Consider the following 72,089-nt stretch of genomic DNA (forward strand, 5'->3'; position numbering starts at 1 on the left):
TAGGAACCGATTGGTGAAACACTTCTCACGCCCCATCTTCTAGTTTTGTGAAAAACACGTCTCCTCCTCCTTTCTTCTTATATTCTCCTTTTCCTTCTTTCATTTTTTCCTCTCTTTTTCCCCCCATATCTTTCTTTAATTATCTTTTCTTCTCTCTCTCTCTCTCTCTCTCTCTCTCTCTCTCTCTCTCTTACTTCTTCCTCTGAAATCTCTTTCTAGATATTTTCTTTCTTTTCTTAACAGAGTAAATCCGTTATCAAGCATTTTTTGGTGTTGGGCATGATATGCGCCTATAATTCTTTTGCCATCGAAATGACGACAACCTTTTGTTTTAATTTCTTCTTTTTTTTACTACTCAACAAATGGCTATGAGTGACTATTTCTGCTGATACTTGCTCGTTGTCGTTTCAAAAATCATTGAGAAATCTATTTTTATACCATCCTCGGGAAATAACATATTTTATCATTCTTGCAGCAATCTGGACTTAAAAAAAAAAAAAAAAAAAAAAAAAACACGCACGACCGCTGACCGCCAGCGTTTTGACTCGCAAGGTGAACGGATGTTGCCCGGGATAGGAATTCTATTACACCGGTATCCTATATCTGTATAAAGCCACCATTCGACCATGCATAGCATGCATTGTCACATCCATTAGTTTCTAATTAGACGAGGCGCAAAAAAGAGTTTCTAACCCAAGGTTTCTCAACTAGAGTTCTGCAGAACACTCGGACGGACTCTTTAAGAGCTTGGCAAGAGTTTCTTCAAGAAACACTGATAAACAAACTGAGATTATTTTGCCTTCGCACATAATTACTTGGCGCGGCCTGAGTAGGTTATATTCATACTAGTTGAAGACACGTTCTCGACACAATCCGAAAGTGCGTATGAGGGTGACCTTGCATCTGTAGGTCTCAGAATGTCTTAGAAGGTTCATCCATCAGGTGGTTGCTCCCCGTCTTTTCCCTTACTTACTTAAGGCACCCCTACCGGAGAATGCAGGCGGGGCTGCTAAGGCAATTTTCACAGAGACGTACGGAAATTATTGTTGTAGGTATTCTTGAATTGCGAATACATTGGGAATAAAAACAATTCAATTATACTATGAATTAATTGTAAGAAAAATATGTTAATATATTTTTTTTTCAATTTGAAGAAAAACATTAAAAAAAAAAAAATCTAACCGGTTCTAAAAAGAAAAAAAAGTTATTGCTTACATTATGAAGGGGAAATAATAAATGCGAATTGTAAAAAAAATATTCTTATGTAGGAGTTCCTTGGGGCATCACTATTATTGGAAGTGTTCCACGAATGTAAATAAATAAATAAAGGGTTGGAAAACACTGTTTGCCAAGCTCCATCGTTACATCTGTGCTTCATTAACAAATACTTCCACAGAATGTCCTTTTATGAACTTAAACGAAAATACCCCCCCGACTAACCCAACCATCAACAAAATCTCACCCCTTCACTGTAGATGCCCTTAGATACCAGATTTTCTACTCTAATAGCGCCTTTCCTTGAAACGATTGCTTTTAGAATTTCCCTCCCGGTTTCTCCAATCGTACCAACATGCAGAAATTTAAATGCAATGTGAACAAACATCTTGATGCCATACTCTCCATTCAGATGAACCCCTATATGTCTGGTCACTATTAAAGTAGCCCCTCCCCCATGCTTCAATTGCAATATAGCTTGTTTGAGATGAACCAAATAAAAAAGAAAGAAAAGGAAAAGAAAGAAAAAGAAAGAAAAAGACTTACTAGAAAAACTTATTGTAGAGATGCAAGAATGCATATTATCTTTATCTTTACTATTGTATATAAGGAACTTTTGTGTATCTGTGTGTCTGTGAATTCGTTCCCTATTGACTCGAAAACGGCTAGGACGATTTTAAAAATTTTACAAAAATGTACTTTATGTGTCTGGCAGTGTTCTTAGATAGGTTTTATATTGGAATGTCTTCGATAAGTATCGACAATCAAAAAAATCCGATTAAATAAGCAACGAGTGACTTTGACCAAAAGTAAATTCCTTTACACAGCCTAACATCATAAGTGCATTTGAGAATTTATTACCACACAAACGTAAAGGACCGACATATAAAATTAACAGTAGGTTCTTTGATATGACAGGGGTGTGCTCAAAATGAATGTTACTGTTTACAGCACAACTGCACCATGATACTTGACTATTTAATTTTAAACTTTAATTCAAGTCATTATATATAAAGAATAATTTTATAAAATCAACAGTAGGTTCTCTACAGTGCAATTTAAACTACAATATATTGTGGACTAAGTCACTATGAGGATGCATGTGAAGCTTTCTCTCCATGCGCCGCTATGGGTCCCCCACTAAAGAAGGAAATCAGTTAATTTGATTGAAAAATGGGCGATTTCACCGATTTTAATGAGAATAAAAATATGGAAGTGCAAACCATTCGTGGATCATCATTCAATACCGGCCAAAGTCCGGTTTCCCTGCTAATACATACATACATACATACATACATACATACATACATACATACATACAGATGCATATACACACCCATATATTCATATAAACACATACACACACATATATATTAGTGATGGGACAATTCCAATATTTTTCCCGATTCCGATACAATTATCTATTCCTTTCTAAATTCCCGATTTCGATAAAATTACCGATTCTGATCCCGATTCCTTATAAATCTTTAAATATTTACAATAAAGTTGTTATTTTTATCCGATTACCGTAAAAACACGCGTTCAGTGTGCATATATTTTGCTCAAACATGAAAATACACTTGTGGGGGTGATCTATGGGTTTTAGTTTGACTGGTAGTTTAAAATTAATAAATATTTATTTTATTATTACTACTACCAGCTGTAGAAGATAAAAAAAAAGAAGAAGAGATAATTAAAGGAATCGTTTTTTGCATCGGAAAATAAATACAAATTTTTCCAATTCTGATACCGATTACGATACCCTAACAAGTTCCGATTTTTCCTATTCCCGATTCCGATTAATCGCCCCAACGCACGCGCGCGCACACACACACACACATATATATATATATATATATATATATATTCTAGCAGGGAGACCCAACTTACCTGGGATTGGATAATGATCAACAAATGATTCACACTTTCCTATTTTTAGTGTCATCAAAATCGGTGAAATCGTCTATTTTTTCAATCAAATTTATTAAGTGCCTGCTCCAGTCGAGGACCCACAACAGGAAGCTTCACGTTTCTCCCCGCAGTAACTTATTCCATAATATATTGTTATCTACATTGCACTGTAGAGAACCTTCTGTTGATTTTATATGCTTGATCTTTTTACTTGTGCGGTGATAATGGCTTTAATTGAAATTTAAAATGAAAAGTCAAGTATCATGGTTCACTTGTGCTTTAAACTAAAACATTTCCTTCGAACGAGCGCATATCATATCAAAGAACCTACTGTTGATTTTATATGCTGTGCCTTTCTGCTTATGTGGCCACAAAACTTCTCCAATACATTTGTGATGTTAGACTGTATAAAATGTTAATTTGGGTCAAAATCAAAATGTTCCTTTTTTCATCGGATTTTCGATTATTGATTATCAATACTTATCGAAGATATTCCGATACAAAACTCATCCCAGAATACTGCTAGATGCATAAAGCACATTTGTGTGAAATTTCATAAAAATTGACCCACCCGTTTCGGAGTCCGTAGCGAACGAGCTCTCTCACAGTGTTCTTTTTATATAGTGATAGATAGATTGAGATAGAGATATATAAAGAAATATATATGAGGGGCGTGCAATAAGTAATACCCCTGCCCCACTTCCAGTTGTCTGATCTAGATGAAATTTTGCATGTGCAATGATTTATATCTCTACATGTTATATGGCAAATTACAACTCTGAACTAATTGTGGTTTCTGGTTTACAGGTGTTTGAACTGAGTCAGGTGTGAAATGGAGCCTATTGAATGTCGAGCAGTGATCCGGTTTTTGTATTTGAAAGTACGCACACCACAAGCGACTTTTAATGAAATGAAAGAAACTTATGGCATCGTGAATTCAAACATGGCTGGAAGTCTGTAGAAACAGCTCCCAGACCTGGTCTCCCAGCCTTCTGCCATTGATGAGGCATCTGTCCGTCAATTTGAGGCTGCCATTTTGGAAAATCGGCCCATTACTATTTGCCCAATAGCCCAAGATGTCAAGATTAGTACAGGGTCTGTGGAAAGTATCATTCATGACCATTTGCATATGCATAAGGTGTCTGCCAGATGGATTCCCAGGTTGCTCACACCATTCCAGAAGCGAGAATGCGTCGAGTGTTCGAGGAAGAATTTGAAGATGTGCCAAAAAGATGAGTCAAAGTTTTCAAAAAACTGATTACACAGGATGAAACCTGGGTCCATCACTATGATCCAGAGACCAAAGCCCAGTCAATGCAGTGGAAGCACTTGGACTCACCGCTCCCAAAGAAGGCAAGGGCGCAGCAAGGTCATGCTAACAGTCTTCTGGGACCAGGAGGGAGTAATGATGACAGATTTCCTGTCAAAGGGTACCACAATTACAGGAGCCTATTATGCTTCACTTTTGAGGAAATTAAAGAGAAGCTATCAAAATCAAGAGGCGGGGCAAGATCAGCAAAGTTACCCTCCTTCTGCAGGACAACGCCCCGGTTCACAACTCGCATGTCACCAGATCAGAAGCACGGGCGTGCGGTTATGAAACCCTTCCCCATCATCCCTACTCTCCTGACCTTGCACCCTCATACTTTTGCCTCTTTCTAGCCATGAAGTTGTTTTTGAAAGGAAAGCGTTTCCTAGATGATGCAGCCTTGATTTCTGAAGTCACGTCGTGGTTGGAGGACCAACCTGGGGTGTTCTACAAAAACGGTCTCCAGAACTGCATGTTTCCTATGTACAGAAATACTAATAACTGTGCCAAGTTTCGTTGCTCTACTGCTATGGGAAGTGGGTCAGGGGCATTACTTATTGCACGCCCCTCGTATATACACATTTATATATGTAGATGCTATTTGATTTTGTTATGCAATACTTTTTGAATTAATTCAGTTATTTAAACGAAAGTGCAGTTTTCCCTAAATGCGAGTTGGGAATAATTTTCCCTTTGACCAATTTTTGTACCCCACAATGGGTAGCGACATATGTATTATTTTTTAAATATAATTATCCACTGACACGTTTCTTCGTCTACATGCCTATATATGTATACACATATATACATAGATATACATACATGTATACATATACTTATATGCATACACACACGCACACACACACACACACACACACACACACACACACACATATATATATATAGACCATTCACGTTCGACTATATATATATAGAGAGACCATTCACGTTCGACTCAGGAAACCTCTTTGCAAGCAAAGGGAATGCCTCCTGGGTTTGAACGTGATTAATCTCTAGGGTATTCGTTCATAACGCCGTTTTATTTTAATCGTTTTCCCACTTTTTTTTTCTCCCCGTAAATTTAATAAAACGCTATTTTAATCGCTTTCATTCTTTATTTCAAAATAATTCCCTCGATACAGAGGGTCGAAACCGGTCAGCTGGCTCCCCATTCATTCCCACTTTTTTCGAGAGAAGATATATATATTTATATATATATATATATATATACAAATTTACTTTTAATCATGAATCATAAAAGTCTTCCTTTCCTAATTGCAATATATATATATATATATATATATATATATATATATATATATATATATATATATATATATATATATATATATACACAGACACTCCTATAAATTTGTTTTTTATTTGTGTGTATTGATATCCATATTAAAAACCTTTTATTCTATTTATTTAAAAAGAAAATACAGCTTTACTATATATAGGTCGTGGAATTGCATTCATCTGTAAAAGATGTAGCTAATTTGTATATTCTTTTAAACATTCATTTTAATTAATCCTATATTAGTTTTTTTCAGTTTTATTATGGGATAATCTTTAGTTAACTATTACGTGTAATTATATTCATGCATATATTCTACATGATTTATACTTGCGTAATATTTGCGTAAAAAGGTTATAGTAAATACAAACCTCTTTCACAATATATTCATGTATGCGTATATCTGTTTAAAAAAATTAGCCTACCAAACTCCTCTGTCTGTTTTTGGCCTACAGACATGAAACTTAATATATAGGGTATTCGAACCTATGTTAAACTTTATATCTGGGGTTTAGCCAGGGGAAATCGACGCAAATGTGTGAAAATTAAAAAAATGTAATTTGTAGGTGAAGATCGAACTACGGCATTACGAATATGCATGCGTAACGTAATAGCTTAGATTATGTTTTAATTTTTAGCCTTGCAGAAAACGTGTCTTCATAAGTCAGGCATTAACGCCAAAGGAAAAAGTAAATCGTAAGCTAAACGTTTTGGTTTCGATTCTCGGTGTAGCGCCCAAGTCATTTAAATTTTTTTAAAAATCATTACTATATATTGGGTTCAATATAATACAATAATAAATACGAAATCTGCATTAATCGAAATATATTTAAGCGTATTTTACGACCTGGCAATGCCGGGCGGCCTGCTAGTATATATATATATGTTTTAGTGTTGAATTAAATAACTGAACCGGAACCGTATACTCAACCTTTTTGTATCTTATCATTAAACGTTTTAGTTGAAGCTAACTTCGAGAGTATTTATTTATTTTAAAATAAAAATAACTTCAGTGGGAAGCCCCGTTTGAATGGTGTGTGTGTGTGTGTGTGTGTGTGTGTGTGTGTGTGTGTGTGTGTGTGAAGATAGGTCGTATTCAATTTCCATTATGTCTATCTAAATAAATACCAACCTCTAAACTGAAATTACGGTAGTTTATTACCATACCTGTCCCTTATTGGTTAGTAGTAAATTAGCCCCGCCCATTAATGCCCAATAAGTGTCGTTAGATAAGAGAATAGGAAAAAAGAAAAATAACGCGCACCTTATACGATTTAGTTTATGCTAGTATCTAGCAAAACGCAACAGCTTTTATTCGTATATTTACGCATTATTTCATTTTAAAAAGAAAAAAAAAACTTATCCAAAATGGCTGAATTCCAAAATGGCTTGTTCGGGTGCTTTGGCGACATTGGACTGTGTATAATTGCCTATTTCGTTCCGTGTTACCAAGCTGGCAAAAATGCTGAAGCTGTCGGAAAGGATTGCTGTGTTTATGGTGGTCTTTATTTGTTCATACCATGCATTTCGGGTGCTTTGATTCGGCAAAGGATAAGAGATGAGAAATCCATCGGTGTAAGATTTATTTTTATTTTTAACCTAATTAATGCCTTTTTGGAGAGGGGGGGATACAAATATTTCAGCCAAATTGTAAAAAATTGATTTCCGAGGATAGTTGGTATTCATTTATGTTATAATAAAAAGGTAGAATTAATCTGACGGTATGAATTAAAAATGGAAATACGGAAGACTTAAACTCCACGTTTCATCTACTGTTTCAGACTTTATCAAGAGAAAGCTGAAAATAGTACGAAACAAGATCTCCCCTTTTTTATAGAATACATGCTATACAATTTTTCAAACTTGTAGATTTTCTCGTTATGTGTCACTTTTAGCTTTTATTTTTGATAAAGCCCGCGAAATAATGGGCGAAACGTTGACTTATTTTTAATATAAAAACGTGGCTTATTTTTAAGGACTAATTACGAACTTTAAGGAATAAAGACTAATTACTAATAAAATCTTAAATTAAACAATATATTGTATTCTTCCACTGTAAGTTTTTCAGTTATACTGAAAACTGAAACCCTCGTATTGTCAATGTACATCATACAGTAGGTATCCTGATTGAAAAATATTTCAATCTTTGACTGATATTTCTGGAAAAAAAATAAACAGGTGTTGCTAAAATGAAGTTCTTTATCGTGTAAAAAAAAAAAAAAAAAAAAAAAAAAAATAGGGCGCAGTCGTAGCAGTGTCAGAAATTCGTGAAAATAGTGAATAATTCCACCCCATCTTTCCAAGCTTATAACTCCTCGAAAAATGTAATTCAAGCCCTAATTTTTTTTTTTTTTTCAATTAAAGGAGCAAGGACCAAGGTTTTATTAAAAAAAACAAAACAAAAAAAACAATTTTTTTTTTCTTTTTTTTTAAAAAAGGTTTTAAACTTCGGACTTTACAGGTAAATTTCTAAAGGGATTTTTTTTTTTCGTTTTAAATTTGAATATATTATTTATTGACCTTTTCTCTTCAATTTGTGATATATAAAACTATTAAACATAAATTAATTATTTACATTTTAAGAGAAACTTGAAAATGTGTGACACTTACACAAATGGGGGGGGGCGTGAATTAAAAAAACAACGTTTGTCTAAAATATTATATTCGGTTTATTGGAAAGAACATAAAATTTCACATTGACCCTGAAAATATCGTAAAAATAGAATCAATAGAAAATTTTTGATAGATTTTTAAAGTTTAAAAATTGAAAAATATTGAGTTCGGAAAATTCATTACTGTTTAAAAAAAAAAAATTTTATTACTTTTAAAACAACTGTAATAGTTTATTTTGGAAGTATAATCCATAAAGAAAATAAATAACCCACTTTTAACAGAAATTACGAGATTTTTATATTTTATTCGCAGTTTCGTGTTAGGGGTGTCAAAAATTCCTACAAAAATTTTGATACAGTCGTGTACCCCATTTTGAGGGAGACAACTCCATTAGTTTTCAGAAAAACTGATAAAAAGAAAATCTTTAAAAACTTTTTTTTTTTTAACGTAATGTTTCGTTAAAATTATTCGTCAGTTTTTTTTTTTTTTTTTTTTTTTTAAATGGCATAAAACCCATACTTCAATTTTATACGAAGTCTTTTCAGTTAAAAATGAACACTCAAAATACAGCGTTTGTGTACAATTATCCCGCCATGAAGAACCGCCCATTTTTTAAAATTTATTTTATTTTATTAGACGATTCGGTATATAACGTAGTTTATATCATATTGCTAGGGTTTTAAAGTTAAATTGCTGCTTCAAAATTAGACAAAATACAGAAAAAGCTTTATCTACGTACTCGTCACTAAACGATGTCATATTCCAAAAATAACGCAAATTAGTCTAGGATTTTCTTTTTAAACGCGGAAAATCAAAATTTACGAATTTTGGCTACTACTGATCTGTATTGATTTTGACTTTGAATTGAGTTCTCCCCCCCCATTATTTCATCGTATTTCATCAAATACGACTCGCCTAGTCGTAAAATTTAATTTTCTAGACATAATAAAAGAGAATACTTTATCAAATTACATGATTTTTTTTCTCTCCATTTTCGCTTCGTGATTGATACACAAATCACTTTTTGTATTCCTTTGCTTTTAACTGCTGCCAGCAGTGCAATTCTGAATATACACCAAATTAATTACAGTATCTTTTGGTTAATATTGTCAGATGAAAGTACAGAAATTGCTTCCTCTTTCTCATATTAAAAGGTTTCTAAGTGTTATTTCAGCTCTGTACGTATTCTGCATAAGTACCAACTTTTTTTTTTTTTTTTTTTTTTTTTTTTGCATTTTTTTTTAAATGCACTGGGAGACCACCCGAAGACAGACTTAAGAAGTTAATTACAGGGAGGTTGAAAATAAGAAAATGCCTTTTGGAATACCCCCCCCCCCTGTTAAGAACGACTTTCAAAGTAAACACCCTTTGCAGGTTGGAACATCAGTTCACTTCCACCCTTTTCGGCATTTAATTGTAGATACATTTTAATGAATAAACTTTTTAAAACTTCTAAAATCTTCAGTTTTAGTGGATACTCAAAATACAGTATTTCTATACAATAATCCCGTCAGGAAGAAACGCTTTTTTTTCTCGTATTTCTATGAATACAGTGACATGCAGAGAACTCTTTCATGGCAAGTGTTCGTGTGGAAAAAAAAACTGCAAAAAATATAGTAATGATGGGACGCATGTCCATAATGCATTCCTCTGAAAATGACACTTTTAAAACGGGAGTAAAAGGGGCAGGTGTTTGGACATCCCTAGCACACGCCTTTTGCACGTCCTTGCATGAATATATGTATATAGTGTATTACATTAATACACGTCGTTAAAAATGACGGAAAAGTATGTTTCGCCAGTGTTCGCGCTAATCTATCTGAAATTTTGCATATAGTGTATTCAGACATGTAGGAAACTTTATAATCGGTTTTCATCCGGAAAGAAGGGCTGCTCAGGTAAGTGTCAGAAATTTTAAAAAATATTGAACAATTCCACCCCGTCTTTCCAAGCTTATAACTCCTCGAAAAATGTAATTCTAGACCTATTTTTTCAATTAAAGGAGCAACGACCAAGGTTTCATAAAAAACAAAACTTTTTTTTTTTTTTTTTTTTTTTTAAGGTTTTAAACTTTGGACTTTACAGGTAAAGTTCTAAAACACTATTTTTTTTTTATTTTAAATTTGTATATAATATTTATTGATCATTTGTCTTCGATTTGTGATATAACACTTTGGTGAGTAAATTAATTTACTTTTTAATAGACATTTCAAAATGGGAGGCGTGAAATCATTCGACCCTCTGTCCTTCCAAGCTTATAACTACTCGAAAATGTAACTAAAGCCCTAATTATTTTTCAATTAAAGGAGCAAGGACCAAGGTTTCATTAAAAAAAACGTGGTTTAAAAAAAAAAGGTTTTAAACTTCGGACTTTACAGGTAAATTTCTAAAACACTATATTTTGTTTTAAATTTGAATATATTATTGATCTTTTATCTTCAATTTGATATATAAAACTTTGAGTAAATCATTTACTTTTTAATAGACACTTGAAAATGGTGGGGGGGGGTAATTAAAAAAACAACGTTTGTCTAAAATATTATATTCAGTTTATTGGAAAGAGCATAAGATTTCACATTGACCCTGAAAATATCGTAAAAATTGAATAAATAGAAAGATTGATAGATTTTTAAAGTTTAAAAACTGAAAAATACTCAGCTCGTAAAATCCAATTAATTTCATTACTTTTTTTTTTTTTTTTTTTAATAAAATTTCTATTACTTTAAAAAAAACTTTTAGTTCATTTTGGAAGTATAACCCTTAAAGAAAATAAACAACCCACTTTTAAAAGAAATTACAAGTTTTTTTTTTTTTTTTTTTTTTTTTGCGAATATTTTATTCGCAGTTTCGTGTTAGGCGTGTCAAATTCCTACAAAAATTCTGATACACCTACTGCTCAGGGGGTAAAAATTGGTACGTGGGAGTCGTCCATTCCTTAACTGTTTTTCCTACTGCGCATGCGCGAATCGTTTAAATTGTTAAAATAGGTTTGAGAACACTTAGATAGTGTAAAGCTGGCTTAATGGTTATTGTATTTAACTCACTACCTTTTTGTTTCGATCTCTGCTTTATTTTTATTGTTTTCATTTACAAGTGAACAGTTTAGAAAACAACATGCTGGCATGTCGCTAACTTTTTTTTTTTTTTTAAGGAATTTAACCTTACGTTTAATATCGGACAACGCCGTATATGACTTCTAGTATTCATATAAATTCATCGCTTTTCATCAGTAACTTATTTTTTTTATATAATAGTATCATTACTGGTGACCTAAAAAAACCAAAAAAAAAAACCCCACTCCAATCGTTAAATATTTAAGAGTGGAAGTTTACTTTGTAAAATCATTTCGGGCAGCTGGGCTCATCTGATTGCGAAAGACTTGTGCTTCCTTTGGTTTCGCTCCAAGGCTAGAAAGATCCCTTTTTAATGCTAACTTTTATGATGGGACGGGTTTAACTAAAAACTATATAGCATTGAAGATAAAGGTAGTTTTTAATGCTACGAATATGATCACAGGTGGCACCATTTTCGTTTGCCCCCTCCCCTTCATTAACCTGCAGCAACACCAGAATCGGGTTATTTTGACATTTCAATGTTTCGATCATTTAAACTTCAAATAGTGAACGCTTGAGTAAAAACAAAAACATCAATTTTAGCGAAGAAAATAAAATCCACGATAAATCAATTTACGCATGCGCAGAGATTCGGTTGAATATTTAGATTTTTTTATAAATATTACTTTTCTAATGATTTTTCTTTCCTGGACTTGAATATTATTCCATTATTTTTCGTTTTAGCACTTAGTGTGTGAAGAATACTGTTATATTTACTTTATTCTTAAATGCAAACTCTAAGGGAAAATGTGAAGAGTCAACTAGTATATATAATTATAAAACTCTGTTGACCGTGCGCCCTTGCTTGAATCTTGTCTGGAATCTTTTAAACAAGGGACAAGTGTGTGTGTGTATGTGTGTGCATTATATATTTTATATATATATTATATTTTATATATATATTATATATTTTATATATTATATATTTTATATATATCCTTTAAGAAATTCGTTTCTTATCGTTGAGCACTTTCCGTTGAATTAAAAGTCGGTCAATTTAGCTCTTATGCGTAGATCATCGTATAACGATTTGATCACTGTCTGTCTGACGTAATGAACATTTAAATTAAAAATGTTTAAAATTCAACGCTATTTCACACGGTTAATAGTAGCCGAATGGATACGGCCTCCGCTAATCGAGCCAGAGATGTCTCGTGTCGCGAATCGTTCGACTGGTAGTAATCGTGACACCCTGCACTGAAGAATCCCGAAAGGATGAAACACTAGTGTCTGTAGGTATTTAATTATTATAGTAAAAAAATAATTATATGTGTGTGCGTGGCTAAGAGGCTGGCTAAGATATGAGGGTGGAGAGTTCGAAGTTTTAGTTTCGATTCTAGCACCCAAGTCATATATATATATATATTATATATATTATATTATGTATATATTATATTATGTATATATTATATTATATACTCAAATGACCTTGTAACGGATGTTGTAACCAACATCCGGTTTACGACTTCCGGTTGCGCATTCGTACATAAACAATCAACGCGATAAAACGTATTGCTTTACTGTGTACGTTTTCAGCGTCCCAATTGTTTTTTTTTTCGTTTTAATTATCCAAATAAACAATACTTTCTGCATTTTTTTACATCGCCCATTTGCGTATTACGTTTAAGTTATTTTAATGCAATTTTCTTACAAATAAATCTACTTTAACCCGTTGACAACCATAAGAGCATTTTTACAACGGCGATTTACCGACCGACCTTTTTTTATTCATTTTTTATACACCTTTTCTTCTACAATACCAACATAAATAATCCCGATTTTTTAAAAAAATTTGTTACAAATAATCAACGCAACAATAAAACGTGTTTTACTGTGCACATTTTCAGCGTCCCAATTTTTTTTTGTTTTCGCGTTTAAATTAAGATATATAAAATTTGAATTTAAGTATTATGGCATTTTTTCAGTGCACATTTACCTGTAAGTATTGCAAACCACTTATAAGTCAATGGTTGTGAGGCTTTTTTTTTTTTTCAAAAATAAACAATTATAAACAGAACGACTCGTAGAAATCTGTCTATATTCTTTTTCATGTTAATATACTTTCATGTCACAAAACTATTTTTACGTCTTTACGCTCATACATGAATTCGATAGCTAATATAAAATACTGACCCAACGGGACACGAGTAGTCTAGTATATTTCATAAGTAAAAAATGGTCACGCACTTTAATAAGACTTCATTTGAATAAAATTTAAATGAGCTCTTCTCTGCTACTCAGAGGCATCACCTCCTCCTTAATACCAAAATGAAGAGAAGGAAAAAAATCACGGACCAGACTCTCTACCCTGATGAAGCTATTTAATAAAATATTGGACTTACAACAAAGTAAATAAAATGATTTTATCATTATTTCCGTCACTTCAAAGTTTTCAAATTTCTCATTTGAATGTTTTTAGTTTTGATCTCACTATATATTTGGTTCAATATAATAATCGTTATAGTATCGCCTCTATAGTAATACGTAATCTGCATAAATTAATACCATTTTATTTTACGATCGGGCTAGATTGGGCAGCTTGCTATAATATATATATATATATATATGCACGAGCAAACAGTTAATAAAACATGTTAAAACTTACTTTGAAATGAGTTAAAAACATATTTAACCTGAAAAGGAAACTCTAGATAAATGGATAGTCCATAATCCGCGGAGTTTCGAAGAAATACTTTCCTTCTCATCAGAGGGTAGGAATTAGCAAAATGCGGGATCGGATTTTGCATTCAAAAGTATTTGATGAAACAAGTAAGTCAAAGATTTTACTTGAAAACAACAAAAAAAGTGAGGCAGAGGGAATATGGTGAAGAAAAAGGTGATTACACATGAATGGATAGTCTGGAAGATAAATAATCCAGTGACGGTAAAATCCAATATATTAGGCCACTCGCTTAAATATTTTAATTCGGATTCCGTATCGGAGCTAATTTTCTATTGATTATTATATTGTACCCACCATTTTAATAATTTCAAAAGTAAAAAAAAAAACCAAAGACTTGTGTATCGTCAGCTAGAATTGAAACCAAAACATAGATTCCAACATTATTCATTACCATCTGAGCCACACATAAAAACTTCAAAATAATGTTAAATGTATATTTGTGCATGCGTAGAAGGAACACATGTAATCGAATTACGCCTGTCAATTTCAATTTTGTTACTTTAGCATCTATTTTTACCAGCTCAACACCAAATTAATCTTTTCTTTCCACGGGTCCAAATCCCGTATATATCAAGTTTCAAGTATGTAGACAAAAAGCTGATAGTAATTTGATAGACTGTTCTTCAGAGACTTACAAGGTAATCTATATTTGCGTATTTATGTTTTATATTCTATAATTTTGACAAACCTTTTAATCGCGATTTCCCTTCGTTGTCGACGGTTACTTTGAATAGTGTAGACAAAGATGTTTTGGTGCTTTTAAATATTTTTTTACTATACGTTTTTCAAACATTGTCTGGAGTAAGGAAGTCTTTTCGATTGTCTAGGCTTAATTCAAACCTACGTCACTTCCGGTTTGGCGGAACGTTTTTTCTTTCCTCCTTCACTGTACTGTTTCGAGCCTGCCTGCCACATTTTTCTTAACACACCTGCAAACACCTATGCTGGTAAAATATAAGTAGTTTATAAAGTTGCACCTAGTCCTCGAACTACTCTCCGACAACCAGCAAAGAATATGACGACAGCGAGAAACGTACGCTGACGGTATGAATACCTGAGCAACAATGAATTCATGAATGTCCCAAGGGAGAGATGGTTAAATTCTCACATGGCCCCCTCCACACCACGTCACTCCCAGCGAATTGTGCAGAATTTAGTAGGAAGGTCTACCATTGTGGGTTAAAAAAATCTGTTCATATAATGTAATTCCAACGAAACCATTTAAGATTTTTATCTATTAGACTTTAGACTAATATCACTTATTGCATTGTTTTCAAGAGATAACGATAATTTTTTTTTTTTTTAATGGAAATCTCAATGAAGCATAAAATCACTTGATATAATGAACTAACAAGAACGAAAGATAATTATCGCCTGAGTCTTGAGATTTTAGATTTTTTTTGTAAAAGTAGAGCGGATATGTATGCCCGGTTAAGGTTCGAACTCTAGAATTTTGTCACGAATTCAGCGTGCCTATTCTTGGTTGAATTTAAGATTAAAAGCAGAATCACGTATACGCACATCGCATTATTTATTTGCTTATATTTAAATGTAATTTCGTGTGAAACTAATGTAATTTGACATTACATAATTTAATTAGAATATAAATGCATGTAATTGTTTATCGTAGTCAAAATAACGAAATATCAAAATCTTATTTGAGTATGGAGAAATGTCACAATTTAATTAATAGTTTTAGCCAGGATAAATATTTTTAGAAACTAAAACGAAAGAAATTGTAAAGAGCGCAGTGGAGGAAAAACAATACCAGAAGTTACTTGGAATCAAATATCGAATTGTTAAATTGCTATTGGGTATGTAGTCGAAAACCAGACGGATTTATTATATACTAGCTGTTCAGCCCGACTTTGCTCGGGCCCTATGTACTGTTCATAAAATTGTGTGTATATGTATGTATGTTTGACTCGTGTCGAGGTAAGCTACATCTAAAATTTAGACTCAAATTTAACGGAGGAGTTGGTAGTGTTTGCAAAGGTCAACTCTTTCAACTTTGACTCCTTAGAAGAAACATTTTCGGTAAAAAAAAAAAAACGATTAAAAAAGCTTGCTCTGTTAGAATACATGTATGAGCGTGACACTTGTGACGTAGAGAATTTTTTTTTTTAACAGAAACATTTCTATGAAAGCATATTAAAATGAAAAATCACGGACAGATCACTCAAACATGAAAAAAAATCTCCCTATTCGTGTAAAGTTACCGATTTTTTCGAATAATCGCTCAAAAATCGAAAATTAAACATGATTTTCCTACGAATCGAACGCCGACGAAAGTCCTTTTAGCAGCAAAAACCCACATGAACCACGAGAAATATAAGAATGAAAAACCCATATTGGAATCCTTCAACCAAGTTATAGAAACTTAAAATCTAAATTAAAACCTGAAGCACAAAATAAAACCTAAATAAATAAAATAAAATAAAACTAATACTGAAACATATTAGTAAATGTGTCACCAAATTCACCGTTCTCACAAGTATTTTGTATCTAGAAATGTAAACAAAAAAAAAAAAAAAAGGAAAAAAGACGGATAGAGTAGTAGTCTTTACTACAATTATGTTTGCCAACGGGTTAAAGTTGTTTAGTTGTAAGAAAATAGCGACAGTATAGTTGTAATAAAGAATAGTTGCAAAACACCCCTGCTCTTCCCATGTTAAATAATTTCATAACGTTAATATTTCAGTGCGCAGGTCAAAATCTACAAAAGAAGCGATATGTGTTTATTTGTTTGCGTTATGGGTTAATGTTTATGCGCGCATGCGCAACCGGATGTCGTAAACCGGAAAGTGGGTTACATTATTCGTTACAAGGTCATTTGAGTTTTATAATTATATAGATTGGTCAGTGTTATCAACAAAATTTTATTTACACCGATTTCATTGATTTTAATATTTAATCAATCATTTTTTTATTTTCGAAATAAAGGAATGTGGAGAATTCTCACCATAGTCGGAAATCCTAACACTTCCCCAAAACAGTACAAAGTTAAAACGGAACATTTTTGATATTCTCGGTTTCATTGGCTATTATTACCCCCTCCCTTTTTTTTTTTTTTTTTTTTTTTTTTTTTTTTTTTTGATGGCCAATCCATATTCAACATGAGAGGGGAGAGTACAAAGGTCTGGTTTATGTATTTAATAGCGTCGTCACTTCATATTTATCCCGTGAATTAATCGGTTATTTCAAACGTCTGTTTTATATACTTCTTTCATTATAACGTAACATTTACAGAATTTATATTGTCTTTTGTTCTTGACAATACCTAAAGACGCTATGGTTAAAATGTCCCTAATAAGTGCAAAGATCATGTCACAAGGTCACCTTAGAAAACAGTCGTCCCGGCGTTTTATTCAACCACCAATTCTGTTCATTTGTCCTGTTCTGTCCTGGCCAATCTATTCAGCTTTTTAAAAAAAATGCCTGGTCTCTAGGATGGATAAGTTCTTTTGTTAATGAAAATAAGATTTGAACAATCGAAAATTAGGGTGTGGTTTAGATATAAAAACCGACAGATTTAGGCATTTTATTTAAAGAACCAGTTTTTCTTCTGACAAAAATAACCATATACTTGATTCACTTTAAAACTAATGTAAATCAAATCTTAATTTCGAAATGACACAATGGTAAACGCATTTCAAACATTTTGGTAAATTTGCAGTATTTTACTCAAAATGAGGTCCGACCGAGACGTCAATTAGTCATGTGCTATTTTTAAGCGTTATATTCAGCTATCTTTGATACAATTATGAAAAAAAAAAAACAAAAAAAAAAAACTTCCATTTTCACAATAAAAATGAAGAAAAAAGTCTAATAGCAAGTTTTTTCTCTTAAACTAAGGGACAAACTTTTCAAAGCAAAAAAAATAAATGAAATAGTAAACGATTGACGTCACAATCGGTCGCCATTTTGAATGAAAAACTAGATTTATTAATGTTTTTAATCCATTAATAATATTAGTAATAATATGCCCCCCTCCCTGGTCGCATATTTGCGCTAGTATATATTGCAAACGGACATCTACTATACTACTCTCAAAGCAGGAAGTAATGCCTGAAAGAATTTCAGTTTTATTTATTCTTGCAACTAACGTCGAGTGTGTATTTTCTGTCGAGATTGGCTAAGTTTTCCACTTACTAATTATTCACCGAATCGCATCTATAATTTACATTTTTGTGAGGTTACATTTCACATTACTTTGACCAGGTTCAACGATTTCTAAGTAATAGTGATCGCCTTTTCCATTTAATCAGTTTATTAGTTTGAACTTGCTGACATAATTTTATTTGACTTTTAATCTTTTTCCCCACTCTTTATCTGTATCTAAACCTAAACATAGATTCCATGATCAAAGTTTCTTCCTTAGAACTGCACGCCTGTGGAATTGTCTTCCGTTTTCCTGCTTTCCAGCTTTCTATAATATGGTTGTCTTCAAGTCCAACGTGAACAAGTTTCTGATGAGCCGTTCCACTTAAGTTAACAAATTTACCGAATTTCCATTACTATCGATTACTATATTGTCCTTTTAACTACTCTACACTCTTTAACCCTTATCCTTGAGTGGCCTATAGGCCTTGATAAGTGGTGACGTCTATGTAAAAAAAAAAGAAGTTTTTTAAGAAATCGCTATTTATCACCCCACTCGAGGATAAGTTATTGAGTGTACAGTAGTCAATGGGACAATATCATAATAATCATTAGTAGTGAAAATTTGGTAAATTGGATTACTTAAAGGGGAATGGCTCCTCAATCTATGTTGGACTTTAACAGTCAGTTGGAAAGCAAGGAAACGGAAGAGTTCCACAAATGCATTTCTAAGAAAGCTTTGTTCATGGAATCTACGTCTAGGTTTAGGCGCAGATAGTAGAGGAAATTACTGATAGTGATTTCAGCTAGAAGAGTATTTTTCGTGAAATTGAAGTTCAGACGAGCACTTGCTATAAATATAGCGATAAAGCAGAGACAGGCTCGCAACGTATCTTCCCTGGGAAAGAGAAAAAGGCACTCTCCCACTATGCTGTGAAGTCTATTTTGAACTATCAAGGCAGGATAAGCTGCTTCCAGCAGCTCCTGTCCAGATGTGGCAACAGGACTCCATCCTTATGCAATTAGAGAATTATTAAAACTGGGATATTTACTGAAGCAGTAGAATGATCCTACCATCTTTCCAGCGACTTTGGCAACGAATTTGATGTACGTGTTTAATCTCAGACCAGGAGTAAAGGTCAGACCCAGAAGCTTGTCAAAACATGGAGCCCCCCAAGACTAGAGCCATTCATTTTAATTGATGCCAGACGAAGATTAGAGCGCTGATATAAAGATAGGTTGATTCTAGATGCATTAAAATTAACCAGCCACCTCTTTCCATATCTGATCACGTGCCTAAGATCAAAGCGAGAATCAAAATTTAGTTGTTTACGGCCTTTGAAGTCTTGACATAGGCGGCAGTGTCGTCAGCATAAATGTCTACGAACGATCTTGGGGTGTGATTTGGGAGATCATCGATATAGATCAGGGAATTGTGCCCAGGATCGACTCTGGCACTAATGCCGTGAGTTTGATTTCTGCGCATCAACCACTACTCTTATTAACCTATCAGAAATTATCGAATAATTGAACACATTACCAACTATACCATAGCCGGAGATTTTGTGGAGTAAACCTTTATGCCATACCGTATCAAAAGCATGTGGTATGTCAAGAGCAATTGCTCTAGAAAGGAAGCCTTCGTTAAGAGATTCGCTAATCCTATGATACATAACTGTTAGCAAATCTGCTGTAGATCTAGCACAACGGAAACCATATTGCATGTCACTGAGGTTATTTTTGCTGGAGTGGCTGACTACTTCTCTATTTAACAGATTCCAGCAACTTACTCATGACGTACGCGAGGCTGATTGGTCTGTACTGTTAATGTTTAAATACGGAACATACTGATGAGGAAATACAGGGGGGAGCGGCCATGATCACATAGGGTGGAATTAGCTTCGAAGTTCTTGGCAAAGAGTTTACATTGTCCAATGCTGACGAAATTACCTCAGGTTTATTGATGTTTGGCAAATATTAAACATGCATACTTTGCAACAAGAAACTATTTTTTTTCCAAATAAGAGTGTAACGATTTAAGTTCTAGTTTTCGTTGCTTAATGGCGAGTTGTCGTTTTAACATAATAAAATAAAGTTAAATAAGTGTCTAGTGTGAATATCTTTTTTTATTAGATAAAAGGAACTTTGTATGAGTTAATTCCTATGGACTTTAAAACAGCTAGCCTATTTTATGAAATATCGCACGAAGATATGTTATGCGCCTGTCAGTGTTCTTAGATAGGTTTTGAAGGTCATCGATAAATCTCAATAATCCGATGAAAGAAGAAACAGGCGATTTTGATTCTAGTTAACACCTTGCACAGCCTAACATCACAAGTGCATTATAGAAGTTTTATTACCACACAAGCCGAAAGGGCCGACATAAAATCAACAGTAGGTTCTTTGATATGACAGAGGCACGGTCGATATGCTGCATTTTAAACTTTAATTCAAGCCATTATGTATAAAAATTTTATAAAATCAACAGTAGGTTCTCTACAGTGCAGTGTATTGTAGACTGTCACTGTAAGAGGCATTTGAGCTTCCTCCTGGTGTTCGACGATGGGTCTAAACTAGAGCAGGCAATCAATCGATTTGATTGGAAAATGTGCGATTTCATGGATTTTAATGACAATAAAAATATGGAACTGGGAAACACCAGTTAATTTTAATTTAAGTAGTAAATGTCTCCTGACTCTATATTTTTTCAAACCATTTTTTTTTATTTTAAGATTTAACGGTTTGAATAAAATTGATTCGAATAGTAGAGTATGAGGTTTGGCCTTTATAACCAGCACTTGGAAGCCTCATGTCTAATGCCAGGATATCTATACAGCAATTGACACTACAAAATGACGATCCCGACATTTTCCTAATCTCCGCACGCATGCGCGTTTTGAAAAACTATCATAAAAAGACGGGATTAGTATTTCTTTTATATTAAATAGTCAAACGATTATTCAACTAAAATCTAGATTATAGACAGTTAAACAAAACGTTCGACTCAAAATGCCTTTCGGTCGACACAATTTTGTAAATGGAAGTAACGAATAACGATTAAAAGAAAAATCTGATTTTGTAATTAAACCAAGTCACCTTTTAGAGATAAAATAAATGGAAATCAGGGGGGGGGGAAACAGAATATCAAATTCTGCGAACAATAGGAAAATGATTTCCGCAGACTAGGAATAAGCTGTAATTGTCTCGAAAACTCGACAAGTGGCTGAACAATTAAGAGACAAAAAGAGACCGCAGGCTAAAACAAAAGGTTAGATTAACTAATGTTGTCTCTAATCTCGCTATATGGAGCGAAGAAATTAAGAGCTAAATAAGCTATAGGTCTAGGTAGGATGCTATGCTTAACTAGTTTAGTCAAAGAATTGCGGAGAGGAAGTTAACTATTTTGACAGTTGGTGTAGAAATCTATAAAGTATGTTCGAGAGGACAGGCGTTAGAGAAGAGAAGCACGTTGGAGACGTGGGTGGCTCGTAAAACACTAAACTCTTAGTGGTCTATACATGAAAAAAATAGAACACAAGGGAGATAAATCTGTTCATGTCATAAGATAGCCCTTACTGTGCAGTATTTTTATAAAAACAAATGCCTTATTTGCAATTTTAATAATTCCCAGGTTCTCTTGTCATACAGGGTGACTCCCCCAAAAGAGCTAAATGGAGGCCATCTAGAACATATGGTGTAAAACGGAGAAAAAAAGACCAAAGACCCTAGTGTTTTGATGTGATGTTTTGAATATAATAAACTAGTTATGACCAAAGTTTCATTTTATTCGGACAAAACACTAAGAAACGGGGCCTAATTAGAGTTGGGCTCGTTTTTTGGGAGGCTCAGCCTGTATGAACATTTATTCAGTTTGTTTATAGATCGACTATTAAAAATTCAACTTTGCATAACTTACGGTTCTTATTTTTTGTATTTTTGTTTATTTTAAACTTATTGTTTATAACCCGTGTTATTAAAATAAGTTCTGAAATAAATTTTTATTATCTTTTAAAGTTAAACTATGCGCGTGCTGCGTTTTATAGACCTCTTTCTATAGAGGACAGATACTCTATTTTATTTGTTGCATTTCGATTAGAAGAAAACTATAATTCGTTATCTTACCGTTCTAGTAATTCTGTTTGTTGTATTATCTGATCACCTGAAGATCTGTCCATTCTTGCTCAGGGAATACAATTTAAGTTAAAATCTGTTCTCATAAAATAAAATTTGGGTGACGTTTCTGAATTTTTTTTTTTTTTTTTTTTAAGATAAGAATTGACTATTAATATTATTTGGATTCATTGGACTACTGCTCTCCTTAAGTGTTAGTTTCACAACGTTTCGGTCGATGTAACCTCCGACCTTAAGATGCATCTTGTCGAACTCTGGAATGTTTTTGTCGAACCCAGGAATTTTGACTGAATTTCGAACGGAACCTTTTTACTTCACGGCGGTAGCATGCTCTTGTTCGTGCAGCCATGACTGGGTAAAAGGTAATTCGTAATTGTATTTTTGAAGTTTTAATACAATTGCGATTTTTTTTCTCTCAGACCGTTTGCCATTGGAATACCTTGCTTATGCTCCCTGATACTACGATCGTACAAACACGTAGAAATTTAAATGTAAGGTGAACAAACCTCCTGTTACTCACCAAGGCAACCAAAAATAATCTGACTCCCATCACAGTAGCCCCTTACGCTTCGGTGGCGCTATGGTCTTTTTGTGAGTAAAAAAAAAGCAATCAAATAAGTTACTTTAACGGATGTCAAAAAAAAAAAAAAAAAAAAAAAAAAAATCTAAAGTAAATTTGACCCATGGTATCTTGACTCTTATAACCGGAAAGGTTAAGAAATGGAAACTTCTTTTAGTATGGCACAAGGGCTGATGCTAGTGGTTGGTCTTCCAACTTTTAAATGTGACGCATACATAAAAACAGCAATGACAGCAGAAAACAAACTCGCGTGTGCAGCAGAATGTTAAAGGTCGCATTTATTGAAAGAAATAAAATGTTAAGAATTCATAATTCTGTCGACAGGTGATGGCTCGTTACTGTAGAGTGATTGGTCATCCTGACCGAAGTGTCCTTCCGTCTTTTCGCTTAGAGCTGTTGCTTTTGACGTAGCTTTTGTAGAATTTTGATTGACCCGAGAACAAGTTGCAGATGTTAATGATGGCCGGCTCTAGCTACACTTAATTTGTTTAGAAACTAGATGCTGTGATGACAGTGATTAGGTTAAAGTGCGGTAAAAAAAAAATTATTTTGAATGTATAGCCTCTTTATTTCGAAACTGTATCGCATGTCTTGGTGGCCTATTTATAGAAGCGTCGATATTTCGATTTCTAAACAAAATAACCTTATCTTTTCAATTTGTCTATTCTAACCTATTTTGCGCCCCCCCCCCCACCGACAAAGGATTGGACCTAATAATTCTTCACTCCCATTCGCTTATTAGCACTTTTCGGTACTCATGCAGAGTGATCCGTGCTTAAATAACGTTATTATTTAAAAATCTTTTCTTAACATGGGTAGGGGAGGGGGTTTTATACCTATTCTGTACTTTAAGATTGCAATTGAATAAAAAAAATAAAAACTTTAAACGTGGAAATACAATTTTAAAAAATAGCGCGGGTTACTCTCTGCATTAGCACCCACTTTTCTCGATAACCACGCTTTGGAGTTGGTTTTAATTTTGCGCAAATATTAGTCATGGTGAATGTAAACTTTTGCCACAACGGATTTTCCGAGATAACTCTGGTTGCATCACCCGGGGCATTATAGGGTAACATTGCCCCTAATCGTTAATCCGTTCATAGTTAGCTCAATAACCACGCCTTGGACTTTTTAATTTTGCACAAACATTAGTCATGGTGAAAGTAAATTTTTTCACTCGCATGCTCGGTTTGTTAGTCATTAATTTCAACTCCATAGTAACAAATTTAAACCTCCTGCGACAATTAGTTAAGTAAAAATACCGTTTCATCCAACGGGGTCTCGAAAAAAGGCGGCTGCTGTATATCCTAACTGTAACCCGAGAGGCTAACCCGTTTGTGAGAGTGGAATGAGAGAGCACATTTTTATACTGTTTTGCCAGCTGCCTCAAATAATGCCAACAGAACGAAAATTAAATTTTTTTTTTTTTTTTTTTTTAAATAGATGAATATCGCCGGAAGTCGTAGAATTAAATGATTTAATCACATAATATAACATGTGATGTTCGTAGTTTGAATGAACTTTACGAAATCATTTCGCTTTCTAAATAAAATGACCTTGTCTCTTCAATTTGTTTATTCTAACCTATTTTATAGTTATTAGTTTCAACTCAACAGTAACAAATTTAGATAGCTTGGGACTTAATGGGTCAAGTAAAAACACTCACATTTGTAAAAGATGTTTGCATTGTTTCGGGATCAGATAACTCTTAAAGGGGTGACATCATGTAAATGTAATGCGAACAAACACCTTGCTGCTCAATTCCCTACTAGCTCTTGGACTTTGGTTTATTCGCAAAGAGGCTAAAAGGCTCGTTACTGGCACCTTAAAATTTTTCTTGTGAATGTTATACGTTAATTTTGGAGGAGTCTGAAAAAAAAAGGTCTATGGAAACCCATGTGAAAATCGAGTAAAAGTGATTACCGGTTATTTTTGTTTTACATAGGAGTCACCACTTATCAAGGCCCGGAGGCCACTCGAGGATAAGGTTTAATGAATGTACAGTAATCAATGAGACAATATCGTAGCTGTCGTTAGTAGTGGAAATTGGTAAATTGGATGACGGCTCATCAAGAACTTGTTTACATTGGACTTGAAGACAATCAGATTGTAGTCAGCTGGAATGCAGGAAAACGGAAGAGTTCCACAGGTGTGCACTTTTAAGAAAGCTTTTTCATGGAATCTACGTTTAGGTTTAGGCACAGTGGGGAGAAATTATTGATTGTGGTTTCAGATCGATGAGTGTTTTCCGTGACAGTTTGGCGAGGGGGGTCATAGATTGGAGGTCAGACGAGCACTGGCCATGGGTATAAACGATAAAGCAGACTCGCAACGTCTCTTCTGTGGGGAAAGAGGTTGCAGGGAAAAGAAAAGGGAATCCCCACTATGCTATCAAGTCTATTTTGAACTCTGTCAAGGCAAGATAAGGTATTCTATCAGATCCTGCCCAGATGTGGCAACAGTACTCCATCCTTGGACGTACCTGGCTCTTATATAGGTAGATAATTGCAGTATTCTACTGGGGCGGTAGAATGATCCCACTATTTTTTATAGTTACCTTTGCAACGGATTTGATGTACGTGTTCCATTTCAGATCAGGAGTAAAGGTCAGACCTTTAATGTTACCAGATTATACGTTTAGGTACTCGAAGATTGGTATTTGTTGTTAAAGCCTTTGTGGCTATAAGCCGATGATATGCAGGTGTTTCTCTGCACGATCTTATCTGTTGCCTAATAACGGACGAGGAAATTGTAAGTCATATTTGACCTTTTATTTAGATCGATAGTTTTCGATAATGATTTCTTGTCTTTCTAGTTTTCCTTTTTCTATCCTATAACTAGAGTGGGTAAAATTAGGATTTAATTTTGCACAATTGGGTTAATTGTTTTTTATGCGTTTACTCTTATGACTTTTAAGTGTTTATGGCCTATTTTACAAAATATGTAATAAAATCCAATGTAATGTATACCCGCACTGTGCGGACATATTTCAGACAGCTGCTTCCCACTAAAATATTCAGATAAATCTGACGATTTAAGAATCGATATCAATATAATCATTTTTCAACATCGGCATTCTGTTTCTTTTTTTTCTGTAGCTGAAGTTACTTTCAGCATATTACCAGCTCTTAAAATGTTTCCAGTAAAGTGACACAACTTATGAAGGTCCAAAAGCCACTGGAAGATCGGCGCATTACTATTCGCCCAATAGCTCAAGATGTCAAGATTAGTACAGGGTCTGTGGAAACTATCATTCATAACTATTTGCATATGCATAAGGTGTCTGCCAGGTGGATTCCCAGGTTGCTTACACCATTCCAGAAGCGAGAACGCGTTGAGTGCTCGAGGATGAATTTGAAGATGTGCCAAGAAGATGAGTAAAAGTTTAAAAAAAAAACTGATTACACAGGATGAAACCTGGGTCCATCACTATGATCCAGAGACCAAAGCCCAGTCAATGCAGTGGAAGCACTTGGAATCGCCACCTAAAGAAGGCAAGGGCGCAGCCCTCCACTGGCAAGCTCATGCTCACAGTCTTCTGGGACCAGGACGGAGTAGTGATGACAGATTTCCGGGCAAAGGGTACCACAATTACAGGAGCCTATTATGCTTCACTTTGAGGAAATTACGGGAAGCTATCAAAATCAAAAGGCGGGGCAAGATCAGCAAAGGTACCCTCCTTCTGCAGGACAACGCTCCGGTCCACAACTTGCATGTCGCCAGATCAGAAGCACAGGCGTGTGGTTATGAAACCCTTCCCCATCCTCCCTACTCTCCTGACCTTGCACCCTCATACTTTTGCCTCTTCCTAGCCATGAAGTTGCTTTTGAAAGGAAAGCGTTTCCCAGATGATGCAGCCTTGATTTCTGAAGTCACGTCGTGGATGGAGGACCAACCTGGGGTGTTCTACAAAAACGGTCTCCAGAGCTGCATCAAACGATGGGAGAAATGCGATTCCTATGTAGAGAAAGAATAATAACTGTGCCAAGTTTCGTTGCTCTACTACTATGGGAAGTGGGTCAGAGGCATTACTTATTGCATGCCCCTCGTAAACATAGGGACCAGAACGTTCATTTCTCAAAATGAAGTGGATTTTATAGATATTAGAAAATGAAAGCAAATCGCATACGATTTATTCGGAATTTTCCATAGTCAAAACCGCAGAAGTAAAACTATAACTTTTAGCCTATTAACATTCACTCAAATTTTCTTACCCAGAAGTTTGCCTTAAAGGGATTTATTATAAATCTAGTAAAATACAATCTCTGTGGCTCATGTATGCTCGGCGCGAACATGAATCCCACTATATAATTATTCTGTCCTACTACAACATTAATACTACCATTTGATCAGTCATAAAATTTTACTCTAGAAAAGCTTAATCTTATTACGGGGCTCGCCAGATAGATATAGTCAAAAATTTTAGTATAATGTCCTAATAAAGTTTAAAAACTTCGAGTATTTTTTGAATCCCTAAATATTTGGTTAATATTTGAACACGCAGACTGATACCACCAAACGTTTTCTTTTGCCATTTAAAAAAAAAATATATAGGATCAAACCGATAGCGTGTTTAGCTATACGGAAATAAATGCGAGCGGATAGATTATATTTCCGAAAGAATTCGAATTACATTTTAATTTTAAGAACATGAAGCGACGTTCAATAAAATGAAATGACAAAAGCAGTTCAAAATGTTCATACGAGTGCTTCTAACCGAACTGACGACTTTAACCCATTCTTTCTGGTTCGTGTGACGTCACGTCCATTTCTATAAACTCCCACAGTTTAATCCAGCAAACCTCAATATCAAAGTTGACACAGACTGAACTTTTATTCGCTGTTATTGTTCACTTACCAAATTATATACTAGCGAGCTTACTCTCCCAATATTTAACGTGTGTATCTCTGGGTGAAATGAATTTAGAGTTAATTTGACGTAAAATGGACCGTGGCATATATAATTATATAGACATAGTATTGTAAGAGTTTTAAGTAGATGTTCTATAGAGGAGAACGTAACACGCTCTCTCAACCAGGTAAGTGATGACTGCATGTGTGATAGTGCAGGCTGCTCTAGTATTTTTCTCTTAGATTACAAGTTTTGTTTACTAATTCATATGTAGTGAACGTTTATATTCTAATTTCGGTCTCTTTTATAACTAAACTGTATCCGGTTACCATTATAGCATTTTAGTGGCAATTCTGAGTGGGTTAGTGGTGAGAAATTTCATGTCCCTCCATTAAATATTAGCTGGCACTTTGCTTGTCCCTCGCCCCATCCACTTAAAACAGAATTCTTATCACTTTGTAACTTGTGATGAGACATCCTACTGGATGCCAGCTCTCATACATTTCAACAGAGAAGTCGTTTTAAGATTCTAATCGTCCTTTTCAGTGCAATTGTTTGTATTTCTTGCACTTGGTTCACCAAGTATATTTGCCAGGTAGTTTTTTGAGATTCTTTTTCATCAGTCTGGTTGCTCCTATAATTACTGGAATAAGATCTTAAGATTTTAGTTTTCATTTTGTACATAGACCTTGGTATTTAGTTACACTTTAATGTACCTACTGATAATCTTTTTAAATAATAAACATGTGAAGACTGCATGGTCCCCCCATGAGTGCACAGTGAACGAGGCATAAAAAATGACTAAGTTCAGCATTTGCCCCCCCTGATTTAGCCCTAAAAGTCCAGAGGACGTCAAATCCTGGTGTAAATGAACAAACGGTGCAGTTTTAGACCTTAACGTTTAAATTTGTGTTCTACACCATGCAAAACTGCTAAATAGACATACACAGAAAATTTTGGACAAATATGGTAAAGTAGTCCCAAAAACGCAGTGTTTTTATTAGCCCTAAATAGCCACTGGAGCACACCCAAGAGTTATCGCGAAGTATAGACAAACAAAATTATATAGAAATCAGTTACAACTTTTCAGAGAATTTTATAAAAATTCAAGGCATCAATTTTTTTATTTTTTTATTTTTTAAAAAATTTTTTTTTTAATTTTTTTTTTTATTTTTATTTTTTTATTTTTTTAAGCACAAGTGTCAACTTAAGCCATTTTAACCCGAAAGGCGCCTGTTTTTTTTTTTTTTTTTTTTTTTTTATACTATTATCATGTTTAATGTTTGTGCAAAATTTCAAAATTCGGACAGACGAACAGACAAGGCTGGATTTACAGATCCACCCTCCTACTAACCTGTTCCTTAGCGAATGCAATGAAAATAAATGTCAATTTGGTAAAATAGAACTAGTTTTGTAACAAATGAATTTGTAAAATTTGGTTCATTATTGAAACAAATATATACACACGTATACAGATTCAGATTTATTCCACTGAAAATAAACATTTTATGGAAATCACCCAGACACAGCATGAAACCCCTTGATAAAAATAGCAAAACTATATAACTTCAAAGTAAACAAAACAAACTAATTAACGATAAATTGTATATGAATAGATTCCAACCCAGAGAACGGCAATTTCTTTGTCAGAAGCATCGCCCATGGAACGTGAGGACCAAGACAAAAAGGAAAAATTATGAGGCTGAGAGTAAACCAAGGTTCAGTTTCTACTTTACTGGATTGCAAGTTAGGGATTTATCTTTATTGTAAATTAATTGTTTTGTAGGAGTCAGTTTGAGGACATATACGTATATCTGTATATGTATCTCATCTATAATATAAATCTCACCTGTCCGTATGTTTGTATGTCTGCCTAAAACTTTCGACAGAGGTGACTGATTTTCACGAGATCAGTATCCTTTTTGAAGCTCGACCCTTCGGATGACAAATATCGAAAAATTGGCCCAAAACATCAATTTCTTCACCCTCAACTGGGCACTTTTTTTTTTTTTTTTTACAAGGAAAGGTCGCTTTTATTCGCCGATATTTTCGAAAGTCATCCCTCTTTTCGATTATCTAGGCTTAATTTAAACCTATGTCACTTCCGGTTTGGCGATGGGCGCAACAGCAAACTCGTCACGTTTTTATTTTTTTTTCACGTTCTTTTCGTCCGTAGTACAGGTTCGAGCCTGCCTACTACCACATTTCGTTGCTCAACACATACCTCCAAACACCCTGGCAACGCCGGGCACCCAGGCTAGTCTCCCATAATTAAATGTACGTTACACACACACACACACACACATATATATATATATAAATGTCCAGTCACCCGAACTGCAAGGTTCCACTCCTCCCATATACCTTCCCTACTTGAAGAACGAGAAAAACCAGTGTCTACTTTCACCCGTAATAATTGGCGTTTTGTGAATTTAAATGAAGCTACATATTAAGAGAATTGCCAAAATATTTACGAGTGACGCACCTAATTTCTCTAGTTTCCGATCAATTTTATTTTTTATTTTTTTAATTACGACCATCGAGTAGTCGTTTAGACTAAAAACCTATAATTAAAAACACAATTTAAACTAGGTCGAATGACAAATACAAACGTGACTTTTTTGAAGGTAAAAAGCAAGCGAATACAAACTCGCTATAAACTGAATTGACGCCTTGGCCTTCAAGCTTAGAGCAAAGTGCATTCATATATTGTTCTTGACCAATGAAGGAGAAATTTTTCTAGACGAACGCAATTTTAATTTTTAGTTTGAATCCAGAGTGCATTATTTTAGGATTGGATTCTCCACATTTAAAAATTGACCTTGTATCTGTCTTAGTGAGCGATCAAGTAAGTTACTCGTGAAATACGCATGCATATCTAAATTAAAATAATTTAGTTCATACTTCATTGAATGGTTGTAAAAGGGAATGGCTCTCGAAAATTCCCTACCGAATATCCTCAAAAGAAAAAACAAAATTAACTAGAATTTTATTTGCTTCTTAAATGATAAAGCACGAAAGTGAATAACATTTATTTTCAGTTTTTGTTTTCACTCAGTTGTGCGCTTATTTTATTTTTTAATAACCGATTTCAAATACACACACATACACAAAATTAATATAAAATATAATAAAATAAGAGTAAATATAGGCGCAGAATTTATCAGACAATGCCGGAAAACTGGTAATTCAATTTAGGTGATATATGAGACCCGAATATAAGAAAAACGGATACCAAAGATTTTCTCTGGTCCTAAATTAGAACCTTTGTAAATGTACAGAGTAATCCAGAAATAAGAGTTGTAGGGACCAGAAAATAAGTCTCTTATATCCGGTCTACACTCTATTAGTGTTGTGTACTATTACTTTTGCGGTGTTATATATTTAGTACAGATGCATACCTGCACTTCAATCTCATGGCAGCCGATTCATGCCAGTTCATAATGTCAAAATGGAACTGGTCACTCATTGTTATTCTTTTATGATTTATTTTTCTAGCAGAGTTACTCGCCGTTGTCCGGGGCAAAAAATGTACATTAAAAAAAAATAAATAAATAAAATAAACCTTCTAGTCTTCCACCACATTCTATCACTCTATCTTCCTCTATTCTCCCCTCCCCTCTTAACACTGTATCCTCTGCCTATCCCATTTCTATCCAGTTAAACATCCACACAAAACTTTCTATAATAGATTCCTCTAGAAACGAGTTCAGTTTATTTCCAATTAGTACATACTATTGAAAATGGCTGAAGAACCAACGCCACCTGACAAAACGCTGCCCATTTGAGCCCCAAAGAATGAATTTTAATGTTTAGATATTATTCAGCCAGGCCAACGCTGATGAAGAATATACCAACTTTGGATGTTTATTTTGTAGTCTTTACTTTTAGTTGGACATACTAACATGTAGACGGACAACTGCCCGTTATATAAAGATGAATTTTAAACGAGCCATAAAAACTTATTTTATTGTAACCAGGATAACTCGAGAAAGCGATGAATTTTTGTTTTGCAAAAATAAAACTAGCAGACCCGCTTCGATCGAACAAAAACATTGTATCTAAACGGTGCAGGCAGGAGTAGATTAAAGAATTTGATTTTAGACATTCTTCAGGTATATCATGTCGAATGCTAGAATATTTCTGTCAAACTCTGGAATGTGAATGGAATTTCGAGCGAAAACCTTTAATCCAAGGAGGTAGCTTGTCCTCGTCCCGTCTATGACCGGGTAGAAGTTTTAATTCGAAATTGCATTTATTGGTATCGCCCGCACTAAGTAGCCTTCTTCTGGGAGTTGAAGGTTCAATCCTCATTGCCCACTCTGACCCGGAGTGGTAGTACCTGTTAGGGTCCCAACTATGGGTTAAATAGAAACCGACTTGAAAAAAAAAATTTATTCTATTAAAAAAGTATTCTTCAAAATCACTTGATTCGGCATTAAATAACATGAAAAGTTGATCTGCCGTAAAATAACCACGCAAACTTAGTTTATTGCAATTTCGGCTGATAATCGTTCCATCTTTAGGAGAAATACAAATGTGACTTAGGTTTTTTACCTTCGGAAAAAAACAAACATCTTGAACTACTTACAATTAAAATAGTTCCCAACGTTTTTTCTAATGCTTATTAATTATCGTTTGTTTGAATTCATGTTTCGAAACTTCTCGTAAATCATAAATCTATGACGTCATGCTAAATTTATAATTATTCTTAAGGTAATCTTTTAAGCTATACTCAAAAGAAAATCCAAATAGTTCAGTTGATAGAACGTCAAACTGAAGATTTTAAGGCTTCGATTTCCGATCATGACACCCATTTTATTTGTTAGGAATTTATATACTTACTAACAAATGTGCCCAGCGTTGCCCGGTATAAAACTTAACGATAAATTTCTTAAAAAAAAAAACTCGGGCCGAGGTAAACCAAAAGCTAGATAGTGAGTTAAGTACTATAACCATTAAACTAGCATGACACGATCTTTTAAAAGGTGTTTCAAACTATTTAACAAAAGTAATGTGAACCATTCACGCATACGCATTCGTGAAACAGCAAACATAAAAATCAGATGAATCCCACGTCGAAAAGTTTCAATTTCGACTCCTTAGCAACCTATTTTCTGTATGAAAACTGATTAAAGTTTTTCACATATCTGAATATTCTATATACTACATTTCAAGTCTGTAGCTCAAAACTTAAAAATATAAGTTGAAGTGTCCTCCAAGGCACATTCTCACTTTTATAGATATACTAGGAGGCTGCTCAGCGTTGCTCGATCGTAAAATACTTCTAAATATATTTTGATTAATGCAGATTTCGTATTATATTGGATCCAATATATAGTAATTAGCCTGGGTTCTCGACGTTGCTGGATGTCTGGAGGTGTGTGTTGAGCAAAAAATAAATAAATAAATAAATAAATAAAATAAAATAAAGTTGTAGTAGGCAGGCAGGCTCGAACCCGTGATGCGAAGGCAGAAACAAAAGTGGAGGCGTGTAAGTGTTAGTTGAGCAAAAAAGAAAAAAGATAATTGCGAACGGAAAAAAGTGGTAGGCAGGTAGGCCCGAACCCGTATCGCGAAGGAGGGAAAGAAAGTATATAAAAAAAAGTGACGCGTTAGCTGCTGCGCCCATCGCCAAACCAGAAGTGGCGTAGGTTTAAATCAAAGATAGACAATCGAAAAGAGGCGATTAATTCTGAAATTTGAAAAAAGCGACCACTCCCTGTAGAAAAGTGCCCAGGTGAGGGTGAAGGAATTAATGTTTTTGGCCAATTTTTCGATATTTGTCACCCGAAGAGTCGTTCTCAAAATGATATGGATCTTAAAATCCGTCGCCTCTGTTGAAAGTTTTAGGCAGACATGCATACATTTAAACAAACGGGTAAAATGACTCATGTACCACCACTGAGAATCGAAACCTAAACGTTTAGCTTACGATTTAATTTTTCCTTTGACTGCTGCACCTTCACCTGTCAAATTCCATTGCATGGGTTAGAATATCATATATATCAAGTTTCACGTCTGTAGACCAAAAACTTACAGGAGTTTGGTAGACAAAACTTTTAAACAAAAATATATAATGCACGCATAAATACGCATAGAAAGAGTTTTGTGTTGACTTTAAGCTTTTTACGCAAATATTACACAAGTATATTTTATGTAGAATATCTGCATGAATATAATTACGCGCAATACTTAACTAAAGATGATCACCCCATAAGAAAACCGAAAAAACTAACAGGGAATTAAAATGAATGTTTAAAAGAATATGCAAATTAGCTAGATCTTTTGCAGATGAATGCAATTCCACAACCCATATTAGGTTGGTGTCGTTTATATATATATATATATATATATATATATATATATATATATATATATAATTGCACGTCAAAAAACGACATTGTTTGCACCAACCTAATAAGTTTTTATTTTTTAAATAGAAAAATAAGGGGTTATAAAATGAATATCGATACAAACTCCCAAATTTATAGGAGTATAGACGGATTAATGCAATATTTTCTATTTCTAAAAAGTTAATATCGTTACTATTTCAAAATGAAACTAATTCCGCAATGTGTTACGTTTAAAGAAAAACTTGATTGACAAAAGCACACAATCTAAGATGGTAGTTTACATATTCTGTTTACCAACACTCGCAAAGTGTCGTTAGTTGCTAACATATCTCCTCCCGTGGATGTTCTCTTTCAGCAACACGCATTCCTCCCACGGTTTCTAAATAGCGTTCGTACTGAAGCGAGCACCACCATTTGTCTTTCATCGACCCCAACTTCCTCATGAGATCTAGACTATAATCACGCGCTCATTAGCTTAAGCACACATGAATTGTAATATAAATATGTAAGCATACGTAAGTAATTGTACTCTTATCACCAACTGCGTCATTAGTTAACCATTATATTGTTTCATCGCAATGAATTATTTGTGAAAATTCTAGCTTCATTACAAAGGAATGCTTAACTTTCGTTTTACTCGGAACGACCGCATTTTTAGAAGTTATTAGGTTGCTGCATTTTTTTTTTTTTTTTTTTTTTCATGCGTCAAAAACATTTTTGCACCAGCCTAATGTCTGCTTAACAAAAAAAAAAAAAAAAAAAAAAGACATAGCACGAACATTTTTTTTAATTAGTCACCAGTTATCAAGGGCCAAACGCTTCTCAAGGATAATGATTGAGTTGGTGTTTACTTTATTCCCATCGCACGAGGATGTGGCACAAGGTATGGAAAGAGGGCCAAGGCAAGCCAGCACCCGTAAAGGATGAGCATTCTGGCATTTTTAAGAACAGTCTGAACAGTCTCGTCGGAATTTTCCGGTAGGGGCGCATCGGTTAGTAAGTAATAACTTTAGGCCCCCCCCCCCCCGCGGGTGGATTTCCTAAAGCTTTATAGGATACAGCATCAACCTTAAAAAAAAAACTCTCCATACTCTGTTGGTTTCGGAGCCTTATTAAAAATTAGTTTGCTAGATGATCGGTGAGACAAAATTATGAAGATTACTAACGACCCGTAGAACTTTCACGAATGAGAATTATATTTAATTAACAAATCTCTATTATATAACAGGAGATTTGTGTGTTCACGTTCGAGTTCGTTTCCTATGAACTCGAAAATGACTGGGTCGAATTTTATGAAATTTCACACGAAGATACTCTGTGCCTGGCAATGTTCTTAGAGAGGTTTTGTATCGAAATATCTCAAATAAGTATTGATAATCGAAATAATCCGATCAAAGAAGGAACAGACGATTTTGACCAAAGTTAACACCTTATACAACCTTACATCATAAGTGCATTTGAGAAAGCCTCGACATAAAATCGACAATAGGTTCTTCGATATGACAGGCGCGTTCGAAATGAATGTTTCTACTTAGAGAACAAACTGAGGTATGATACTTGACTTCTGCATTTTAAACTTTAATTCATGACATAAATAAAAATTAATTTATAAAATCAACAATATGTTCTCTACAGTGCAATATAGACTGTCTTGTTAACCAAGTCACAGCGAGAGGCATGTGAGCTTCCTCCTGGTGCACCGCGATGGATCCCCAATTTAAAGCAGGCAATCAATAGATTTGGTTGAAAAAAAAAAAAAAAAAAAAAAAAAAAAAATGGCTATTTCACCGATTTCGATAGCAATAAAAATATGGGAACATGACACATTCGTTGATCATCATTCAATCTCTGTCAACGTCGGGAGTATTTTGATAAAGCTGATATTTTTCTGGATTGTGCAAAAAAAATTTTGACAGAAAAAAGCAAATAAGAAGTAGCAAATATGAGCTTTTATTTCTATGAAAATAGTGTTCAGTTGTATTAGTTATACTCTTGCATCTTTATAACGATCATATATTTGAAACACACTCGTCTAGCTACAACCATTATCAACTTTCCCCATACTTTCTGTGCCTAAATCTAAATGCAGTTTTAATTAACAAAGCTTTTTTCATAGAACTGCTCTCCTGTGGAACTGTTCCGCTGGGATGCTTTCCAGCTGACTACAATATGGTCGTCTTCAAATCGAATGTGATCAAGTTCCTATTAAGCCGTCCTTTTGAATAATAGTTATTCTAAATTTCAACTATTAAGAATTATTACGCTGTTGTCCCGATGGCCACTATATTCTCATTAACCCTTACCTTCGAGTGGGCTTTGATAAGTAGTCACTCCTTGTAGTAAAGAGACTAGATCAAACGGTCGCCACTCCTATTCTTGTCCAGGGTTGTCAGATTGACCGTTTTTAAAGTAAAATTGTGAATCTAGCATTTTCAAGCAGTTTGGCTTTCAAAGGGGATGTATGTAGAAAGACAGAAGCATAATATTATGTAGGTGGTTGTAACCGGTTAGAATTTGATTTACAAAAAAAAAAAAAAAAAAAAAAAAAATTTTTTTTTTTTTTTTTTTTAGCAAACAATGTTGTAATTGGCTAGGAAGCAGTCCTATAATATTGCGTTCCACAAAATAATTGTAGGGACTAAACTTTGTTCAGGGAAGTTTCATTTGATTTTTGTGTACACTGAGAAAGGAAATTGTTTACAAAGATTGCAGTTTTTGAATGTTTTACAAAGAACCATAGATTGGAGCGGGTCGAGCACCTACCATGAAAACAACGATAGAGCAGAGAAGACTAGAAATATTCTTTTCTGTCGGAAAAAAGGCTGTAGGGTAAAGAACAAGACGCCCTTCACGAGATTTTGAAATCAGTTTTCTGTCAAAGCAAGAAATGGTGCTTTGAAAAGGTGTCACTCAGATATAGCAACAGTATTCCACTTGAGAACTACTTGACTCTTTATACAGATAGGTAAGGTAGATATTTACTTGCCGTCTACCTCAGCAAGATGTGACACAAGGTCAGAAAAATGAGGATGTCCAGCTAGTCTCTGGCAATAAGCGATAAACTTGCACCACCTAAATGCCAGATGACAAGGCCTGTGAGGGTGGCCCTCCTAGGTAAGAGGTAGGCAGCATATCTCAGCCCGACAGATACTGCGCCAGTTTTTGGTTTCGTATCTGTCTGGCTGATTGTAAAAAAGATTGTTGCCGATTACTTTCTACCCAGTTTCCAAGCAGCTGAAGCAGCAAAGACTCCTCCAACATTATAAATGTGAAGGTATTGTCAGGAGTAAGATGCTTTCCAGCAACCTTAGCAATGGATTTGATGCAAGGCTTTCCTTTCTAGTTTGAGGTGAGGACATGCTTTGTTTTTAATCCATATTAAATAAAGTAATTAACCACCTCAGCAGAAATAACCTTCTTAGTGACATGCAATATGCTAGATCTATAGCAGATGTGCTACCGGTTATGCCTCATAGGATTAGTGAATCTCTCGACAAAGGCTTCCTTTCTAGGGAAATTACTCTTGACATATCAAAGGCTTTCGATAAGGTATGGCATAAAGGCCTACTTCACAAGATTTCCATCTACGGTATAACTGGAAATGTTTTCTCAATTATTAAATCATTTCTCTCAGATAGGCTTATAAGAGTAGTGATCGATGGACAAAAATCAGAGGCGTGCAGTATTAATGCTGGAGTCCCTCAAGGGTCAATCCTGGGCCCAACTCTCTTCCTAATCTACATCAATGATCTCCCTAAACACATACTTAAATCATTCCTTGACATCTATGCTGATGACACGACCATCTACGGCAATGCATCAAAGGCTGTAAATGACAAAGTTCTCTCTGATTCTCTCTCCTCTGATCTCGAGCGCGTGGTTCAGTGGGGGAAGACGTGGCTGGTTACCTTTTAATGCATCTAAAATCAAACTCCTATCTTTACATCATCAACGCTCTGATTCCCATCTGGCATTAATTGAAATGGATGGCTCTTACGGTGAGGCTTCGTGTTTGACAAGCTTCTGGGATTTTTTACTCATAGTCTGAAATGGAACATATACATCAAATCTGTTGCCAAGGTTGTTGGAAAAATAGTGGGATCCTTCTACCGCTCCATTAGATATCTCACTGCTGATGCAATTCTCTATCTATATAAAAGCCAAGTACGTCCAAGGATGGAGTACTGCTGCCATATGTGGGCAGGAGCTGCTAAAAGCAGCCTATCCTGACTAGACAGAGTACAAAATAGATTTTGTAGCCTAGTGGGGGATGCCCTTTTCTCTTGCCTAACCCTAACCCGCAACCTCTTTCCCACAGAAGGGACGTTGCGAGCCTGTCGTTGTTTTATCGTTATTTCTATGGAAAGTGCTCGTCCTCTCGCCAATCTTTCAGAAAAAAACTACTGTCAGTAATTTTCCCCATTCTGTATCTGTGCCTAATTCAAAACGAAAATTCCATGCACAAAGCTTCTTTCTTAGAAGTGCACGTCTGTGCAACTCTCTTCCGTTTGCCTGTTTCCCACCTGACTGCAACTTGTTTATCTTCAAGTCCAACATAAACAAATTCCTGATAAACCGCCCCTTAAGACACTTTATCAGATCTCCATTACTAACGATTACTACGATATTGTCCTATTGATTATTGTACACGCAATAACCGTAATCCCCGAATGGCTTCCGGGCCTTAATAAGTGGTAACTTCCATGTTTTTTATTTTTTAAAGGGCATTTGAACATTTCGCATCATTTATTGGTGAATACCTATTGTAAACGATTGATTATATCAGTGTAGCACAAGTCATTTTCTACTTATAGTTTAATAGTGTTTCTGTTCATACCATAGTTTACTTTTATTTTTTATAAAATTCATCCCGAACAAGGCACCTCGCAATCGAGGTATAAGAAATTGCTATTGTGACAGGGGCTAAATTTATAGGGATACAATCTAAGTAGGGATTTGAGCAGAAAGATGTCTGTTTTCACTGTAATTAAATTTCTACATTTCGGCCCGGTCGAGGAAACGGGAGTTCCAAAATCTAGCAGGCAGCTGAAATCAGCCATTAGAGTAGGTTTTTGGTAATCTGATGAACTCTATAATGAAGCAGTGTGTTGCTCAAATTGATTGCTCATCTTAATTATCAGCAATGTGCACGTAAATAATGAACGACAGATGATTCACGAAACGAAAAGACCTCGATTCAATGGCTGTTTTACCATTTAATGTTTGATTGGTATAATTTATTTTAATGGTAACACTGATAGCACCTCATTTCGAGACTGTATTCAACTGATTATCTTATTAATCTTATTTTCTTTGGCACCGGTATATCAGGAATGTTTCTCGCCATGTTTGCAATTCCGATCAGTATTTTTAGTATAGATTGCACTTAGAAATCAATCTTTTGTCCGCCACGTACTTCCTTTATTACGTCACTTCTTTTGTATGTTGACTTCTTCCTGTCGAAGTGGAAACTGTTTTAATGTAATTCAGTTGACCACCTTTCAATCTTTCTTTTACGAATCTTGTGTTTATGAACCCTATTTCAATTTTGATGACAATGCCTGAACAGTTTCTTGTAAAATAAAAATCTATACATGATGGTGCTAATAATTCTTGAAAATTTGAAAAGAAAAATGCATTACATGATTCTAATTCTTGAAGATTCTTAAAGATTCTTAATAAATTGAAATTTTGAATGTTTGCTTAATTGATATCTAGTAAATATGAATTAAATTTAATGCAAATCTAAAATATTAAGTTTCAAATTAAAGGTAGCGTCCATATCATGCCGCCTAAAATCCTTTAAAATGCCTCAAAGAAACTGTCATTTGGAGAATATTTTTACAAATTATACATACTGTAAAAAAATTTCATAAAAACTCGGGGCTACAAATATTCATGAAAGGCTTTTGCCCCTATACATATTTAGATTCAAGTAAATATAGCCCATATTACCACTCCTTACACCTTGCAGGTGTTCTAAAATTAATCAGTTAATTCTTCTAGAAGTGAATCCTATGCATACAAATACATAAACATGGTAAACCTAACTTTAAATAGGCATATTGTTTTATAGTTTTGTGTAGTGGATACGAGATTAAGTTCGTCTTTATGTGATATTTGCTTAGGTTCATTGTACTTTAACTAAATTAGCACGATTTCATGAATTCGTATAGGTAACATGTGTGCTTGTGTGTAACTTCCTGTCAAATGCAATATGTGTGTGAGTGAAAACCCCCCAAACATTTGTAACTTAGTTCGAATATACTTACCTAAACACAAGGTTAGTTTTTAATGTGGGGGGAAATCCATCTCCCTAGAAAGAGGCATTCTGAATTGGAACAAAAATAAGATTGTCTCGATCTAGAAGGATTTCTTTCACCAACCGAAGACGGAAAAGATGTGTAGTATCAAGATGGATGGATACTATATTATATTTAATCTCCCTTTCATGCCAGAAAATATGGCACAAGACCGGAAGGTGTGGATGGTAGGTCAGCGCACAAGTAATGCACTCTAACCACACAAAAATGCCTGAGTAGCCCCGTCGACATTCTCAATTGGAGCGCCTGTGTCGATTGACCATAAGCCAACTTCATTCTAAAAATAAGGTGATCCCCCCCCCTCTCTCGATAGCTATCCAAAATAAATTCCTCAGCCCAACAGAACCGAGCCAGAAAAAGTAATGACTCACCGTCTGTTGAACTGATACTACTCTTTGCTCTTTATCAAAACCAATATTTCATAGGATGATGAAAATGATTAATAGATTTCATTTAATACAACAAATGTATCTTTTCAAAATGTTACGATAATGTCAAAATATAGTGTTTTTATTGTATAACTGCCTTCTTTGTAAACATAGCTTGATATAATACTAGCAGACTGCCCAGCATTACCCGGTCGTAAAATACGCTTAAATATAATTGATTCGTACAGATTCCTTATTATAAAGCAAATTATCAATTGATAATTATATTATGCCTAATATGTATGAGCGATTTTAAAAGCTAAAAAAAAATATGACCTGGGTGCCATCAGCTAGAATCGAAACCAAACAAAGCTATCCAGTTCTGTTTGTTACCCTCTGAGCTAAGTCCATACGCATATAAAGCCTTAAAAATAACGCTATTAAAGATATAAATGTGTATTTACGCATGCGTAATGATAACATTGACTTACGTCAGCCAAGTTCCACTTTTTTGAACCCCTTATCTATTCTTACCGGCTAAAAACAAAATCGAATTTCTTCCACAGGTTCAAATCCTCTATACATCAACTTTAAAAGATTAACCTCTAAATTTCATTGCTATAACTATTACAACCACTGCTATAAAAGAAATACAGGTGTATAATTTAACTTCTGCAACGAACAGTATTAACAAATAAGGGCGATGTTGCCATTGCTATTAAAGGGTTATTAAATGAAATAAATGTTACTGATAATACAAAGAAATTCAGACTACTTTGCATGATGCGCGTTCACAATTGTTACGGTCTGAAGATTAATATCCTTTTCAAAGATTTGCACGCTAATGTCCCATGTCAATTAGAGAACGGCGATAGGACAATCTATGACCATCCAAATTGAGAGGAAGTAAGATAATGATTTTGAAATTTCAGTAATAATAAATTCTTGGAAGCTCACCATACTAGAAGCAATGGGTATTCTTCTAACATGGTGAACCCTTTCCGCATAGAGAAAATTGTAACCCCCTACACGCATGCCCATAACAGAAATTATGGAAAGAAACGGTTGTTATACTTTCCATTTTTTTTTTCTCGAATGAGCCGATATCGCCTATGTTAGAATTTGGTAAAGATTTTTTTTTTTTTTTTGCGTATTTTATGCGTACAAGCATCATGACTTCATTGTGCTTTAATCAGAAACATTAATTTCGAACGCGTCCTTGTTATACGAAAGAACTTACTGTTGATTTTATTTGTCGGGCCTTTCTGCTTGTGTGGTAACAATTTCTCAAATGTACTTGTGATATTGTGTTGAGGAATTAACTTTGGTCAAAATCGCATGTTCTTTTATCGGATTTTTTCTTGCCCTGAACTATGTTCAGTTTCCGTTCTGTCTCCTCTTGGATCTTCCAACCACTCAGTTGTATCAATTAAGATAAAAATGAAATGTAATAAGTTCTCAGACGTACCTCTCCATCGTACAGTATATCGATGCACTATGGCTGACTGGGATAGCTTCCGTACATTTATATCGGATCTTCCTCTGCGTTCCATGTTTAAAAAGGATGTGTCGTCTATAGTATCAGACCTGACAGAATGGTTAATTGTAGGTATAGACAATTTCATACCCTCGAAAAAGTTCCAGCAAAAACCTAACAGCCAGCCATGTTTTTTTTCCAGAATGTGCTGCTGCTATTGAGCACAGAAATCACTTTTTCCACTGCTTCCAACGTAATAGATGTATGGAAACTAAAGCCGCTATCAGGACTGCCAGCAACCATTGTAAGAAAGTAATAAAGAACGCAAGAGAGTTGTATGCTCAGTCCGTCAAGTCCAAAGTAGCTGAGCAGCGGCTTGGTTCCCACCAGTTTTGGCAAATTGCAAACAGAATCCTGAACAGAAGCGTGTGCTCTATCCCAACTATCATCAATGGACCGGAGTTAATCTCGTCAGCATCAGACAAAGACAAACTCTTTGCCAAGAACTTTGCAGCCAATTCTACCCTTTGCGACCAAGGCCGCCAACCCCCAATATTTCCTCCTGTATCAGAAAACACACTATGTGATATACAAATATCTGTATGTGATGTTGCCAAGCTAATCAAAAACCTTGATTCCAGTAAAGCAACCGGCCTTGACGGTATTCCAATCATAGTACTCAAAAAAACTTCAACCAGAACTAGCACCCATACTTACAAAACTGTTTAAACATTGTCTTAAGGAAAATTGCTTATCACCCTGGAAAATCTCATCAGTATTCCCTGTATTTTTAGAATTCAGGTGATCGTTCATCCCCCTCTCAGTACAGGTCAATAAGTCTCCTGTGCGTCATGAGTAAGTTGCTGGAATCTGTGTTAAATAGAGAAGTAATCAACCATCTCAGCAAAAATAACCTTCTTTGTGACACAATATGGTTTCCGTTCTGCTAGATCTACAGATGTGCTTACAGTTATATCTCATAGGATTAGCGAATCTCTCGACAGAGGCAACCTTTCTAGGGCATTTGCTCTTGACATATCAAAGGCCTTTGATAGGGTATGGCATAAAGGTTTACTTCACAAGATCTCTAGCTATGGTATAGCTGGAAATGTCTTCTCAATTATTAAATCATTTCTCTCTGATAGGTTCATAAGAGTAGTAGTTGATGGGCAAAAATCAGAAGCTCACAGTATAAATGCTGGAGTCCCTCAGGGGTCCATCCTGCGCCCAACTCTTTTCCTGATCTACATTAATGATCTTCCAAATCACATCCTTACATCATTCGTAGAAATTTTTGCTGACGAAACTACCATCTATGGTAGCACATCTAAGACAGTAAACGACCAAGTTCTCTCCGATTCTCTCTCCTCTGATCTTGATCGCGTTGTACAATGGGGAAAGGAGTGGCTGGTTACTTTTAATGCATCTAAAACCAAGCTTCTCTCTTTACATCATCAACGTTCTGATCCCCATCTGGCATCAATTGAAATGAATGGCTCTCGTCTTGGGGAGGCCTCAAGTTTTGACAGGCTTCTGGGCTTGACCTTTACTCCTGATCTTAAATGGAATACGTACATCAAATCTGTTGCCAAGGCCGCTGGAAAAATGGTCGGATCCTTCTATCGACCCATTAGATATCTCACTGCTGATGCAATTCTCTATCTATATAAGAGCCAGATACGTCCAAGGATGGAATACTGTTGCCACATATGGGCAGGAGCTGCTAGAAAAGACTTGTCCTGCCTTGATAGTGTTCAAAATAGACTTTGTGGCTTGGTGGGAGATGTCCTTTTCTCTTCCCTGCAACCTCTATCTCACAGAAGAGATGTTGCGAGTTTGTCTCTGCTTTATCGTTATTTTCATGGAAAGTGTTCGACTGAGCTTCAATCTATGGTCCCCCCTCGCCAAACTTTCACAAGAAACACTAGACTAGCTGAAAACATCAATAATTTTCCCCACTCTTTATCTGTACCTAAACCTAAACAGATTCCATGATCAAAGCTTCTTTCTTAGAACTGCACGCCTGTGGAATTGTCTTCCGTTTTCCTGCTTTCCAGCTGTCTATAATATGGTTGTCTTCAAGTCCAACGTGAACAAGTTTCTGATGAGCCGTTCCACTTAAGTTAACAAATTTACCGAACTTCCATTACTATCGATTACTATATTGTCCTTTTGACTACTCTACACTCTTTAACCCTTATCCTTGAGTGGCCACTTGGCCTTGATAAGTGGTGACGCCTATGTAAAAAAAAAGACATTCCGACACAAAACCCATCTAGTACATTGCTAGATATACAAAGTACATGTGTGTGAAATTTCATAAAAATCGGCTCGATTTCGAAATCCATAGGGAACGAACTCGCACACAAAAATTCCATTTATATAATAGGGAGTATGCTTGTGATCGTCTTTCTCTGTAATGTAAACTATAAACTGTCAAAAACATTACATTGAAACCTGGAATTTATGAAGGCTCAATGAAAATATGCATATGAGCTTTGGCCAAAAAATGTCCGTGGATGTAGAAGTATTTGCTTCATCTTCTTGCCATGTCAATTCCTCCCATCACTTGCTTTATATCGTAGAACATTTTGATGCACACCTCATCTTTATGCAAGTTCCTGATTCACTTTTGTCTTGAATTCGACACCGATTTTAGTTAAATCGTCGAAATTAAGCGATGTGGAACCTGGTCAGTACTGAATGAGTAACTATTTGATAAGACCAAGCGCTGTATGCGAGAGGACCCGCTGCTCATCTCAACATTGTCTTCAGTCGTTTTTGAATTTTTCTTTCCACTATATTCGAAGAATACCTAATCAGAAGTGTAGTTGAGATTTGCGCAACCCTTGCTTCACAATATTCCTCGCAAATGCACTGCAACAAGAGGTATCCATTACCTTTCAAGACTGAATGGAGGTTAACTCATATATAAATACTGAAAAGGAAAAACTCTGCATTTAACCAAACTTGCATCGACAATGATTTGCTGTTCAAATATACGCATATTATGAACATATAAAATTAGTCGGATTTATTTGTAGCTTTCGTCCAACTCATTGACTAGCAAGTTCTCTTTGAATTTTGATTTACTTTATTAAACAGTTAAATTTTATTCTTTTTAAGCTCTTTGATCACTATACTTAATGCTTTAGTCTCTTCGAATTATCACTGGTAATAGGCGAATGGCGATTATTTTGCTATCAGAAAATCTTATATTTTGTTACATGTATTAATTTTTTATTTATTTTTTTAGCAAGTACAAACGTTACGCTTTTTTACTACATTGAAACTATCAACACTTACAGTTTCTCGTTCAACGTGGAGCGTGAGAACGTGCCCTTTTACGAGTTGTTTAGCGTTGAGATAGAAAAATAGATAAATGTCTATTTAAAATGTTTACAAGATAAAAATCGAGACCCCAGTTACTTATTGAAACTAATCTGGGTGGCCGGCATTGCCCGGGTGTTTGGAGGTGTATTGAGCAAAAATAAATCTAAAATTTAGTAGGCAGGCAGGCTCGAACCCGTGCCCCGGAGTAAAAGAACGTGGGGAGCCCCCCCCCCTAAAAAACGTGACGTCTTTGCTGTTGCGTCCATAGCTAAACCGGAAGTGACGAATGTTTACATTAAGGCTAGTCAATCAAAAAGTGATGACTTTCGAAAATAGCGACCTCTGCATGTAGAAAAGTGCCCAGTTGAGGGTGAAGGAATTGTTTTTAGCCAATTTTACAGAGTCTAGCTTCAAAACGATGCCAATCTCATGAAAATCCGTCGCCTCTGTCGAAAGTTTTAGGCAGATATATATATATATATATATATATATACATACATACATTTAACCACAGGTTATATATATATATATATATATATATATATATAATATATATATATATATATATATATTATAAATAAAGTTACAGAAAACATGTTATTGAGAATTTTTCGTGCCACATTTGGTGCAATTCTCATCTAAACAAATTTGGATACATATCTCATCTTTATACAAGTTTCTGACAAAAATAATGCGATATTATTTATACCCTCTCGATATTATCTAGATATTACATTACTAGTTTTAATACGTGCGTTTTCTGTTATCACGACATTCAAAAGTACATCTACGCAGATTACAATTTATTTGATTCCCACATTAAAAAACGACCCTGGTGTCTAACTCTGTCCCGTGGGGAGACATTGTAAATAGGTACATATTTCGCTTTCACATTTGTTTTTATAATTTCCTTTTTTTTTTTTTTTTTTTTTTTTTTTGCCTCCACAACGTTGACTTTGAATGTGGGGGAAACCAGCCCCCCCCCAAAAAGGGACACTGATTGGTAACAAAAATTAAATGTATCAGTTATGAAGGGTTTCTCTTTCACTAACCAAGACCAAAAAAGTTAAGTGAAACATCAGATCAGGCACTACACGTTGATCCTGGCCGGAAGGTCAAGAACACTGGCATCAAAATCAGATGCAAAAATGCTGATGCACATGTTTAGAAAATAAGATTTACGTATACTTGATTTTTTTTTACTTTCTATTTGTGATTTCTAAAGTGCAAAAGATGCATATGGCGCAAAAGAATTTAACTTAATAGATCCCTCACTGTCTACCAAGCTCCAGCCTCTGTCTCACCAATGCAATGTTGTATCCCTTTGCTAGTTTTAAAAGTAATTCACCGGAATGTGCTCCGACGAACTTGTTGCAATTATACTCCCTCAACGTAAATACCTCCAGTCAAACAGATGAACAGCAAAATTTCACCGTGAAAGCCCATAGATCCCTGAAGACTTTACTCTTTTTTTTTTTTCTCTCAAACTGTTCGGTTTTAGAATTCCCTTATTTCAATGTATCAAAATTAGAAATCTAAATGTAATTTAAATTAGCATATTCTTGTACAACTCTCAAATTAGCCCCCCCCTATAAATCTGATCTCTATTCACGATAGTCTCTTACGTCTGTGACAGTGTGCCTTGTTTGTGTGCGATTAAAGACAGAAAAATAGAGTACGAGTGATAAGAAATGTTCGCCGCTTATAATTTAGCATCAAACACTCCAATAAATAATTAATATCAGATAAATTTAAAAACGTTGCTCATAGTTAATTACACAGACAAGTACACTGCTTAAAAGACGGCCACCTTCATTCATCCAACTATTATATAATGGATGGCCTCCATGTCGGATAGCGAGTACAGCAGCTAGTATTAATCGTGACAACGAGTCGAACTAAGCGCAAGAAATATGACATGGAGTTTGTGAATTAAATTAATATGCGAGATGAAAATAGAGTAAAACTAAAATACGCCATGGCATGACGTCATGGATATCGAGGTTGATCAATCTGCCAATGGTGGTCGTGCGGGTGACATCACCAATAATACTCTAAGGAAAACTTTGATAATCACTAAGAGTGAACCCCCCCCCCCGATCTCGGTTCACTGTATCCACCGATTTATCTTTAATAAGATAGTTAATTAGATAAAAGTGTATATGTCCATCTCGCGTGTGATATGTTTCTATCCAACAGTAAGCATAAAACCAAACTCTCAGCCGTCTTTAGTCTCCTTTTCTGTGCGCATATTTTTTTTTTAATGGAAACATTGCACAACACGCATAAGACAAAAACAATTAAGCAAATAGAAATATAATCTTCAAACAAAATTAGAAGAAACGTATAAATCTAATATATAATATGCTATATGTCCGTCTGTTTATCTCCATATTTTCAAACTATCTTTCGAAACTGTCAGAGCGGCGCTAGGAGCCTCAAATGATTGGATTTACGGACCGTTCTTTTCTGATTCTTTAGCCGGTTAAAATAGTTTTTAAGGAGTCAAAAATGGGTTAAAATTGAAAAAAATTGTTTTACATTTTGTACATTCATCTTCGTTTATTTTTAATTTGTTCATATGCGTGTAACGTTAGTACAGTGGTAACATCACCAGCATTGAATGCTAGTTTAGCTTCCGGTTTCGATTCTAATTGATGGCACCCAAATACTTTTGAAATCACGATTCTAATCTATATATTTATAAAAGTGAAAATGTCTCCGTGTGTGTGTCTGTACATTTCCCTGCCAAATAACTGTCAATTTTCGGTCTAGAGACTCGAGATTTGAGATAAGGGGTATGGAGATTTGGGAAAATCTTAATCGGTTTTCGGCCAGAAAATTGGCTGTCAAAGTTCAACGATTTGACATTTGAAAACTCTACCAATTTCCTCCGCAAATTTTGGGTCTAAACACATGAAATTTTAAATGTAGGTTACTTGGACATGGATAAAACTTTTTGAGCCCCCCCCCCAAATATTATGGGGTCGAAATTGTGGTCAAAGTTAAAAAAAATTGACCTCTGGCAAATTACAAGGCAAATTTCTGATCTAAACATTTGAAATTTTACATAGTGTATTCAAAGATGTGGCAAGCTTTTTAATCGGTTTGGGTTGAAAATTTGAGCTGCCAAGGGGGGTCAGTTCAAAAGATTCGACTTTTGCGGTATCTAGCAAACTACTAAACCAATTTTGGGTCTAAACATCTGAAATTTATACATAACGGGTATTCAGACATGTGGCAAGCATTTTAATCAGTTTTGGGACGAACATTTCGCTGCCAAAAGGTCAAAGTTGAAAGATTTGACCTTTACAGATTCTACCAAATTCATCCGCCATTTTTTGGTCTAAAGACTTAGATGTAGGTAACTTTGGACATGGGTAAACTTTGTATTTTGATTTGAAATCCAAATAAATGTTAAGGGGCCAAAATTGGGGTCAAAGTTAAATTGACATCTGCGGTCTCTTCGAAATTATCCGGACAAATTTTGGTCTAAACATTTGAAATCTTACATAAACCTAGGGCAAGTTATGAATAGTACATAGGACCCGAGCAAAGCCGGGCTGAACTGTTAGTATATACGAAATCTAGACAAATTAAAATATATTAAGGGTATTTTACGATCGGGCAAACGGGGAATCTCCCCACCAGCTAGTTAGATATAAATACCCCAAAAGGCAGAAACGCAGAATACTGAACAAGAAAAATATTTCAGACATGGAAAACAAAAAAAAAACAAAGTAACTCTCAGAGACAGATACAGAACCTCACAAGCAAGAAGCAACCCACATAGAACAAACTCTCACAAAAAATGAATTTGAATAATCAAAGAGGATAGAAACAGAAGTAGGCTAAGAAATTCTAAGACTAAACCAAAAAAAGATACTGAGAAGTTCTAGTCCACAAAAGAAATAATTGAATGTGTTTTACAACGAAACTTAATACTACAAAAATCAAACAAAATCATTTACACATTGTGAATATCATCAGAAATTCCAGATTTTTAAACACCACAAAAAGTGATATCGTAAATATAACCTTCTTGGTTCTAAATGGTCGAACGGTGATTGTTGAGCCGCAAAAGAAAATTAAATCGAAGTTTTGTTACGACAGAGAAAGATCAAATCTTTTGCGAAAGCAAAATTATCCCCCTTTACTATTTCATTTCTCTTCAACATTTCCCCTTCCGTTAAAAAATATATTCTAGTAATTCTCTTCCCTCTTGGGAACGAATATTGAATTATTCGAAAATCAGTTTGGAAAATGTCAATAAGAAACATGTCTATACCAATTCAAGATCTGAGAAAATACTCGGTAAGCGTCCATTTTTGGGGGCACATTTTTCAGAACTTGATTGTATTTCTGGTTAAGCAGCGGACGAGACTTAGAAGTAATTGAGATTGAGTAACTATCATGTTTCTGTATGTTGAGGTATGACAGTGTCCAAACTTAAAAGATCCAACTCCCAGGCTTTGCCTTATCATTCAAAAGCTTAGTTTATTGCTAATCACCAGAGATGTCCCTACCGGGGAATACCAATGCGATTACCCAAGCATTAGCAGGTCAGAATGCTCTTCCTCTTGCGCACTGACTTTTCAAATCCTCATTTCTCGCCATTGTATCGTGCAAGGGAAATAAAAATAGATTAGCAGTAACCGAAAAGTTTGAATCTGTTTCCAATGATCAAACGATATCTGCAGTATAACGTCCCGAATAAACTGTCGAATATTTCATGGATTTAGTTAGCGCCAATATTCCAGCCCCTAATTTTTAAAAGGTGTGAATTGGGGAGGTGCTAAGAATGCCCAAGCACTTGTCCTTTTACTTTTTTCTTTTTAGTCCCCTTTTCAGAGGAATGTATTATAGGCCTGTGCTCAACCGAGACATTTTTTTTTTAAACTTGAATACTTGTCCTTAAGGTGTTATGCATATGACTCTTATCGAATCAACTGTTACTATTTTTTACAAAATTTGCTGCTGCTTATTGTCCAATGTTCACAATATGACTGAGTTGTTGCCATATTTTGATAAAGACGTTTAATCCACCCTCTACAAAATAAGTTGAACTATTGAATAATTACCCTCACAATTTAACGGCATTCCGTTTCTTTTTTCTTCCGTAGGGTTCCTTTGTCGGAGATATTCTTACGCACATGTGTTGCTCTCCATGTGCTTTGGTCCAAGAAGGTCGGGTAAGTAAAATTTTTTAAAATTATTTCAAGTTTAAAACAAATCTCGACATTGCCACTAGTAGTATTGTAGTAGTATTGCATGTTTGTTCCAAATTATGAAACTTTTAAAAGATTAAAAATGTAAATTAAAATAATTTATGTAAACAGAAAACCAACAGGTCTTATTTTAATTGCTTAAATTGTAATTAATATTTGGGACTTGAATTAATAAAATCCCACGTTCGAACGTACGTTATCACCGTTCACGCACGCGCATTAAAAAAGTAAGATCGTTCGATCAGCAGAGATGGGGATTCATATGTCGCCGTGGTAAGCATTTCCAAAATTACCCATTTTGAAATGAATTGTTCCAAAATCAAATTATGCTGCCCTTCTCCCATCAACTAAAATGTTAAATAAAATTTAAATGAAAATTTTTTATTAGAATATTTAGCTGACAATTAGTTTTACACTTATAAAACACTTATTGTTTTAAAAATAATCAAATTACTATTTTTGATAACGGCATTCATTTTATTTAACGGATATTTGGTTAACAATTGCATTTTACGGAAAAAAAGTTAACTTAATGCTCTTTACCCTGGACAGACAATCTATTAAAAAAAATATTTATGGTAACTGTAAATTATACAGAATTATTTACAAAGCTCGTTTGGCGTTTTGAAGGGTAACTTGTGGGATATCACGTTTTCAAATCCTCAATAGAGTGTTTCCTGCCGCTCCCGTACATTATGTGGGTATCAAAATCTAAATCGAAGAAATAAGATTTAATGAAATCCATATGCAGATTGCGCACCCATTCGACAACAAAAGAACCAATCAAAAAAATAGCAATCACGCATTTTATTCAGGATCCAAACTGACCTTCAAATGTCCCGCTTTTCTAGCGACCACTCTGTATATAAAAAAAAAACAACTAATTATACAGTGTAAACCGGATATGAGTCTCGAATATAAGAAAAACTGATAGATTTATCCTGGTCCTAAATTAGAGCCTGTGTACAGTTTAAGCAGGCTATAAGAACCCCGGATATAAGTGTAACCCGAATATAATAGTTGTAGAGACTGGAGAAGTCTCTTATATCCGGGTTACACTGTATATAAAAGGCTTGACACATAAATGCACTTATCTTTTCGATGTCTCCGTTTATGTGAAAACGCGTTTCTCCTTTTCAGTTGATTCAGTGAAGTGGCACCACTTACTTACTGCTCTTAGTTTATTCCAACACGTGGTCAATCGGTTCCTAACCACCAGATTATTTCTTGCTGGGAACCTTTAAAATAACCTGCAACCAGTCGTTGCTACACTCATATCAGTTATGCTTCACATGTCTATACGTATCGATAAGTCCGCCATTCATATAATCTACATATTAGGAGACCTGTGAATATATTAGTGCATTCATTTTGAGCTCAAATAAATCATTTAAAAGTAGTATTGTTGGACGTCTTGTCGTCGCATTGTTAATCTAATACAAAATACTTCACAAGCATAAATTACGTATGACGTACTAGACAGAAACCAAATACAAATATATTTATCACAGAGCAATACAAATGTTCATAACTCACCCACAGAGTGAAGACCTACCATTAATAGGATAAATATGTTCCACAAATGTAAGGCCTGCATCTAACATGGAGGATAAGTATGTTCTACCCTGTGAGGTTGCATGCTTCCTCCCACATGGGGTTTGACCCACCGTACAGGAGAAGGTGCTTTCTCGAATCCCTTGTCAGCTATTTGCTTCCAAACAAAGAAACTACGCACCGGTGTATCTACAACCGGTGTTGTTTCCCTAATTCCCCTACAAGATCTTTAGTCTTTTTGTTTACGTTTGTTTGTGTGTAGTGTTAAGAAACTGATGCTTACTATCTGTATAACGGATAAACGAATTTCAGTTTTATTGATAAAGTTAAAGATAAAACTTTTCATGCGGAAAAATATCTACGGCAATTATAAATGTATTAATAAGATTCATGTATATGCGCATGTTGCTTCAGTCTTGCCTTTGACAAATGGATACCGCCTCGAACTATGGGATTTGAAGCAGATTTGTCGTTTATGCACTAATATTGTGAAACAGGAAAGGAAACTTGTGTGCAACTAGTCCTAATACAATGGACATTCATTCAACGTTAAATAATCCATTCAAAAATTTGATTTACCGCAAAACACCAATGAATTTCATTTTTAAATGACCAAAACTAATCTTCGCTAATAAAATTATCGCAAAAGCGCTTTTAAATTAATATAAAAAATTTTGGTAAAATTTTATAAAAGTAATCAATGTATGTGATTATCTCTTTTGGCTAGACATAGTGTAATATCTGTTCTGGTGATACACTTGGTCAGTTCTGTCCTTGGTCAGTGGAGAAATTCTTCTAGATTGGAGCAATTAAAATTTTTGTTCCAATTCAAACTGCCCCTTTTTGAGGAACTGGATTTCCCCGCATTAAAATTCGCCATTGTGTCTCACACTGTCTTTATGGGGAGGCAAGTAAATAGAAATTTGGCATAAAACCTTAATTGGGTGTTAGATCATTGTATACAGCTACTTATAGGAGATAAAACCCGGCTATTCTAATATTGTATTAGTCAAGGCAACCATCTTGCATTTCTCAGAATCACCTGAATTTCGCGCCATTGTGTGGATCTTTGGCGTAGTCTCCGTTCTATTTCTCCTGTCTATGGTATTGTGCATAAATACGGCACAATCACGTTGACACACCGATTCTCGCCGGATCACTGAAGTTAAGCAACGTTGAGTCTGGCCAGTACCAGATAGATGACCATTTGGGTAAGGCGAGGCGCTGTATGTACCGCGAGGTAAAATATTAGGTTAAGAAACTGGTGCGGTCTATCCTTCTCCCGAGGGTAGATGGAACTCTCTTAAGCCATGGTAGGCACCCCCATCTAGTGATGGCGTCACGATAAAAAATCCCCTTGATAGACCTGGCGAAACATCAAGTATTCAGCTACCGACAAGATTTGAATTGCACTACACTCGTGTAGCGAGTTCAATCTCGACTGCAGCCCCGTTGGATGGGTGGCTAGTATTGTGCGTATTCCCTGCTATTAACGATCTTGATCTGCTGACAGGTTTATATCCTGTGTAATGCTCCATAAATCGATGTTCCAGAATTCGATCATCTTTCACCACGTTCTCGTGCTCAATGATGTCAGTCATCACACTATTGTAACTTAGAGCCTCTCCATATTTTTGACTAGATCTTAATTTGTCTTCATAAGCAACAATGTTATTAACCTTTCGGTATATTAATGTCGTGTTGCGTTGGAAATATTTTATTGCTTCGTAGGCGTCAACCATGTTGGCTTCTTGGAAAAGAATAAAAATGAAGAGTTAACCTTTTACATTCAACGTTTATTATGCCGGCGTCGACAGCACACAAAAGGCACGTTGAAGACATGAAAAATATATAAATGTATGAACGAAACAAAAAACAAAACAAATCTCAATGTACACTAATAGTAATTGCACAGATTGTTGAGACTAAAAATAATGCGCGAACGATCGCGGATGTAAATGTACTTGAATTTGTTACTATCAGGAAGACCTGACGTTGCCCGGGATTGAATACGGATCAATGAATGTTCAACACTTATTATCGATCGAAATCGATGACATTGCCCATTTTTTTTTTCTTTTTAATCAAATAGATTGATTTCCTGCTTTGGTCAAGGACTCACTACGATGCGCCAGGAGGAAGCTTCACATACTTCCCCCACGGTGACTTGGTCTACAATACATTGTAGTCCACATTGCACTGTAAAGAACTTACGGTAGCTTTTACGAAATTATTTTTATAAAATTATATTCAAGCCAATTTAATCCAAGCCATTATATGGCTTGGATTAAAGTTTAAAATGCAAAAGTCGAAGTATCATAGTTCAATTGTGCTCTAAGCAGACACCTTCATTTTGAACACGCCCATGTCTTATCAAAGAACCTATTGTTGATTTTATACGCCAGGTCTGTTTGCTTGTGCGGTGATAAAACTTCTGAAATGCACTTGTGATGTTAGGTTGTATAAGAGTGTTAACTTTGGTCAAAATTAGGCTGTTACTTATTTAATCAGATTTTTTTTTCGATTATCGAGTTTTAATGCTCCATACAAAACCAACTTGAAGACAAAGTGCCTTTTCTATATAAGTAGAAGTTTAGAACGATTTATGAACAAAGTTTGTTTGACGTGTAAACTCATGCTAAAGAGCTAGGTGACGGCAGGTTTGAAAACCGTAGTCCAATTTATGAGTGGTTCTGGATATGCCCTTAAACTATATCCAATTGTGAGGCCCCAGTTTGTGGGCTTTGGGAAGTGTGGAGCCACCTCTTAATTGCCATTGCTCCCAGGTCCACTCTGACCCGGAGTGGTAGTACCTGTTAGGGTCCCAACTATGGGTCGAATAGAAACTGACTTGAAAAAAAAAATTTTTATTAAATTCTTCAAAATTACTAGATTCGGCATTAAATAACCCGGAAAGAGTTGATATGCCGTAACCCCCTCCCCCAAAATAAACAATTTATGAGGATTGGATGTCACGAGTTTCGAATCCTCCTCACGTGAAGCCAAATATCATTCTAATAATCTCGATTTCTCCATTTTATATTTGCATATGTGCTAATTAAAGTTACCTATGGTACTTACACTAAAATAAATAATGTAGTCATCTAAATGAAGAATCGATACGCAGATTGGCGATATTGCCCCCCCCCCAAGTTTTCAATTTATCTAAATCACGACGATTTCGAGGTTATCTTTGTTAATCGTTGACAGTTTATAAATTGTGCCGTACATTACTCAACAGGTGAAATTATCGGCTTATCTTGCTCTGACCTTTGGATGCATGCATATAAATCAACCCAAGATCGAGTAAGTTTAAAATGAAGCTAACGGTTACATTAAATATTAGGACACACACACACACGAAGGAGGTACTTGTCTCCATTTAATTGCTTACACAGGACAAAATAAGACGCAGGTTCATGTTTTATGTGTAGGAGAACCCTACCTCCCATTCATCGAAATTGTTCGAGTCCAGCGGTAAGAAGTCCAGTGTCACTGGGAACAATGCCTAGATAAGCGGAGAAATACTGGTGTTATTTCAGTTTTTATTTCTTTTAGATTAGCTGCACAAGTTAGGCTTGAGTCTAGTTGATCATATTTAATCAATGGGCGGAAAAGATATATATATATATATATATATATATATATATATATATATATATATATATCTCCATCCTTTCTTAAGGGTTTAAGTGAAAGTGGTGCAGTTACCTAGGCAGAACTTGAACCCATTGCGCCATGCACAAAGTCAGCGCATGTAACCACAACATTCCGCCGCTCTCATGTGTGCAAGTCCTATCAGCTTTTTTTTTTTTTTTTTTTTTTTTTTAGAAATTCACTCATACAAATACCAGTTTTCCGCTAGAATGGTTAAATATAGACATTTGCTAGTACGTGAAAAATGTTCAATTTTTTATTGAATTGCTAACAACGAATCTGATGAAATAGATAAAATATCAACTTATATCAGTAATTATATTGTAATAACGAAACTCCGTGAAATGTCCACGATTGCTATTATCATTTAAATGAAATTCGAATGCTATGAAAAGAAGTTTAAATAATTTAAATAATAATAATAAAAAAAAAACTAGCTGGTGTTGCCAAAATGCAGTGAAGTCATTATGTCTGCCTTTTTTGTGAAAGCGTATGCAGAAAAATAACTATTTTAGTTGTAAGGAAGATTTTTTTTTTTTTTTATATATATATATATATATATATTCAGATCTGAATTATTCTCATCTATAAATTATCAGGGTTGACTAATGTTTAAAACAGATTCCAGCAAGGTACGTTATTTCCAACTAGTCTGGGTGCTCGGCGTTGCCTGGAAGTGTATACTGAGCAAAAAAAGTGGTAGTAGGCAGGCTCGAACCCGTACCGCGAAGGAGGAAAAGAACGTGAACTAGTGACATTTTCGCTGCTGCACCCATCGTCAAACCAGATGTGACGTAGGTTTAAATTAAGGTTAGACAATCGAAAAGAAGGGATGACTTTCGAAAATATCGGCGAAAAAAGCGACCCCTCCCTGTAGAAAAGTGCCCAGTTGAGGGTGAAGGAATTAATTTTTTTAGGCAAGTTTTCGACATTTGTCGTCTGAAGGGTCAAGCTTCAAAATGATTCCAATTTCGTGAAAATCCGTTGCCTCTGTTGTAAGTTTTAGGCAGACATACAAACACAAATACATTACATTAAACAGACAGGTGAGATTTATATTATAGAAGATAACACTGTATAATAACAAATGCATATCAGCTAGTCAGAAAGTTTGATTCATCAGCTCAAGGTTATTTGTACCTAACTTGACCATATAATTTTAAAGAAATAAAAATAAACTATTCATTTGTAAAATTTTATTTTTTATACATTTATCGGTATACAAAAGTTGGTTAATAAATTTGACTAAAACTTTCGTAACTCTCTACCGTGCGAGAAAGTTACTTGCACCTTAAAGTATCCTGCACCTCTATAAGGCTACCATTCACCCATGTATGGAGTATTGTTGCCACATTTGGGCTGGTGCATCTGCTACTAGTCTCTCACTTCTGGACAGGATTCAAGAGGTTCACCAACCTGATACATCCTGAAATGTCATCTGAGCTTCAACCTCTATCCCATCGGCGAAATGTTGCATCTCTCTGCCTGTTTTACAAGTATTTTAATGGTGGGTGCTCCGACAAACAACTAGCCTTTGTACCCCATCACCGACAAGCCCGACAAGCAGCAAAGTCTCATTCCTACACAGTAGAGATCCCTAGATGGAAAAGTCTTCTACTCTAGCAGTTCTGTGGAAGAAGCTATTAGACTTTTAAATTCCCTTCCGGTTCCCTGCTTCCCCAACTGTACTGACATGCATAAGTTCAGCTTGCTGTTCAACTCCCTACATAGTATTCCTGCAACTCGTGTCCCTGATAGTAGCCCCTACATCAAAGTGGCACCGTGCCTTGTTTGGGGTGAAAATTCAGTTTTAAAAAATTTGAAAAGAAATCTGTTGTCTACATTTTATTGGAATGTACGATTGGATCTGTACTAATACATCGGGTTTTGATTATGTCCCTTTTTGCTTTTGCGCATGCGTTTAGACATCGTTACATTGATAATGAAGAGACTAACAAAAATATAAAATATTTTAAAGATTCTTCTTCTGCTAATTAATTTTTATTTCTTTTTATTTTCACAGGAAATGAATCCTTCTCCTCAAGTTATTGCCCGGGCGTAAAACAAATAGAATCATCTCCAAGTTTACCATTTTGTTATGCTTTCCTATTAAAATTTTTATTATATAGGCATGGCGTCAGTATCGGTCGGACTAGTCAAACTAACCTGATCCACCTGAATGTTCGATTGCATTTTTGTCCGCCTCCATATTTGACAAGCTCTTTCCATCAATGGTTTGACTCTAGCTGATATATTTCCTGATCTGTCCTTTGGAAAATAAAATAATTTGGAATGGGTTTAATTAGATATTCTTCGTGATACAGAAATCTGTTTGCTTCAAGACTATGATGGAAATGTTCGAAAAGGATTATATGAAAATAAATTGAACAATTACGTCTCTATTTAGATCGGGCTAAACCAGATTTGGCCAATGAGCATTTATTCAGTCAAATACGCTCCCTTAAATTGTATATCTACTGATTTAATTTTCAGTCGGACGGAAATAAATGAGCTAGACTCGCTACTGATATATTATATAGATACTATACGTTACTATCCGGTGGGGACACCCAGGCTTCGTCCATCTTCGTAATCCTGGAATTAGGAAAGAATTCGGCATATTCTTACTCCAATGTCTAAAATTGAAAATCCGGTTTTAGTTTTCACTTTAAACGGGATCGATGACTATCTTAAGAACAAGCTGTTTTTTTCTTACTTCCAGGATGACTAGATGAATAAAATCTGGGTATCCCAAGCGGACAGTAATATACATTGAATAAAATAACTTTTGATACATGTTATAAATATAAAATTATATATAATCTCCGACAAGCATTTATTTGTGAAAATCAGACTAAATACGTCTGTATCTCTCATAAACCTTAGCCCAGTCTAAAAATACCAGCAGTGACGAAAGGGAAGGTTCAAATAAGACTAGCATTCATAAATTCGTTAGATATTTGTCAGCCTTTAAAAGAATCCAGGAACTTAAAAAAAGTTGCGAAAAGAAACTGATAGATAAAACTAGGATATGACCATGCCACTGCTGGTTCCGTATTTCTAGACTGAGCTAGTTAAAGTTCGAGAGGGATGGAAACGTATAAGAGGATATGTAATTAATGTCTTTTTTATAAGTAAGTTTGATTCCAGAAATAAATTCTTGTACGGCAAATATAAATAATTCCATTAACTTTCGGACAATACATACACTTAACGGAAGATCAGTATCTATATTTACTCTCGAAACTACCCGCAACCTGAAAATCCAAACATTTATTGAACATCAGATTGCAAAGCCAAAGGTGGCTTTGCAATCGAGTTCGAATCCTTCGACCAGCAGTAATTATCACTTCCTAAACTGAAAATTGTACGCATGAAAAGTGAGTGTTTGCAGGTAATAAATATAAAACAATATATTAAAATTTAAACCCAGTTAAAATTGATTACCATCGTGTCCAAACTGCAAAAGAAAAATCGGGGGGGGGGGGTGCACACAATTCGAATCCTATTGAGGGTCTGCATAGCCTATTATTTCACTTCCACTTTTCCAAGGTTACGGATTGTATACGCAGTAAATATAAAGGTATATATATAAAAAAAAAAAAAAAAAAAGCTGGTCTTCCCGTTAAATACAGTCTATTCTCAGAACGTTTCATTTAATACAAATTATATAAAATTATATCGCAACACAACAGTTGAATATATTTTTCTTCGTGACTTTTTTTTCTGTACAATTTTTGAATAAAAAAGGTTATTTTCTGCATTTGATGAATATTACATAAAATTAAGCGTTTCTGTTATTTAATAAAATATTTTAACTTTTATATTGCATGTTATCAACTTGTTATATATAAACGTGTGTGTGTGTGTGCTAAGATTGATAGCGAGCATTACTAGTACAAAATGAACTTGTATAAGAGAAAATTATGAATCTTTTTAAAGTTAATTTCTACATATCAAACAAAAAGGAATACACGCACATGGAATACTCATTATTTAAATATGCAGACATATGTGCGATCTATTTATCCTTGGAATTTGTACAGCGTAACCCGGATATAAGAAAAGCAGATATACGAGAGATTCTCTGGTCCCAAATTAGAGCCTGCTTAACCCGGATATAAGAGATGTAGGGTCTTCGGAAGTCTTATATCCGCATTACACTGTAATGGATCTAAAAGTTGGATTGGGTAAAAAAAAATGACTTATTTCATTTAATCCTGTTAAGACTCTGTGCATTTCAACTGTAAATGTTAACCTCTTTTCTTGATTTTCATGGATGGCTCTGTTCTCGAAAAGAAATCGACTCTGCAACTTTCTTTCGCGTCAAATCGTTCTTGGAGTTTATACATTAGATTCATTACTTTTTCTGCACCTTGTAAAATTGGTTCTATCTATTGCCTCCAATAATTTATCACACCTGAAACTATTCTCTGCAATCAGACCATGGAGTACTGCCCGAGTTTGAGAGTCCTTGATAAAGTGCAAAAGCGTATCTGCAATTTGATTCCCACCTTTTTTTTTTTACATACAACAGAGGTGTTACGCATGATTCAAATCTAAATCGAAGATCGAAATGGACAATGTATGGAATACTACCGCCATATTTGAGCTGGTGAATCTTATTTAAGGGTTCTTGATAGGTTTCTGAAGCATATCTGTAACTTGGGTGACCCCCCCCCACTATCGTTCGCTGCACCTTCTCTCATAAATGTGATGTTGCTAGTTTAAGTCTCTTCTAAAGTACTATTATTATGGCGTGGTGTGTGTGTGTGCGTTTTTCAGAACTAATTTATTCCCTGCTTCTTTTGTTGTTTTTTGTTGATACATTAGTCTAGTGCTCTTCATCTATTAGTTGTTCAGAGATCTCATAGATCTTATTAGCTCCTTTCCTAAAACTTCTGGAACTCTTCCTTAGGACTTTTTTTTTTTTTTTTTTTTTTTTTTTTAAGACTAAATTCAATATGTATCTCATGTCTTTGCAATAATTCTTTCGTTATTTTTAACTCCTTACATTAAGTTGCTTCATGCATTATTCGAAGCGATGTCGCCACCCCCACATACACAAATTACCCGTATGTAAACTGTGCGTATGGGATAGAATTTCTCAAGTATATGTGACATCAAATGAGGATCATTTTGAACACGTAATATTATCAGTGGACAAAATAAACGCGTTTGAATAAGACACAATAAAACTGCAAAGATAATTTGTGTTTTATGTCATGTCCGTGGACAAAAGCCGCTGGCGTTTTTGTTAGTCATATTTCTGCACAATTCATATGATCGTTCGTCTTGTCTGGTCTTCAGTCATTTAGTATACATGCACGATTAGTTCACATATATCATAAGCGACAAGACTTAGCGGTTGCAGACGAAGTTGTAAAACGTTTGGTTCAGAACTTACAAAGGGATAGCACTTCATTAGTTTTTTCCTTTCGCCCCCTGACACGTTTTTGCTTGCCACACGCAAATTTAGACAAAGGATACTGATGCTGATTCCTTTTGAATTTTTACTAAAGAAAAATTTATTTTTGTTTAAATTCTTTAGAAACAACAATCATAGAATATATTTTGATTATCTGTAATAAAAATTCTAATTATAAAAAGTGTAATTTTCTTGTGTTAATTAAAAGACTGTGGGGAATAATTTGTTTTCAATAGAGCTGAACATTTTTAAAATGTTTTATTTTATTTATTTTATTATTATTTTTTTTTTAATAAACAGCGGTTGTCATTTTTAATTTATTGAAAACCGGAAATCATCGGCAGAGACTCTTTCCAGCTTACCAGAAAATAGTTCGTTGCTCGTTTGTGTAAAAACAAACTACACGCACAATATATTTTTTCTAAACAGATGCAGAAAGAAAAGTTTGGATATGTTGCCTTCCTGAAGGAGTGGGTTGAATGTCTATGTACGTGTATGCCAAGAAAAAAGATCAAATCTCCAAGATTTTTAAGTCCATTTTTATTTGTCAATGTTTATTGATAACCTTCGTAAACTTTTCCTTTCAATAACACAAAATTGGAATCTCACAACCGCGACTACAATTGACAAGCTGATTCTGCTGATGAAGTAAACGCATCGTAATGATCGAGAAGGCTACATCCTCGAGAGTGTAGAACACCTCAGGTATGCTACATGGGAAAGGGGATGTTTGTTGATTGATTTGTATGGGCTACTCTTTTTCAGTAGTTGTTTGAAGAAGGAATTTTTTTCTCTTTAAATTAATATTTGAATGTTAGAATTGGAAGTTGGAAAAATATTGACAAATTTTGTTAGGCGCACTGTACTTAATGTTTCCGAATGTATGACTCTGAGATGCAGGAAAATTAAAATATTGCGAGCTAATATAGAATTTTTATTTTTTTTATTTTTTTTGCTATAGTACTAGCATGGATGTTTGGAGGTGTTTTGAGCAAAAAAAAAAAAAGTGGTAGTAGGAAGGCAGGCTCGAACCCGTACCGCGGAGGAAAAGAACGGAAAAAAACCTGACGTCTTTGCTGTTACGACCACTACCAAACCGGAAGTGACGTAGGTTTAAATTAAGGCTAGACAATCGAAAAGAGGGATGACTTTCGAAAATATCGGTGAAAAAAGCAACCCCTCTCTGTAGAAAAGTGCCCAGTTGAGGGTGAAGATATTAATGTTTTTAGCCAATTTTTCGGTATTTGTCGTCTGAAGGGTTGAGCTTCCAAACGATACTGTTCTTGTGAAAATCCGTCGCCTCTGTCGAAAGTTTTAGTTAGACATACAAGCATACATACATACATTTATATATTTGTAGCTCCAATTTTCGACCCAAACTTGCCCTATCTCTGAATACCCTTTATGTAAAATTTCAAATGTTTAGACCAGAAATTGTCTGAGTAATTTGGTAGAGACCACAGAGGTCAATTTTTTTTTTAAACTTTGACTCCTATTCTGACCCTTAACATTTGTTTTGGGCTCAAATCAAGTTATTAAATTAGATCCATGTCCAAGGAACCTATATCTAAAATTTCAATTATTTATACCCAAAATTGGCGGAGGAGTTTGGTAGAGTTCTCAACGGTCAAATCGTTGAACTTTGACCCCCTTAACAGCGAAATTTCTGGCCAAAAATGAATTACAAAGATTTTCCCAAATCTCCATATCCTGTATATCAAATTTCGAGTCTGTAGACTGAAAATTGACATTGTGCAGCGAAGTGTACACAGACAGACACACACACAGACAGACACTTTCACTTTTATAGATTGACAGATCGCAGAATCTCGCGTAACATTTCTTGTGTGTGTGTGTGTTGGCACTTGAAATATTTCTTGATTTTGTTTAACAGAATTTCTGCGAAGTTGAAAAAGAGGTTATAAAGTGGTTGAATAAAAGGCCCATGTGTCTTCTGGTTTTTTTTTTTTTTTTTTTTTTTTTTGAAAATGTTGTTTGGGATATGTGATTGAAGGTCACCCATCATAGACGGTATAAAGTTCAAGAAATAATTTGATCCTGAAGCTAAATTTATTAATTAGTTAAATCAGATGACGATTATAATGGGATAATTTTTCCAGTGCCAACGGAACGGAGTGAGTTGTGTGTGATTAATTATTGTTATTTTTTTTTCTTCCTTTGAAGATTGTAATGCCGGGTATGGGGCAGCCAAACCAGCTGCCAACATTGCCCCGCTTTTTTATTGAAACCAACCGAGAGCTCTTTTTAGTATCCTCGCTGTTCCCTTAAGTGCAATTGTCTGAATCTCTTTTGCACTTGGTTCATCAGGAATATTAGTTAGGTAGGACTTCAGGTTCTTCTTCATAAGTCCTGTGGCACCTATGATAACTGGTATGATCGATATCCCCTTTAGGTTCCAGTTTCTTTTCATATCATACATGAGACCTTGGTATTTGGTCTGTTTCTCTCTTTCAGCTCTGTTAAGACCGCCATCATTAGGAACACTCACTTCAATCAAGGTTGCAACTCTCTCTGACTTATTCCATATAACTATGTCAGGTTTCACAGCAGCATTTTCAAGGTAGGTGGCTGTAGGGATTACATGGTCGTAATGTATGGTATATAAATCATTTCCAACTGTTTTTTCAGGTTGATGTTCCCAGGACTTGCTGCTACACTGGATGTTTAATTTTTTACAGATGATCCAGTGGAGGTACTTGCATACTCCATCATGTCTCGCTGTATAGTAGCCATCCCCTAGAAGAACTTTGCAACTTGATATCAGATGACCAACACTTTCCAATTCTGTGTGGCAGAATCTGCATTTATTGTCATTACTGATCCCTGCCATCTTCTTGAATGCATTGGTCATCAATCCCTGGTCTTGGGCAGCCATTATGACCCTTTCCTGATCGTGGTGGAGGGATCCTCTTTTGAGCCAGTCCAAAGAACCTTCTTTATCTATGTATTCCCGAGAAAGTTCCCCCAGAAAATACTTTGCACGCTGATGTTGTTCCCATTCTTTAAGGTTCATCTGTTGAAAGGTCTCGGTATATTTCTGCCGGCTCTTTCATGCTATTTCTGTGGACCACTTGTTTGGTGTTTCGTCCTCATCTGAGAGACAACTCTGACCAAAATGTTTGGCCAGCTGGGTGACTGATGTTGTTCTGCTGGCTCTTGTCTCTTGATGTTCATATACTATTGAGAGGGTGTCATTCTGGGAGCTTCTCAGATACTGACCGGTGCTCACAATAGTTGCCCTATGTTGATGATTAATCTCTGAGAGTCCCAGACCTCCTTCTCCCCTGGGCACATACAGCCTTGGTAGACACTGATTTCTATATATTATTTTATGAAGCGTTAGTAGCTTCCGTGTCTTTACATCTAGCCAGTTGATGTATTTTTGTGGCCAGTCAATGATACCAAAGCTGTATGTTATTACTGGCATAGCAAACTGGTTTATGGCAGTAATTTTATTTTTATTGGTGAGCTGGGTTTTGCATATTTTCCTCACCCGGCGTACATATTCTTTACTAATCTTCTCCCTCATCTTGGCATGTTGTATGTTCTCGTTTTCCTCAATGCCAAGGTACTTGTAAGGCTCATGCTCTTCTAGATCCCTGATGTCGATGTTTTCATTAAGCTGCATGTTTTCTGTGTGGGTTTTCTTCCCAGCTCTGAGTATACATTTGGCACATTTATCCAGGCCAAACTTCATTCCGATGTCACTGGAGAATGTGTGTACTACCTGCAGAAGGTGGTGCAGATCGGTGTCAGAGCTAGCATACAGCTTAAGGTCATCCATGAAGAGCAGATGGTTTATTCTCTTGCTTGGATCTCGATAATTACACTGAAAATGTTCGGTAAGTTTGAACAGTTTTAATGTTATTGACTACAACATGCAAGGGTTACATGGGGGCAGTTTACTTTTATCTTGCGTTATCTTTTTGTCTGGTTTAACTGCAGAAAAAAAAAGAACGATACATGAAAATGGTATAATGAATAACAGACACAGATATAGATGGGAGCAAGATCGACATTGTTGATCACGGTATTATTTTTTATTTACTCTAACAAGACATATTGGCACAGAGACATAAGGAGATACGTTTATTAGGAACCTATGCTTGAAGGGGGGCATCTTAAGTAGTGAAACTAAATATTTGTTTACATATTTAAAACTTTTGCATGTTGGTAGAGTTAAGGAAACGAGGAGCAGCAAGAGAATTCCAAAGGTAAGCGATTCAAAGGAAAAAGAGCTATTTGAGTAGAAAGTTTTCTGGTATCTGGAGATCTTTACAATAAAGGAGTGTGATTTGATAGTCGTTATATTACGTTGGAGAGATATAAATGCAGTAAGTCAGTCGAAGTACATGTCGAGGAAGTACTTATAAAACAAGCACAGGGATTCAAAATTGCGGGGATTGGATAAAGACTGGAGCTTGGTGGACAGTGTTAGACGTATTAGGTTAGAAACTAAGCTTGTCCAAGAGAAAGAAAATAGTGGTTGAGGCACGAGCACAGACGTGACAATACTCCATGTATATGTAAATGGTGGTTTTATGTAGATATGAGATACTAGCAGATTCGAGAGGTTTTCTAGTGTATAAGTGCTTTTACGAATAGAAACGATAACGAGTTATCTATTAACAAGTAAATAATGAGAGCAATGGTAGGATTCACATTTTTTAGCTGGGTTTATAAGATACTTATATCAATGGTATAGACATCAACTGATTGCACACGGTTAAAAATTGACCTTTGACTTTGTTATAATTAAGAATGTTGAACAGTGATTAACATTACAGATAAACAATTTTATGAAATTCCAGCTGTTTGGATAATGTGACATTTTCTCTATATGTTGGAATTATGAGATTCAGTTCAATTTGTTTGGCAAAAAATAAAAAAAAAAACAATTGTATTTAAATGCCATGTAGAGAAAAGATAAAAATTTACAGAAAAAATATGCAGTAGTCCAGCATTAAATTTTACTTAAATTGTTGCGTTATTTGTGCATTTATTACATCACTTGTAAGCCTATTCCAAGGTCCAGTGATTCTGGTTGAGAACGCGGCTTCGGTTCAATCGAAATCAGCGATGAAAAAGTTTCATCTAGCATCTGCATAATCCGCTTTCTGGTGCAGGAGTGAATAAAAAAGGTTCTGAGGCATATCATAATGCCCATTGAGGAGATTGTGGGATAAAATCAGGTTACCACGTAATCGTCCGTGCTCAAAGAAAAAGAAAAAAGAACTTTTCGAGTCGGCTATCATATGGCAAATCCGATAGACCATGCACCATTCGAGAAGCCCGTCTTTGAACTCTCCCCATATGTTGGATATCACGCATTGGATATGGGGTGGGGGTGGTAAGCGGCCTGGATACCATATTCTAACAGTAGCCTGACGAGTATATTTTTATAAATATAAAGAATTTAATAAATTAAACGTCGAATATGTCAATCAGCTAGTCATAAATAATGACCATTTTCCCTGCGGTTATACTTAAAATCGTTCAAGGACGAGTTGTCTAGCAGAGTTGAAAGGTTAGATTTGTTAAAACATGGGAAGACAATAAAATGGGAACTTGATAAATAACGTTATTAGGTAAGAGAGAAGAGAATTGCTATTTAGAAGAATGCCGTGAAGACATATAAAGGTGTGTTATTTAATCAAGAGTGAGAAAAAAAACCTTTCATATTGACTGTGCCGATTTTATGATACCCCCTCCTTCCCGCAAATAATAAAAAAAAAACTGGCCAATTACAGATCATCTTGGATTTAGTTTTATTAATTTTGAAATAAGGTTGAGTTTAATTCAGCCGCAAAAGTTTTCTTCAATAATTTTGATAATTCAGCTTCTGCAGCAGTTCAGCCTCACAATGTTTGCAGAACACACTAGACGATCAAATAAAGATCATAATCAGGACGACGATATCAAGGTAAAACGGCCTCAACTATTATGATATATACACACTCACACGAGCTTTGTTTGATAGGATAATAACACCTTTGACTGCGAAGATAATTTTTATGTTGCATATAGTGAAACGGTCAGTCCGGGATGGCATATATCTCTATTTATATAATAAGTATGTTCATATGTCCCAATATTTGTGTGCATATGATCAACCCCTAAAAGAATTAACCGATCATTATAAAGCTCAGAACACACCTGCTGGGCGTAAGAAATCAAATTATGGGCTATATTTAGTTTCATTTAGTTTTATGTAAAAAGGATAAAAAGCAGGTGGATAACCTTCGTAAAAATTTAGATACCTCGATTTTTGGGGAATTTTAACAATGTGTATTGGACATTTAATATATACTTCCCAGATTTAAGCTTCTTTGAAGCATTTTAAAGGATATTAAGGGACCATAAAATGCACATCGTCCCATTTAAAAATTTAAACATTTCAAATTTTGTATTAAATGGGTTCCATGGTCATTAAAAACCAATTAAACAAGATTTCCTGCCTTTCGATTTCTTCCCAAGAGCTTTTAAGCTTAAGCCTACAATTTTAGCATTTTCTATAGTCTCGTCAAAATCGCAGGTGTCGTTTGAAAAAAAAAAATTTCATCCCATGTCATAAACTCATTACACATTTTGAATTCTAACGCTACGGTTCGTCAGGAAACAAAGAACAAACACATTTTTCTTACATCACAAATGCACCAAATATTTTCAAATACTGTAATTGTATTTTATTTCTTCAAATAAATCATCCCAAGGAAGTCTTGAAATAAAAACGAAACGTTAATGAATGTATAAATAATATTGGTTCTTTCTTTTCTTTCATGTTTCTATATATATATATATATATATATATATATATATATATATATATATATTTGTGTATTAGAAAATCTTTTTACTTTATTTCTATATAAATTTTCGGTATATTAAGTACCCTCTTCAGATGTACAAAATGAGATATATCTCTCGTTGGGAGGTGGAGGTGATCAATAGACTGAAAACCTGTGCGATTCAAGTTCGAATCTTGTCGGTTCCATAACACAACTTTCACTCTGGATCTTGGCAACCTTCAATTAGTCAAAATAGTCGTAGTATTCTAATTTATGCAAATTTATCTTTTCTTTATCACTCTCCTTAAAGGCTCCTATATGGTTGACTATTAAAAAAAACTGATTACATATAATGATAGATGTATCGAGACACAGGAATGGGTAGGTTTGATCTGGCAGAACGGTGATTCATTAAAATTGTGAGGCTTGCGTTCGCGCCTGGTCCACAAAGTATGGAAATAAAAATTTAAAAATTTAAACGTTTACAAGTGTTTTTGATATAGATATGCATAAGAATAATTTGATAAGTATGCTTTAACTTAAATAGGGATGGTATAATAAAATTGTGGGCTCTACGTTCGCGCCTTGCCTCCATAGAATGGAAATAGGCACAAACTTTAATAAAGACTTTTCATATCTATCTGCGTAAGTATACTTTGATAATTATGTTTCAGTTTGGAGAAATATGGTATAGTAAAATTATGGGGTGTTCGTTCGTGCCTGACCTCCATAGAATGAAAATATGTCATACAATTTAACAAGGTTTTTTTAATATAGATCCACAGAATATTGTGATAACTGTTTCAGTGTGAACAGGTATGGTATTATAAATTATAGGGGTTATCTATTTTATTTTTACTTTCATCATATTTTGCTTTGGATTTGATACCCCCAAATTCAAAACTATCTCTTTACAACCCTTCCGTTTATAACCTATCATATTTTCATAAATCAGAGTCCATTTTCTGTAGGCTGTTTTTGAACCCAGTCAACGACGGGTACTTTTGCTAGTATATAATATAAAGTAGAATGTCTGTGTGTGTATGTGTGTGTGTGTGTGTCTGGTCACGAATAGGCTCCTATATGGTTGCCTATTTAAAAAAAACTGATTACATATAATGATAGATGTATCGAGACACAGGGATGGGTATGCTTGATCTGGCAGAACATTGGTTCATTAAAATTGTGGGGTCTGTGTTCGCGCCTGGTCCACAAAGTATGGAAATAAAAAATTTAAAAATAAAAAAAAAACGTTTACAAGTGTTTTTGATATAGATGTACATAAGAATACTTTGATAAGTATGTTTTAACTTAATTAGGGATGGTATAATAAAATTGTGGGGTCTGCGTCCGCGCCTAGTCTCCATAGAATGGGAGTAGGCACAAACTTTAATAAAGACTTTTCATATCTATCTCCGTAAGTAGACTTTGATAATTATGTTTCAGTTTGAAGAAATATGGCATAATAAAATTATGGAGTGTTCGTTCGCACCTGACCTCCATAGAATGGAAATATGTCACAAAGTTTAACAAGTTTTTTTTTAATATAGATCCACAGAATATTGTGATAAATGTTTCAGTGTGAACATGTATGGTATAATAAATTATGGGGTTTATCTATTTTATTTTTACTTTCAACATATTTTACTTTGGTTTTGATACCCCCAAATTCGAAGCTATCTCTTTACAACCCTTCCTTTTCATAACCTATCATATTTTCATAAATCAGAGTCCATTTTCTGTACGCTGTTTTTTGAACCCAATCAACGACGGGTGCTTTTGCTAGTATATATATATATATATATATATATATATATATATATATATATGTGAGAGAGAAAGATAGATAGATAGATAGATATTGTTTGTGGTGAATCAATGAATGAAAAGCACCAACAAACACCAATAAAATGAAACAAAATTATATGCAGCAATTGCAGACGTGTTTGGGCATATCTTATTGCGACAAAGTCCGTATGTTTTATTGTATCCAGGAGACGATACGCATGGTTGGTAAAGAAGAATAAATAGAAACAAATGCATTTAACGTTTATTAGAAATTCCGGTATCATGTTAGTAACGCCAACACTACATGTAAAAGCATATCAAATATTACTCGGAATTGCATAAGAATAAAGAAATACGAACAACTGCACTCGTCAGTAAGGTCAGAGTACCTTTTTCAAGGCAGGTGCTCAAGTGAAACAAAACGGCAAAAAATATAGTAATGAACACCATCTCGGTGGAACACAGGCCTGTAATACATTCCCCTGAAAAGAGCACTTTTAAAACAGGAGTAAAAGATGCACCCCATAGCACCCCCTACTCTGCACGTACCCGACACTTGTACCCGCTTATCAAAAATAACTTGGAAAGGCAACAAAATTTCACCCTATTCAGTTTTGGAGTCTCAAGGTGTCGGAATATTTTATAACTTAATAGGTTTCTTTCCTCGGACGGCTTTCCTGTGGAATTCTTTTCCGGCTCACTGTTTCCTCGACAGTACCAAGATGAAGAAACTTAAATTCAACGTAAACAAATATTTTGCTGTCCAACTTCCGATCCAATATGCCCTTTATAAATCTGGCACCCATCATAGTAGCGCTTTACACATTAGTTAGTCAGCAATGAAGGATAAAGACAATGGGGAGAAAGGCATGTCCCAACCCACATAAACATTTGAAGTCCCGTATAAAGCAAGAAGTGATAAAAATATTCACTTTCATTAATTTAAAACATTACTTTGGGAGAGAAAACGGTCTGCAACTTTCTACTCCCATTTACTCTAAATATCTCCCATCGTTGCTGAAAATTGTAAAGTCAACCAAAATATGCACAATCCGAAGAATTGAAACTTTTAAAATACAACGTCCAAGATTTCTAACTACATAACATCAAAACGTTGTATCAGCAGCACCTGCTGAGGAGGGGGCGACGGTGGCTCAGTGGTTATCGACGAACTGACAACCTGGACGTCCCAAGTTCGAATTCAGTTAATTCCACAGAAACGCTTTCACTTGTCCCCCCCCCGTAAGTACTCGATATCCTTCTAAAAAGAATTCTTAATAGAAAGATACCATGGAAACGAATGCCAACAAAATCATCATGAATCATGCTCAACAACCACAACTGAAAAAGCAATAATGCACATCATCACATCATTAAGGGACCTTGAAACTTGGAGGGAGTGGACAGCGTCATGTCGGGCTCTGTGCCAACTTTTAAGAAAATAAATTAACCAGCAAAAGAATGAACACAAAGGTTGAAACAGTAGAGAAACAGTCAGACAAAAAAATTTAAAGATAATAATTTAATTATAGAAATATACCCTGTGTGAATTATTATTATTATTATTATTATTATTACTCTGTGTGAATTATTATTATTATTATTATTATTATTATTGGCTCGCAAGGAGCTTTCACACAGGTTATCAAAGATCTCACTGAATACAGCATGTGGTGTTCCCTGGAAGCTGAATGACACCAAGTCTCCCCAGATTTTCCAATACTCTCCACCTCTTTCGATACCATTTGCAAATAAATTTGCATTATCGCAACAGCTGTTTGCCATTGATTTCTCGTTGGCAGTGGCAACTGGAATTTGAGTGACAATAAGCCTCTCCAAGGTCCCAGTTCTCTTCGCACTTATACAGTGGAAGTCTGGTCAGTGCTTACTTCTCGGTCTTTCCTTCCTCCTTGACTACTTCGCTATTTGGTTTCAGTCTTTCTTTTTTTGGGGGGGGTAGTGA

General features: G+C 35.0%; 1 protein-coding gene across 1 annotated transcript; it reads left to right on the forward strand.

Annotated features, from left to right (window-relative positions):
* The first annotated feature begins 6,964 nt into the window (after positions 1-6,964).
* Positions 6,965-59,925, forward strand: LOC145292098 (uncharacterized). Its single transcript, XM_080138182.1, has 3 exons — positions 6,965-7,307; positions 50,786-50,854; positions 58,125-59,925. Exons 1-3 carry the CDS (start codon positions 7,101-7,103, stop codon positions 58,161-58,163), a joined length of 315 nt encoding a protein of 104 aa, XP_079994308.1. The 5' UTR covers positions 6,965-7,100; the 3' UTR covers positions 58,164-59,925.
* The last annotated feature ends 12,164 nt before the right edge of the window (positions 59,926-72,089 follow it).

This window comes from Euprymna scolopes, chromosome 13 (genome assembly GCF_053919585.1).
Source record: "Euprymna scolopes isolate OS-2025 chromosome 13, ASM5391958v1, whole genome shotgun sequence".
NCBI classification, from domain to species: domain Eukaryota; kingdom Metazoa; phylum Mollusca; class Cephalopoda; order Sepiida; family Sepiolidae; genus Euprymna; species Euprymna scolopes.

Coding starts and splice junctions, on each gene's coding strand:
- LOC145292098 (XM_080138182.1), top strand. CDS start 7,101: ATGGCTGAATTCCAAAATGGCTTGTTCGGGTGCTTTGGCGACATTGGA. Junction 7,308..50,785: donor GAGATGAGAAATCCATCGGT/GTAAGATTTATT, acceptor TTTCTTCCGTAG/GGTTCCTTTGTCGGAGATAT. Junction 50,855..58,124: donor CTTTGGTCCAAGAAGGTCGG/GTAAGTAAAATT, acceptor TTATTTTCACAG/GAAATGAATCCTTCTCCTCA.